At 38.6% G+C, this 72,089-nt stretch overlaps 1 protein-coding gene and 1 non-coding gene across 2 annotated transcripts; both read left to right on the top strand.

Moving 5' to 3' along the window:
* The first annotated feature begins 30,443 nt into the window (after positions 1–30,443).
* On the top strand, positions 30,444–71,856 carry LOC149298928 (myopalladin-like). Its single transcript, XM_089486781.1, has 20 exons — positions 30,444–30,776; positions 30,834–31,384; positions 42,061–42,236; positions 42,711–42,762; positions 43,949–44,072; positions 44,283–44,354; positions 45,308–45,449; positions 45,844–45,867; positions 46,515–46,631; positions 48,420–48,774; positions 49,369–49,875; positions 50,383–50,527; positions 57,547–57,768; positions 58,900–59,049; positions 60,338–60,420; positions 60,795–60,921; positions 68,219–68,426; positions 69,933–70,098; positions 70,392–70,525; positions 71,684–71,856. Exons 1-20 carry the CDS (start codon positions 30,444–30,446, stop codon positions 71,854–71,856), a joined length of 3,861 nt encoding a protein of 1,286 aa, XP_089342907.1.
* Positions 39,424–39,553, top strand: LOC149298929 (small nucleolar RNA SNORA35). The gene has a single exon (XR_016272388.1). It is a non-coding gene; the product is annotated as a small nucleolar RNA SNORA35 (small nucleolar RNA).
* Positions 71,857–72,089: the final 233 nt, after the last annotated feature.

Here is a 72,089-nt window from a genome sequence, read left to right as displayed (position 1 = left end):
TGTGAAAATCCTGGTTAGCGTGTATGCTAGGGTTACCATACATCTATATTTCACTAGCATAGCCTAACAATAAATTGTTAAAAAAAAAATTTTCCCCCCAGTAGGGAGAATTGTTTTTTCTCAGTGGAGTTCTGAGCATATTTGGTCTAAGACTGGCCCTGCACACAAAAAGTCAGTTACTCAGTTACACCTTCATGTTGCAGGGCAGCACTTTTGCTGGTTAGCATCATGTGAAATATATGTGTGTCCTGGAAAAAAATGACTGATGTGGTTGCCCTATAGCAGTGATGGTGAACTTGTTTGGGCCTGAGTGCCCAATTTTCTGCATAACACCGACACTGCATGTTGGTGCCACACACACAAGCATATATTCACACACGCTAACATGCATACACACACACATACATACTCACACAAACATACATACATGCATACACACTTACATACATTACACAGCTTGGCAGATAAAGTTTATTTTGGCAAGGCATATATATACATACCTTGGAACTCCCCAGATTTTACCTGGAGACACAGAGTGAAGCTCTGCTTCTCCAGGACATCGCATGAGATAACAAGTAGTAAATAACATAACAATTTGACAATTCAGAAACAAGAGGGCCCTGCTCAAACAAGCTTACAATCTAGAAGGTGTTGGGGTATATTACACAAGAGGTAAAAGTGCCACTGTATGGAAGGACCAATCAAACTAGTATAAGTATTGTCTAGGAAAGGTGAGCTAGGAAGATGGGAGGAAGGGTGTTAACGTGTCCCTAGAGAAGTGGGTATTGAGGTATTTTTTGAAGAATCTAAGGTAGGGAGAAAGATGTATAGGTCGGCAGAGGGCATACCAGAGGATAGGGGAAGCCCTTGGGAAATCTTGCAAGTGTGCATGAGAACTAGAAATCAGTGCACAGGAAGATAGATGGAGATGATTGGATGAGCGGATAGATCAGGTGAGAGTGTATTTGGAGATGAGTAAGGAGATGTAGGTGAACCACTATGAGGAGCTTTGAAATCTTGAAATTAATCCTGAAGCGCACAGACAGCCAGTGAAGATACTGATATAGGATAGAGGGGAGCAATGAACGTGGAAGTCTGGCAGCATTCATGGTAGATTGTAGAGGGGCGAGACAGGTATGAGGGAGACCAGCTAAGACAGGGTTACAATAGTCAAGGCAGGAGATAATGAGGGCATGAACAAGTGACATTTTGTGTTACGAAGGGGCGAATGCGGGCAATTTTTTAAACATTGATGGCAGATTTGTGAGACAGACTGGATATAGGGGGTGAATGAAAGATTAGAGACACCAAGGCAACAAGTGTGAGGGGATGAGGAAACAGTTGAGGGAATGTTAGTAAGAAGTTTGGTTTTGGAAAGGTTGAGTTTTAGAAATTTTGCAGACATCCAGTTAGAGACAGAGGCAAAGTAGTTACTCCCTCTAAAAGGGAGGGCGAGAGATCAGGAGAGGATAGGTAGCTCTGGGTGTCATTGGCACATAGGTGATATTAAAAGGTTGAGATTCATTTGCCAAGTGAGGTAGTGCAAAGTGAGAACAAAAGGGGTTCTAGAAATGAGCCTTGGGGTAACCAACTGAGGAGGAAAGCAGAGAGGAAGTGTTAGGTAGAAGAGTTCAGTATATATGAGGGTGCAGAGTCAAAGGGAGGGCAAGGGTAGCAGAAGGACTGCAGATATTTCACATCTGATAGTTTCAATTTTATTATTAAAATATGTGGCAATAGGATTAGTGGAAGGGGTAGTTGTGATAGGGCGAAAAAGGGAATTAAAAAGGTGTTTGGGTTTATGAGACTGGGAAGAGATAAGGGAGGTAAGGTATGTTTCCTTAGCAAGGTTTAGAGCAGAGTAGTAGGAATATAGCATTAATTTATAGTGCAGGAAATCAGGCATAGTATGAGACTTCTGCCAAGGGAATGAGTAAAACGGAAGGTGAGACAGCAGGATAGGAAGTGGAATTACAGAAGTTACAGAGTTACAGAGTTAGTATGATCTGTGAGATCAAACGAGGAGGCAGGGCTAGCTTCAAAAACATTAAACAGTTGGGAGCATGAGGGGAATTGGGCAGGGAGTTGGAATCACTAAACACTGCTCCCTTGTCCCAGAGAAAGGGGAGAGTGACCCAGGGAAGCAGTGCTCAGCTCATATGAGTCAAACCAGGAGAGTTCCTAGGTATGCCTGTCAGACAGCTGTCAAAGTAACACACATCCAAGGAATGGAAAGCAGAGCAGTAGAGTCAGTAATGTTTCTTTTAAAAAATAAGGTGAAAAGTATGGATTAAGGTCCTAGTCACAGTAAAACTTGGACAGACTAGAAGAAAGGTAAAACACGAATAGTAATCCTTCTCCAATGGTAAATTTGATATTCAATGACTAACACTTCCTGAATTGACCACTTAATGAAATAAATAGTTCTACAACTAATCTTGATATTAAAAAAACAAAGAAAAAAGTACAGTAGCTTACTAATAACAGGCATTGGGCAAACTATATATAAATAGAGCATCGGGGTTGGTAGATTTGACAGGCACAGTAGTTTAGCAGAACATAGTGTACTAAAACAAGGCCAAAATAAATGACCATGGAGATACTGGATGCACATTTCAACAGCTACATGACAGATGTAGAAAAACCTGATTAGAACCTAACAAACACTATGGTTAGCCTTGTTGGGTGGTAATGTGGTTATCAGGGTCGAGCTGACAACATTTGCCCTGGGACAAGTCCAAGCAAGTGGACTAGTAATAAAACAGCACCATTGCGGGAAACAGGTGCAAGCCAGTCCTCTCTAAAAACAAAAACATTTAATCAAAGAAACTACACAGAAGCCCATAAAAATATGTAAATATGTCGTAACATTTGTACCTCTGCCCCCTTGCAGGCAAGAGGATATGAACTATTGTGTAGTATGCTCCATCGGTTTGGTCTCAGGGGTTACATTTATGGCTAAAACATTCTGTTATTGTTTCTATTGTGGTTAAATGTTTAAATTGTACAGAATTGTGTACTATGTTGGCACTTAATAAATAAAGGATAATAATAATAATAAAATGGTACACTGAATAATAAAAATTAAAGCCATCCAACTATTTACCTCTTTTTTTTAAAATTGATTATATTTCTATATTATTACCCAGGTTATATCCTTTTATATCTTCATACATCAGTAAGGAGCCAGGAGACATGTCCCTAGTTTGTTTAAACCTCAATACACAGTCAATGTAAACAGCAGCCACAAGTGGTGCAGACACTTCATTTCTTGGCATGACACTATGGGTTTTTTTTTAAAGGCTGAGAGGGGTAACTATTATTAGCATGTTAAAAAAGCAAAAAAAAGAAAGCGGCCATTACTTCCCTGACAGAGGAAGGCACGAGACCAAGGACCATGAAACAGAGAGGAAGTTCAGATGCCGGATGGCTGTTTGATCACTGAATGGTAAGGTCTCATATGTATATCTGTATGTATATATTGTTTGTACTGGAAATTATGTCAAAACTCCACAAGTCGCAGAGAGGTAAATGAAAGCAAATACATTGATTCTACCCCTTTTCTTTCCAAGTATAATATTATTTTCTTAATTGAGATGATCTGGGTGATCTTTATTCATCAATAAATAATTATAGAATCCTGTAACAATTTTCAATGAATGAAGATACTTTATTTGTTTCATTATTCTACATAATACTTAAAGCTGAGCACCAGCTTTCCAAATGTACAGCATATTATTATTATGTATTAATTTATATATTGCCATCATTTTACTCAGCTCTGTACAATGGGAAACTGGGCATCACATAACAATTTGGACTTTCAGAAGTGAAAAGGTATCATTTTAATGTTACCAGCATAAGTTTTGCCTGTATGTATGTTTGCTTTATTGTTTGATATGTAAGATCTCATTCGTTTGCATAAAATTTACCCTTTAAATGCCTCTTTATTACTCCAATCTCAATCAGAAATGTTTGTAGTAATTCAGAAATAATATGAGTTTTAAGTAATAAAATTGTACAGTAAACCAGTGTACATAATGAAACATGCACAACTTCTCTATGAAAAAAACGCTATTAATATAGAGGTGTATTTTATTTTGAACACATTCATGTTTGCTGAGAAATCATATTATTCTATTAAGTTGTGTGCAATTGTCCTTTACATGGAAAGATTTTTTTCCCCCAGTTTTGAAGTAGCTAACCTTTTATAAATAGACTCTCAAACCTGACAGCTGTCTCCTTCCATAATTGATTGGAGTTCTTTCCATTTTTATGTCCTTTTTGTGTCTCCAGTATGGAGTTGTTGATGTTCGATTGTTTACAGAGGTCAATAAAAGCAAAGTTTTGTTTTAGGTCATATGGGCTGACTAAGGATTCCTCATTCTTCTCTTTTAAATGGGATTCCCATGGTATTTCTAGAAGCTAGGTGAGCTGTTTTATTCTTTATCGCAGGATAAAAAGTAATACAATGGTGAGTTATTACATAGCCTTGTACCCTTTAAATGCTTGACCTCAAACAACTTTGGAATGGCATGTGTGGAGCAGGGAACAGTATGGTCTATAGATTAATCTCTCAGAAAGAGAACACATTATTCATCTTGGCTTCACTATAGAACCATGGATTTCTCTTGTATCGCTATAGAAAAACCTAGAATTTGTCGCTGACATAGACATTGGAGTTTGGGCAATAGGGACAGGAAGCCTATTTCTCCATGTGCTTTTGAGATTTGAAAATGTTTGTCCACTAACTTGTCCACAAGTATTCGTGTGTGTTGCACATGTGGTTTTACATATAGTACTGGGTCTAGCATAACAAAGGCATTGTGTAATATTATGACATGACTAGATCCTTTAAGTGCTTTTTTCCAAAATGAGCTTTCAATTATTGTGTGTTTGAGAGGATGTGACATTGCCTATTGGCTCATATTTTAAAGAAATTGCGGCTGGCATTAAGGTGAACACTGCTACCCCTATAGCAGTGCATTGTTCCATACAAAGAAATCATGGTTTATAGTGTTGCTTTTCTATAGTGGTATGAGTGATGTTCCAAGTTGCATGCATGTTGATGATGTCATGCTTGCCAATGTGGCACTGAGGTGCTAAATAACTGATATCTCCAACATGAGGTTTCCGGATTAGGCACTCTATTGTGCAGTCAGCTAAAATCCATCTGACCACACTGCTGATCCATGCATCAATTATGGGATTGGCATTACCAAGGAATGGACTAGTCATAGAAATGTATGTGGCCATCTATATACATACAGTTATTATACAGTGAATATTTTACAGCAATAAATATTTTCTATTTAACTGCATTTTAATATTAACACTGCAAACTGTGAGTAACTGCGATTTGGAACTCGGGTACCCAGATACCCCAAAATACAAAGAGATACTAAACACTAACTCATACACAGCAAGAGTGTTGAAAAGTAAGACCCAAAGCACAAGCACAAGAATGCCACGCAGAAAGATATTGCTTAATAGAGACAGGTGGTCCATATTTGCACCACATTTTTGGAGGTCAGTTTTCCCATTATTCTCTAAACAAAATCACGTTATACATTTTCATGTTATACCATAACTACTGCGCCGACAGAGAGGGCAGTGATTCTGTGTTGTTCCCTAAATTTGACCTAGTCAGTTGATGCTTAAATATAAACGTGGATAGAGTAAATATGTGCTATTGAGAGGAAATCACCACACTACAAATAAATAGCAAAAGTAGTGAGTGATTTCTCTATGCATATATCTTGGCGCGTCTCTGTCTTCCAAGTCACCCACCACAATTTGTATTAGTTTCTTTAGATATACTGAGTTTATGATAGACAGGGTACTATATTACACAGCACGGGCTAATATTTGCAAAAAAGGTGTTTTCTATGCTGACATGGGTGATTATGACACATTGGGCATAGACATATTAACCCTGCAGGCCCACATCTTATTTTCTTTGATGTCTTTTGACCTTACTATATTTTAAATATCCATACCTGTCTTACCTTTGTCATTAGAAAATCACCATTCTCACAATTAAATACATTTTTACTCTGGATTTTTAATTGTCTTTTTAAAATTAGTAATTGCTATGTGACCTTTTTTTCTTTGAGATATTTTAATTAATGGTTCCAACATTCAGAACTATTTCTCTGCATGCATAGTAACAAAACAAGCATGTGCAGCTGTTAGCTTTTAAAATGACAAGTGTCCTTCTTTCAGTAAATTATAGGGGTAAGGGTAGGAGTCTGGCTGTACTACAAACTTCAGATTGTCTGGAATTTCATTGACATTTTCCCTGGGCTCTTGTCAAATGGCATTCTCTTCATGTATGTGTAGAAATACCAATTACATCAATTAAATAAATGAATCTTAAATGTATTATTTCTTCTCGTTTATCCTTGTAAGAATTTGACCTGAATTTGTAAAACAGAAAACATTAAAACATCCCACCATTAAATGTCATATTCTTTCCAGTAAATGATGACATTGCAAACACTGATTTATTTAAATCTTGAAATGTGATAATTTGTTCAATTGATCAAGCTCTAAAAATTGATTATATTACTTGTTTTACCCAATTCTTCGCAATACTGAATCCTCTAATATTAGCAATCTCATGAAATATGTTTTTTTTCTTAAGCACACCTTTGTGACCCTAAATTTGATTTATTTAGGAATTATTCTGTTAAAATCATAATTACATTGAGACATAAAAGTTGATTTGCGATAGGAATTATTTGAACCATCTGTTTTTCCCATTTTTCCTGATGTAAAGACTCCTTGGTCTTGTCTTAGATTCGGGATACCCATATCCCATGCATGTTTAGATTCCTTTACTGTTCCCTCTACCACTTTTGCTGGAAGGCTGTTCTACTCAGGGGCGTAAATAGAAACCATGGGGCCCTGGTGCGAAAATTGCCCCTGGGTCCCCCACCTTTAACAGCTAGCTGGGGCCATTGATCCCAAAGAACTTATCTGTGCCTTCTTTGACCTTTGCTCCCTTTTCCAACATACAACAAATGTAAACACACTTACAAAAACTACACACACCTAACACACACTTCATTTCATCCCACATACATGCTCACACAGACAATTACACATCCCTGCTCACACACACAAGTAAATATCCCAGCTCACACACCCAAATACATACCCATGCTCACATCTATCTATCTATCTATCTATCTATCTATATGTATATATATAAATATATATACATACTACCCGCCCTCCCTTTCTCTCCGGCAGCTCTGTGTGAGCAACCTCGGTTTCACCACAGAGCCATGTGACCATGATATGCCCCTGTCTCCCCGTCCCGGTTTAAAATAGTTTAGAAAGGGACTTTCCGACCTGGATCGGTGCGGTCAAGGTAGAAAGGGCCCTTTCTAATCTATTTTGAAAAGGCATGGAGAGACAGCAAGAAGGGGTCGCACCGGGCCCCTGTTGTTACGCCAGTGGTTCCACTTATCTACTGCACTCTTAGTAAACACTCTCCAGTTTTTAGATTCTTCTCACTTACAGGCACTGATTGACACATACACTAAGTGCTAAGCTGTTGCTAAGAAATGAGTTGGCCTTACATTTTAGTAAATAAGCCATTTTATGGTAAATAGAAATTCCCATAACGGGGTATTTTTTTTTTTTTGGTAAATCAAACAATACCAGGATCTTTAGCGTTACATGTATAGGTTACACATATTTTTCAACTTTAATACCTACTAACTAATATGGTTAGCAGCTTTTGGCTTACCAACAAAACATTGTTATATAAAGAAATAATATTTATATATTCCGTATTCCGTATTAGGCCGCACCCTAAAACTGCATGTCCCGGAACTGCATGTCCTGGGCGTCAGGCGATAGAATTGCGCATCCTGGGGCTAAACCCCGAATAAAGGCCGCACCCCCACTTTAACGACTTACAGTGGGGGAAAGTACGTCCTATATTCAGGCTACTGCGGTATTTATAAAATGCACACATAAAACTACACATTTAGTTTTGTCTTAATATTGTACTTTTTTGACACTAGAAACACATAAATGACAGAGCGGGAGATAACTACAGGCTGAAAATTTATTTTTATATTTTTTATAGTATATATTGCACAGCAAGCAAAATCACTTTGGACAAAATGTTTGTTTTGTTTTTGCAGCATTCGTTTTCGGGCAACGAATTTCGTTTCCTGCCTGCTTGGACAAAATTCGGAGGTCTTTTTTTTTTATTCAGAACGACGTGGGGGGGAATTACCAAAAGGGGAGGTCCCTGACACCTTCTGGACTCACCTATCATTATAGATGATTTAAAAAAAGGTTCCCCCAGAGTAAGGATGATCAAAGAGGTGCAGCAGCAGTAGTGGAAGGCAGATGATGAACATACAGCCCTGTGGAGCAAGACTGAATTTCCCCAATATTATATATTATATATATCATAATGTCACCAATATTTATTGTCACCAATATTTATTTATCAATGAAGAATAATAGATGATATAATAGAAAGATAATAAAAAAAATTACTTGTCCACAATTACAGGTTTGGCTGGTGGCATAAATGGCTCTTTGTGTTAATCAACTAAACTCTACTCAGGAACAGGGGACAAAATGTCTTCTGCAGTCCCAGTAATACACTACAGTAGTCAATACAGCTACTCCATTTCACACTACAACAGCAAAATTTCTACACTAACATAAAGTATTAGTTAAGTTGCAGTATTGTAAATGAGTAATGAGCATTAATTTCAGTCTCTACCAAGCTAACTGTCTCACATTCCAACTCTCATTAGTCTGTAACTGCTCCTATTGACAAATTAAAATGGCGTCAGCACACTTATATACTGTATTTGCTCGCACTTTTTCCCCCCACTTTAAATCTTTAAAGTGGGGGTGCGGCCTATATTCGGGGTCTAGCGCCCGACGCCCGGAACTGCATCAGGGTTAGGATACAGATCCCCCGGAGCGGTGCAGGGGACCTGTATCCTACTCTCTGATACGCTCTGACAGCCTTCCCTGTCGGCACTTCCCACGGGGGGAGTGCCGTCACGGGAGGTTGTCTAAGCGCATCGTGCAGCCGTTCACTTGCAGCGGCGATGAGCGTGAACGACCTCCGCTGCCGGCACATCTGTTCGTTTTGCTTTAACAATCTCCCTTGCCGGGAATTCCCACGGGGGTACTCCCAGCAAGGGAGTTTGTTAAAGCACATCGTGCAGACGTGCCGGCAGGGGAGGTAGTTTAACCTGTACTGATGCAGGTGTCGGTGTGGCAGAGCCTGTCCTGGTATGTATGTTTGGGTGTTGGTGTGGCAGAGCCTGTCCTGGTGTGTGTGTGTTTGGGTGTTGGTGTGGCAGAGCCTGACCTGGTATGTGTGTTTGAGTGTCGGTGTGGCAGAGCCTGTCCTGGTATGTGTGTGTTTGGGTGTTGGTGTGGCAGAGTCTGTCCTGGTGTGTGTGTGTTTGGGTGTCGGTGTGGCAAAGCCTGTCCTGGTGTGTGTGTGTTTGGGGGTTGGTGTGACACAGCCTGTCCTGGTGTGTATTTGGTCATCTGTTTCCTGACACTTTACTTCAACTCCAACTAGTTCATTTTTACTTATCCAGAGATAAAACGCCCTCCTGAATTTGTAGTCACTTCAGAGGACAAAACCTTCTAGGCCCAGAAAACAGTGAGGGGAAAAGTAAAGGTTTTGTGATATTTCAATCTGCATATTTTTTTAAAAAGGATTAGTGGCACTAAATTGTGGCTTCAGGCACACAATTGATGACTTTTATTAGTGTACTGATGAACTCCCAATACCATCACATTACATTACATCAATATGCGTTAGAAAATCAGGAAAAGATGGGCATGGATGGTGGGCTGATTTGGTGGCGCAACGGACCCCCAGGCCTTAGGTTGCCAGCCCTCCCCTGCTGCTAGATAAGTATCTCATATCCATGATACATATACATTATTTAAATCCATGACATATTATATAAAGTACCATAAATGAATTTAAAAAATTACCCCTAGTGCTTACACTAATGTAAAAAAATAGTTTGCATTTGGCCACCTCATTTCCTGTTTAAGTTCAATGTCAAATTATTTTCTGTTTTTTTATTTAGGGTCATGAAAATTCTCGTCCCAGTCAAAAAGAAGCTAGAGATGAGTGAGTTGTTTTCTAAATTTGATTATTAATAACACATTCCTCTTTGTGAGGATATCCATAACATTTTCCCAATATACAAAAATATTAATATATTAATATTTTTGCATATATTTTAATATTTTTATACATATATTAGGAACATGGCATGAAAGACACTCCATTCAGAGCACAAAAAGGCACATTTTAAATCTATTTCAAAAGGCAGAACTATTTTGGCAAAGAGAAAAGCTTATTGCTATTTCAAATGCTTCATATCTGTGCATGTTTTCACCAATAATCATTCACCACTGACAGCCAGAACGCAAAATCCAGACACTGATTCTGTATTATGTTCACAAGCTCCCATGGTACACTTTCTATAATACCTGCTGGTATTGTATTAGGAAGAGTACACATAGTTCACAGTTAGATCTCTAGCAGATAGTGTTAAGACTAAATTAGCTGCTAGAGATAATTGAGATGTCAGTTACACTTATTTTCACTGAAATTTGGATGTATGTGCTGTATAGTATATACAGTACTTGGTCATATAGTCTGTATATACACTATATGGACAAAAGTATTGTGGCATCTGGCCATTACACCAACAGGGACATTTATAACATTGCATTCTAAATACATAGACATTAACATGTAGTTGGCCCCCCTTTGCAGCTGTAACACCTTCCAGTCTTCTGGATTTTGGAGTGTTTCTGTGGGAAGTTTGTGTATTCATCCAGCAGAGCATTTGTGAGGTCAGGCACTGATGTTGGACAAGGAGGCCTGTCTCACAATCTCTGTTTCAGTTCATCCTAAAGGTGTTCAATGAGGTCAGGGTTCTGTGCAGGCCAGTCAAGTTATTCCTCACCAAACTCATCCAACCATATTTTGACCGCTTTTCCTTACTTGGACCACTTTTGATAGGTACTTACCACTTCAGACCGGGAACAAGAGCTGCAGTTTTTGAGATGCTCTGACTCTGTCTAGCCATCACAATTTGGCCATTGTCAAAGTTGCTCAGATCCTTACACTTGCCCATTATTTGTGCTTCTAACACATCAACTTTGAGGATGAAATGTTCACTTGCTGTCTAATATATCCCACCCTCTGCATTTGCCATGATAACAAGATTATCAGTGTTATTCAGTTCACCTGTCAGTGGTCAAAATGTTATGGCTGATCGGTGTGTATACAGTATATATATATATATATATATATATATATACACACACACACACACATACTGTACATAGATGGGTGTACATGTTTATGCAAACTTTTACATTAATAAGCAAAGCATGTAATGCATGACATTATATACCATGTGGGAGAATGGAATTATATGGAGTGCTTGAGAGTGTATGGCAGGAAATTGAATGAAATATTTTGGATAAAGGACTTGTAGAAAAATTGTATAGACACGGACCACCTTGCCTGATAAATATAATGCGGTGATTGGCTGCAATACGTAGCTGATAATGAAGAAAGAAGCACTCAGAAGTCTTAAATAAAAAAAAATGTTAGCACTGAATTTGTATCATACTTATTTTCACTTAAATATCATGTCTCATAAATACTTGAAGAAATCTCTGATCATAAGTTATCACAAAAAAAGGGGATGCATATTAATGTAAAGAACTGCAGAAGCCTTGTAAAATGAGCAAGATTCTCTGAATGACTAATCCTAAAGGAGCATTTGAAGTAGCTTGTTTACTCTGTAATAAAGGCTGCTGAGAAATTGAAATTGGAGCTTGTGGTGCATGAAAATAGCACAAAGGGAAGCCTACAAGCCTGCCAAATGGCAGATTGTCTACACATCAAACAAGATGACTGCATAGCCTCTAGAAAAGAAAGAAACTCTTGCCTATTAATCAATAATGATATATGGATTGATTCACTAAAGTTTAACTGAACCCCCAAGTTATTATTTTAATGCAACTTCAAAAATTTCAACTCAGCATCTTGACATTTTCACTGTCCATAACCATGTCACATAAAAGGTTGTGAATAGCTTTATATACATACCAACTACATAGTAGCATTGATGGCTCTCTATAATTATTTTGATAAGCAATTTCAAAAAATTTTGTGTAGTTGTTGGTAAATAAATAATGGCTCCATCAGCTAGCCAGCATGCAGGGCAAAAACTCTGGTCCCTACTTATATTCGAGGGTCATTGCATATCCTCCTCTCTATTAAAAAATTTAAAACATTGGATTTATTTATTTCAACAGAGGGATAAGCGTTTGTGGATTACAGATCCCATGACTCCTTCTTAACCAGAATGATGTTGGGAGTTGTAGACTTCAAGAGTAGATGCACCAAAAGTCCAAATGCAGAAATTTGTTGTTTCTACCTATATTTTGGCTTTTTCTGCATTGTTATGGAATGTAACTGCTTTTTATGTGTGCCTACCATATGATATGTTTTAACCTGTCATCTGTATGGGATTCTACATTTTGAATTACATATACATTTCAATAGATTTACAGAAACATGCATTAGTTGTCTTTGCTCTGGTTTGGCATATATAGTGAAATAATTGGGAAAATTATTTTATTTAATTTAACCATTATATAATGTTGTTGCATGAATGGTTTGCTCTCAACTGCATACCATATATTGTTTCCCCTAGGTAAAGTTAGCCTAGCCTCCCAGGGGGGAAATATATGGCATTCACAGTGTTACAATTGGATTACCTGCCTCCCTAGCCCAAGTAAAAGTCAGGGATAGATAAATGTTATTATGTTTTTAACGAATGGGTAGTGGAATGATACATCCATCTTCCAATGTATCTGCAACTCACTAGAGGAAGACAAAGTTGGAGAAATAGACAAGGCACGTCTCCTATCTGGTTTCCCCTTGTCTCACAAAACATAGGGTCAGAGAAGGATTAGCGTATGTGCATTCCTCCTATTCACCTTAGATTTACATCCTCACCCCAAGGTACACAAGGTGGAGGCAAAACTTCCCTTCTTAGCGGAAATCATCCAGTGGTGTAATTTGAACACAGGATTTCATTATTTTTAAACTCAGCTTCTTTAAGATGGTTTATAATTGCAACACATCATAATTCACCTGCAACCATGATTTACAAACAGCTCAATGTTTGGCGAATATCTGAACTGAAACCTGAAATTGGAATTCCATTGAGAACTTTTTAATAGACCCAACTGAGTATGAATACTCTATACAGTGTGCATAAATGAACAATATTTATCTATATAAAGGTATATTATTCTTCAGTTAAGGGGTCTTGAACTTTGTGTGATAAGAAAAGTTATTATTATACTAAAACTGGGCACCAGAATTGTTTTGTTTTAGAAATGATCTATAAATGAACAGGTGCAAAATAAGTCCTAAGCATCATTTTGCAGACAATTTGCTCAGCAGGCACCATCCAGGCCTGTGTCCTACACACATTCCTCAAAAAGGACTGCATAGAACATGAGTTAGTATCCAATCACAGGCAAGTACCACCTTTAGTCCTTGTAACTTAAGACACAGTTGCGGCATGATGCAGAATTGCAATTAACAATCAGGAAAATGTTTAGACAGTCCAAAATCTTCTAATCAGAGCAAAATGAAATAAACCTTGATTTTCCCTAGTACCCAACTACTATGATCAAAAATATATATTCTCTTTAAAAGTGTCTGGGCTCCTAACTCTTCATTTCTACAGTACATTCTATGGTTTACATATCAAGACACAACAACAATCATCTGTTCCTTACAAGGTATATAAATTAGGTAACTACAACCTCAGATGACATATTACACCGTGTCATGATTTATTCAACAAAAATAAAGCCAATATGGAGAAGCCATGCGTAACAACCCTTACTGCTTCCATAGGAATTAAGATGCTAAAGAGCAGACCTGTGCTGCTAATTAAATGCACTTGATTAATTGATCATCAGCAAGTGTGACCACTTCTATAAAAAAATGAAGTTTTAGCGATTTGCTAGTGTGGAGCATTCAGGTGTATGTTAACACAAAGCCAAGGAGGAAACACATCACCAATGATCTTAGAGAAGCAACTGTTCCTGCCCATCAATCTGGGAAGGGTTATAAGGTCATTTCCAAACAATTTGAAGTCCATCATTCTACAGTGAAAAAGATTATTCTAAAGTGGAAAACATTCAAGACAGTTGCCAATCTGCCCAGGAGTGGACATCCCAGCAAATTCACCTCAAGGTCAGACTGTGCAAAGCTGAGAGAAATTGCAAAAAATCCAAGACTTACATCTTAGACTCTACAAGCCTCAATTGACAATACAATTATAAAAAGACTGAACAAATGTGATTTATTTGGAAGGGTTGCCAGGAGAAAGCCTCTTCTTTCTAAAACGAACATGGCAGCACGGCTTAGGTTTGCAAAGTTGCATCTGAACACACCATAAGATTTCTGGAACAATGTCCCTTAAACTTGAGACTTTTGGCCATAATGCACAGCGCCACATTTGGCAAAAACCAAACACAGCATATCAGCACAAACAAATCATACCAACTGTCAAGCCACAGGAGCATTGCAGTCATTGAGTTGACCATGAACTCTTCTGTATACCAATGCCTGCAAACCTCAATGAACTAAAGCAACGTTGTATAGAAGAGTGGAACACAATTCCTCCACAATGATGTGAGTGACTGATAAAGTCATACGGAAAATGATTGCTTCAAGTTATTGCTGCTAAAAGAGGTTCTACAAGCTATTGAATCATAAAGTCTACTTAATTTTTCACACATAGCTTCTCCACTTTGGCTTTATTTTTGTTAAATCATGACATGGTGTATTGTTGTTCATCTGAGGTTGTATTTACCTATTTTTTAGACTTGCTAAGGAACAGATGATTGTTATTATATAATATATACATTGTGTTTATGTATGGTATTTGAATTATATTGCCAAAAATCTACTCCCTTTCTCTCTTCCTATCTCACATCCTCTTCCCTGTCCTCTCTCTCTCCTCTCGCCCATTTCCTCTCTTCCTCCCCTTCTCTTCTCTATGCCTCTATCATATGTCTGTCTCTTCCTCTCCATCTCTCTTTCCCTCCTCATTTTCTGCTTCTTTCTTTTTCTCTTCCTCACCTTCTTTTCTGTCTCTCCCTACTCTGCTTCCTTCTCTTTTTTTACCTTTTTTCTCTCTTTGCCTCCTCTTCTTCTGCCTCTACCTTAATTTAACAATGTCATGTCGCCTCTCTCTTAACTTAATGATGTCCACAATACCACTTGCCCACCTCTCTCTTGACAATGCCTGTCCCACTCCTTGCTGGCTTCTCATGAACCCATATTTTAAGCCCCACCCAGCTTAACAATTCACAATGCTATTATAGGGGCCTGTCTTTGAAATTACATGGCCAAAAATATTTTTCTTTCCCTATTTCCCCCCACATTTTTTCCCCAGATCTCTTCTATCGTCTTTTCCTTGTTTTCTCTCTCTCTTCTCTCCACCCCTTGTGCAGATTTCAAAATGGATGGCAAGGAAGGACATTTTTTAAAGGACCAGGCAGCTATCAAATGCATGAAAATCCATATGATGGCTGGAGCGTCCCTTTAACTACATAGAAGGTGCTCCAGATTTTCTTATATGTCATCCAACATAGTCAATACACTCATGTTACATTTTATTGGAGCCATACTTCTCACTGCCAGGTTACCCACCCTACAGAACTGATACAGAGACAAAGATGTCTCAGAAAATCTTAGACAACAAATGCAGATAATAAATAAAATGAAATTGATAGGAAGCAGGTCAAAGCAGAGGTAGCTGGAGTGGGCGGGTCAGTAGAAGGGGGCTGAGCAGAGGGGACTTGGAGGGGTGGGTCGGAGAAGAGAGGGCGGGAGGAGATGGGTCAGAGTAGAGGGGAGCTGGAGGGATGGGTTTGAGCACAGGTGGGCAGAAAGGTCAAAACACTTAACGTTGTGGGAATTCAAATGCTTGGCAAGACAGGGACAAATCAGAGTCCAAACATGTGCACTCTGATTGTGGATTACTCTAAGCCCCAACCAGCGTGGCAGGCATTTCCCATGGTGACAAGGCTATTATATATACAGGCGTATATACAGTATATGTAGGTAGTTTTATAAACAGGTTGTGTACAATGTGTTTAAGATAGGAACTTAGAATGAGATTCATGAATGCTCTCCGCTCTACATAGCTATTTTAAGTGTACAACTATACTCACCACCCATTTTACTTCTTTTAATCTTGGCATTAGGTGATTCCAGAACGAAAGCTATATTTAGATGCTTAAGACATGCAGGAGGCACGATAGAAACAGTCTACTGTTTTTGCAGATGGCATTCTGGCATCAGATGCATTATTATGAATAGGCGTTGGACACTCATAAAGTGGATTTCTTAATTTTCATTTCAATAAAGAAAACTTTCATTTGTTGCCCAGAAATACGCCTATGTGATGACAAAAAAGGGTGCTTGGATTATTGCAGTTTTAGTACGATATGGACGTCCTTACAGCAAACTAGGAGGCTTGCTCTGGAGGTGAGATGCTAGGGAGAATCCATAACATTCTTTCCTATTATTGCAAGCTAGTGCATGCAGGAGGAGGCACTGGAAACACAGATCATCTAGTGTGATAGAAACCCTAGAGCGGTGTATTTATCAGCTGCCCACTCTGCAGTCAGCATCCTGAATGAAATAAAAGGTACTGCACGCCTTCAAGACACAGAGCACTGGGATACCATGTTATATCCCTGAGTGCCTTGCCTTAAAAGAGCACAGAGCCTTTTAATGCAGCCTATGGAGGCTGTGCTGAGTCGGCCCCATAACTGGGTACTTCTTCACTTCGGCTACCCGGTGCCTTGCCTTGCGGGAGGATGCCAGGACTGCCCACTGGTGTCTGCGGGTGGTCCTGCTGATGTCGGTGGATGGTCCTGCTGATGTCGGGCAAATGGGCGGGGAGCGAGGCATGTCGTGACCCCGCTCCTGCGTAGCGGAGGATTCGGGTGTTGACCCGGAGAACCGGAGAATTCCCAGGTGTGGTCGGCACAGCCCCATAATATAAGTAGGCAAGTTGGGGAGATCAAAGACCTCCCCCGTAAGAAGGTAAGAAAATGGATATAAAAGTACTAAGTAAGTCATGTGATATGCATTGAGCATTGGCAAAGTAGTCTGGGGTGATAAACTGTCCCATTAAGGTAATCAGTAATAGACACTATGCAAATCTTGATAACTTTTGGTTGCTTTTAAAGAAAAGTACATTCATGTCCTACTGTATGGCGCTGCTGAAAATGATGGCGCTATTAAAACAATAATCATAATAATAATGTCAGATTTCTGTGTTATTGTAATAATGAAACACATTATAACACAGCCTGTGAGTGTATAAATGGAACAGGAACTATGTGGTCTACCTGGACGTCCCTGGCCATCGTTGCCAGAGCTGGCTACATGATGTTGTCTCAGAAAAGATGCTTCTCTGTGGAAGGGAATCAGAGAACACACTTTATTGTAGCTGGGCATAGTGTAACCACTTTGTCAGGGGAGGGGAAATAGCCATACACAGGAAACATAAAAGGATTAACATAATTAGCACATAACACAACTGCAATGGATTACACAGACAACATCGGCACCAATCAAATCTCATTACACATACAACAATGCCAAATACACAACAGAGGTAAAGGGATTAGGGAAGTAACATGTAGAGTGACGGTGATTGATTCTAAATACACATAAAAATGGAAACAAGAGTCAAAAAACTAAATATTACAATTTAACCAAAGCAAGTCAATATAAAATTGCAGCCCTAATAATCTTCCTAAAATGGGAGCCCAGCATCCATTACAATAAAATATCCTTTTTTTAACAGGATACAAACATGCATTCTTGTTTGTTTTTGTATTTTTTTTACCAACCATTTTATTGACTCCGTTTGCTCATCTAGAGCAAAGTTTACACATTCACTTTTTCAGCTGTTCTCGCCAGTTGCACTTTATACCATCCTAACATAACCCGAACGCCCTCTGCTGTCGTAATCTATTCCTCTGGTATGTTAGCCAAGCTGTATAAAGGAATTACCGGTAGTTTACTCATCCCTACACATTCCCTTTCACTGCCTCTCGCATCCTCTCCAGTAAATAGGCTATTCTGAATAATTACATGAAGTAACTTGGATAAGTAACTGCACTAATTACTCAAACCAACTAATTTTGGTACCTGGTGTAAGATAAAATAGTGTGCTTATCTACAATCACTCAGTATTAATACAAAATATTGGTAATATATGGAAAATATATTAAATAAATATATTTTTTCAGTTTTTACCTCTGAGCATTAGGGTTGTGTCTTTAAATGGGTTGAGCTGGACCTGTACCTAGTATGAGAGGCATTTTAGAGCATCGCAACCTCAAGGGGCATCCTTGCCACAAATTAGCTAACCCTTGCCTCTATATCCACAGATACATGGCGGGACAGCCACAGCTGGTTGTAAGGAGTGGCTGGGCATATTTGGGACCGTTGGCTGTGTTAGTTTAAATTTTTACATTACTGAGAAGGTGGAAATAAGTGGAACAGTCTCCCAACAGTTGTTGTAGAAGCTAAGACAGTGAATGAATTTAAACATGCATGGGATAGGCATATGGCTTTCCTTAATTTAAGAAGAGACCAAGGAATGATTAAGGTCTTTACACCAGGAAAAATGAGCAGGTTTGATGGGCCCATTGGTTCTTATCTGTTGTCAAATTCTATGTTTCAACTCTATATTTAACTGCAATTAGTTATTTTATTTTCTGATTTTGAATATTTATGCTTTAATTATAGTGGTAATAAACCAGTAATATAAACATAGGTCTTGTCTGCAATTAAAATTCTATTGGCTCATCAAACCATTTGCTTGTTTGCTACTCCGACAGCATTATGCTTACTGCAGATATTCTTAAATTATGTTATTAGCCTTTACTACTTTTGTCCAAATTCTAGTGCACTTGTCTCTGGGTCAGCTCATTTAGAGAGTTCCCAAGTATGTACACTGGATTCCATTTTGTTTTAACTCCAATGCACTTTACTGCATGCAAATTTGTGCATGCATTTCGTATTTTTTGCTAGAAAAAAATTAGACTTCTATTTATTTTCCACATTGCCCTTGCTGCCCTTTCTGAAGAGTACTTAAGTATGCTTTCTATACATGCGCTTTATCATTGCTGAATGCTGCAATTGGGTGCTTCTACTCCTATTGATGTCAATGGATGTGTTAAAGTGTATGTATTATGATCAGGGCCGGCCCGACAATGGAGCCGAGTGGGGCAACCGCTCCAGGCGGCACTTTTGAAGGGGCGGCACTTCGCCGCCCCAAGCCCTTTTTTTTTTTTTTTAAAGCGAAAGAGAGAGAAAGGGGCAGCGAGTGGTTTTCGTTTACCAAGCTGTCAGTACCCGCTCGGCGCCCCTCTCTCTCTCCTCTGCGGCGAGTCTCCCTGTTCGGTCTCGGTGCCGGCTTGTAATGCTGAGTGCCGGCACCGTGACCGAACAGGGAGACTCGCCGCAGGACTGCTGAAAGGTAAGTACCAGGGGGGGGCGGCAGGGATGGAGGGAGAAGAAGGGTATTTAAGGGGGGGGGTGGCATTTTAAAATTCGCCCCAGGCGCCATTTTGCCTTGGGCCGGCCCTGATTATGATCATTATTTATTGTTTTATATAGTGCTATCAAATTCCGTAGTGCTATACAATGGGTGTAACATAACAATTTGACTTACAGAGACAAGTGAGGAGGGCAGCAAGCATACCTAGGTACACCTTCTGCTTTAACAAAGCTCTTTCTACTGTGCTGTTAATAGTCCAGTTGTCATTGCGTGGTGTCTTTTTGTGCATCAAATCCAAAACACAGCAACAAAGAGCTGCTTTAATTGAATACTCATATCTATAACACTTAAAGTGTTCATGTGTCAAAATTGGGCATTTAATTCATACTGGCAGAGATGTGAAATGTATCTCTACATATTACCACCTGAGATAATTTCTGCTTTATTTCTTTTATGTTGAGGGCCATGAATCATGTTGAATGTTAGGCTGAAGTTTGGGGTAATGTTCCTGATATAATAGCACATGTGATGGGAACGACCTGTGCCCCAACTGGGTACTCCCACCAATCGTTGCTTCCTCCTGCCGGGACACCAGAGATTAACCCCTTCACCGCCAGACAGAACCAACGTTGCAGACTCTTTATTTGAGAAATACATGGGCTTATATACAGGTTAGGTGAGAAACAAACCATAAATCATGTCCACATCTTCCTGCCCAGCCCAGACAGTCCGGCGCCACACTTAGGCCACCGAGCCCCGCAATGTCCATACAGCTTTAAACCGTCATTTTCGGGGGGATCCCAAAGGAGCGGTGGTGATCCCGGGATACCGATGGATAGCTCGGGCTCCTGAGGATATCCTGTCCAAAAAGCGACGCGATCTGTCAAAGGGACCCCTAGCAGCAGCCGTTTAAAGTTTCCCTGGGACGGACCGCGAGATAGCCTGCGTGCATGCGACAACCATGACGGCTGATCTCCGCTCTCCTGGCAGCCCCAGCGGCCGGGAATCTGCAGGAGGCTCCTTCTCAGAACCACCCCTGGTCTCCATACAATAGTGCTGTGGTCGGGCCGATGGTGGGGCTATGAGGGGTTAGAGTCTGTGGGCAGACATGTGGCACATGGACAGGATAACACATGGGGGGAGGACAAAAGCATAACAATAATCACACATATACTGGGACATACAGAATTCAGACAATAACTACCACAGACGGCACCTATTAACCCTGGGCCGTCACAGCACATGTTTTTACCGCGATTCATAAAAAGGCCATTGTAGCAAAACCCAATGGCTGTAACATTTCCTATTACTGTGTAATGTTATCAATACCGGGTGATTTTATGAGATCAGAGGTAGCCAATATTTCTTATGGTGGACATTTAGCGGAGGATGTGGTGGACAATTTAATGATGTTCTATGGACCTCACAAACCTTGCCACGGACACTGGTGTCCTTGTACTAACATGTTGCCTATTGCTGTCTGAGAGCATTGTATGTATGCCAAATAATATTATTATATTTACGACTGTGGCATAGTGGTGCTACATATATCATGTTATTACAGAAAGAATAATGCATTATTGGGATTTAATAATTTCAACAGTGCATACACATATGGTGGCACTAAAGGTAGAGCAGATGTATAGCAGGGGAAAGTTTATAGGAAACATTATCAATGACTGTGCAGTTGAAAGAGCTGAGAACGTAGTGGGAGGAAGGTGATAATGCTATCGAAAGGTAAAAAAGAAAAAAAAAGTTGTTTGGGGGATATAGTTATTAGGATGTCTGGGACCTTCCCAAGTTGGCTACCTGAATATCTTATATTGTTTAGAATTTACCATCGTTCCAGAATATATCAGAATTTAGTGCACAGAATTGTAAAACCAGCCCTAAAAAAAAACCTGATAAAATTCCAAATGCCCCGACACTAGAAAAAATATGTAATAGAAATAAAAGATGACAGTTATTCCTTGACTACACACAATCTCAATCTCACTTGTATATTGCAAAGTGGAAGTCACTAATAAATATGTCTGCGTGAGGAAGCTAGCCTGCAGTGTGTTTCCCATCTACGACAAGCTATTACAGGAATGGAGCCTACTTGCATAGAGCTTTCTTGTCCAATGAGGGGAAATGCTTAGTAGGCACATGGTGTAGGGTGCCCAAAATAACACAGGACCTGCCACAGACAAATGTTGCTGCTTCAGTGGTGACAGGTTGACTCAGCTTCATACAATCATTTTCCCTAAATTTCGGGATAACGCATCTCGCCCTTTGAAAAACGTCTGGGTTAACCTAGGATTGTTCCATTTCGTCTACTTTACTCTTGGAAATTTTCTGTAAGAGAAGACAGCCAGGGCTGGGCACTGACAGATATCTAGGTAAATATTGAAAGGAATATTGCTGAACGTTCTATATAATCGCTCTTGTAAATAAAGTTAACAATATAGACTGGTATTATACAATTTTTTGGACAAAGATTAGGAAATCAGTTTTTATATATAATATGTAAAATTCAGAAGATGTTCTGATTTTATTTTGCCTGCCTAGTTCACTGAGAAGCTCAGGTAAAGATCATATGAACTTTATTCCTTATATTTACTTTTAGAAATAAAATGTCGGGGAATTAGCAATGTAAATAGAATTTAATTTTATAAAGACTTACTTTATTCTGGGCTGTGTAAAATGACCCTGCAGATTATATTTAGCATGATGTGATTTTCGCTGTAGATTAGAGTACACAACAGCTGCAATGGTTGTATAGGAAAGGGCAAAGCAGCCATGGTCTCATTCCCTTTCCATATCCAACAGGCTTTTGATTAACAGCAGCAGATGTTTGGCCTGGGTAGTACAGCACTAAATGAAAAAGCAGATATCGCATCATCTAGAGATTGCAAATTGGTGATAAAGACATAGAAAGTTATTTTTTTTCATTTGTTTTTTTCAACACCAGTAAAGCATTTGGCGAAAGGGCCATATAACTGTCAAACGATATTGTTCTTTTTGTTTTATGGCAACAACCAATCAATGCCTGCTGTCATGTCATATGACAGTTAAGTCTTCCCATCAAAAATCTGACAAAGTTGATGTTTCAACTTTAACCTATTGCTATGTATTGCAGGCTCTTGACATGTATTATTATTTTTATAAGCAGACCTATATAATTTATATAATTACATGTGTGCATTTTTTCTTAAGATGGTACAAGACACAAATAAGCAATGGCTGGAAACATCTTCCCTGTAATATTTAGTGACATAAAATTGTGGAAAAGTGTTGAAGATTGTTTCCTATTATTATAATATATTTAAAATTAGAATGAATGCAATAAAATACTCATTAAGGTGACATGAAAATATGTTTTTTTTAAAAAAAATATCTGTCTATTATCTATATATCTATCAATCTATATATTTCTATATATCATGTGCATGGACCTGCCCGGCATGGGTATATATGTGTATGTATTAGGAATATACTATGAAAGTATATCATAGTATATTCTACTATTAACTTTCAATTGAATCTTAGACCATCTGCCATTTTCCTAGATATGATGTTAAACAGGATCATTGTTTCATTTACATTAATGTATAAATACATTTTCTGCAAAGTAAACACTTTTTATTGATAATTGGTGGTAATTGATATGAAATACTATGAAAACTTATACAATTCCCAAAACCAAAACCCCCAAAAACAATTCAGTGCTCCAATAAAATAACTACATAGCATTAAGAAAGAGAGACAGGGATCTCTCTGGAAAAGAGGAACACTTGGCAGGCATCCGATACAGTAGCTTTAAAATGTCTCATCAAGAAACAGCAGTTATAAACTTTGTCTATTCTGCTGACATTAAAATAAGCAATGGTTAGAATCATCATAGTTCTATATAATTGTCGACATGTAACAATTTTGCATGTGTATTTGATACACGAGTGCATGGAAAACACACCAGGCATTTATAAAACGAACATAAATTTGGGTTCTGTTTGGATTCGTACGGATTATTGATCTTCATCTTGTATCAATGCTTGCAAAATAAAAACGTAGCAGTAATAATAGCATTGAAAGTCTTCTGCTGTGCCTTGACAGTTAAAAAATAGGGCTTGGTCATAAATTCATGAACTAAGGAATCCCAAAGTGACAGAAAATGTAAAGTAGAGGGAGGTCAGTGCACTCAACAACATACCAGCATTACTGTATATCAAGTTAAGCACAGGAAGCTTTTTAGACGATCTTCCGCCATAAGGAAAGGGACAAATAACATGAAATACTGTAATTCACAATTTAGCTAGTACATATAATACACCATATTGTATGATGTGTTTTGTTCTCTATGAAGTATAAGCTTGTGGCGTTTGGGAACTTCTGAGGCAAGTTTCCTTACAAGCATCTCACAAACGATCTTGCACCACTTTCTGTTAATCCTCTGGTGTCCTTATCTTGGTGCTTAATCATTTGGTTAAAAATGACAATTTGGCATTATTAAACCAGGCTTTATTTGGGCTGAGGGCTGAGCCAGCCACCTCCAACAATTGCCTTGGCGTTCCAAGGAGGTTCTTCCTAGTGTAAGTGGGTAGGTTACAAGGGAATTACCTAATCTTCCCAATCAGCCTATTAAGTGTTACACCGTGGAGCTGGTATCAGGCCCTTGTTTTGGGGCAGAGGAGATGGTGTACCACTGGATCTGCTGCCCTAGGCCAAGTTGACCTAGGCCAGAATATGCTACTAGATTTGATAATGGCACTTGAATGGCTCTCTGTATCACAGCAGTTGACCCGCTTTTGACTTTGGGTTGTTCCCTGCTTTTCATTTTAGTCCATGCACCCTATTCTTACTTTGGCTAAAATCAGAAATATGTCAATACCATTCCTCATAAGAAGGTATCTGGTCTAAGCCTTTTCCACTTCTTTATTCACAGTTCTCAATGATGTCTCTTGTATAGTAATAGATGTACCTATGAGTCTTCTCAAAACACAATCATTGCAATGCACTCATAGTGATGTAAGGGTGACGTTAACTATGGTCATTGAGGCTTACGGATGCACACCTGAAATATTCAATGTTGTATAACTAAAACCCAGAAAATAAAAATGATTGATCTCTACAAAAAATACATATGCAGTTTTATGATGTAGACATTAGTGACTGGTCACTAAAATTGTGCTTTATGAAGGTAAATTGCAGTATCCAGACTACAGTGCTCCTGGGTTCTCACTGTTTCTACCTGTCTTGGTGCATGGAGTGCATATATCATTGAGTGACAGTGACATAAGAGAGGTGGCACCTGTTATATGTGAACTAATTAAAGATGCTGGAAGGAGAGACGATACATACTTGTCCTTCACATAGTGAATCCCCTGTGGGAATGGCATTGTGTTAGCTCATTGTAATGTAAACATTTATTTTTGCCATTCTCTGTTCTGTGTTTAATAGACCATGTTGTAAAACTGCTAAAGGAGGGACCAGTTTATTTCCTAATAATTTATCACCCATTAAGAAGAAAAAGTGACAGGGTAGTATAATAAACATATAAACACAGAGACGCTACACATATTTAACATGCAGCTATATTCAGTGGTGACTAGTAACATTTTTATAGAGCCAACCACATGCTCAATTACTGACATATTGACAAAGGCTTCAGCAGGGAGAAGTGATGCTTCTTTGGGTCTCCAGGCCACTTTCCTCTTCCATTAGTGCAGACAGAAGTTCCTTGCCAGCGTCACCCACTTGGCAATATTAACAAAAAACACCAGAAAAAAAGGTGGTAGAACCAGCGCACCTGAAAACAGTGAAACTAAATATAAAGTGAAAAATGATTTGTGTAGATCAAAAAATAAAATAAAAAATATAGAATATACAGGGAAATGTCTATTTATTATAATGTTGTGCTGCCAGAATCTCTTGACATCATTTACAGATAAAGGAATGTGTAAATATATGAACGTGCCCCAATCGGAGCGTAATACACAAATCATTTATTGCTTTACATTTAGTTTTACTGTTTTCAAGTGAGCAGGTTCCACCTGTTTCTTCTTTCTGGGACTTTCCTCTTTCTCTAGGAAATTTGAAAGATATTTAGCCACCCATGCATTTCTGAATATAAATTAGGGTTATGTTCTTCATTGGCGCCTGTTCCGCTAAAGAAATTGTACTTTAAGTAAACTGCGCAGTTTTGTTTTTTGCTGCATAATGTAGCAGAGGTTGATGAAAACAACCCCTCCATGAAAAGTGATGAAGAATTACCTTTTTGAAGTAGTGTAGGTTTTCTGGTAGGCTATAGATTGTATTTCAATTTTTATTTTGCCAGTTGTCTAAAGGAAAAGGAAAAACATTTGCATGCTGACCATAGCAGTAATATGGTGTTGAACCCATTGTACAGCGCTGCGGAATATGATGGCGCTATATAAAACAATAAATAATAATAAAAATCAGTCACTTATTAAGAAACCCCTGGTTTTAAAGAATTGTGTTGTTACTCTGACAGCTTGAGTAATCAAATCCTGTACGCATTTCAGATATGCCTTGCATTTTTTTTGTTAATATTCACATGAACAACAGTAAGTTGTAGATATAAATTTTTTATATTATTTTGCCTTCTCTGTTTTGTCACTCATTGGAAAATTAGAAAGTAATTAGAATTATAACACACCAGTCAGGATGCAAGCCAACACAGTTTATTGGGACGGAGCACAGCGTATATAGCCACTTTACCATGCAGGCAACGCAAAGGATTAAGCATAATTAACACATAACACAATGGCAAGGAATAACACAGACAACATCGGCACCAGACTAATCTTGTTACAGATGGCAAATACACAACAGAGGTAAAGGGATTAGGAAAGTAACACTTAAAATTAGACTAGACATTTTTAAATGTATTAAGTAATGCTTAATACACAGAAAATGGAAGGTGAAAATACAAAATATTACAATTTTGCAGTCCAAATAATATTCTTAAACCAGGAGTCCTGCATCAGTTACAACTAAAAATATAATTAACAGCAATGTTATAACAACAAGTCAATCTAAACAGAGCAACATGTTCACATGTCCAGGTCCTGTTGCAATGACGATATTAAAGCAAAACCCCTTGTAAAAGTGTCTCCAAGTTGCAATAAAAACACAATTAGCAGCTGAATGGTTTCATAATTGTCAGCATTTTACTTTGGCAATTGGTAGACATATCAAGTGTACGGGCTAATATCACATTTCAGTGTAACCCACATTACACTAAATTGAGTGATCATCATACTCTACATCAGTTACAAAGGGTCTTGTGATTTATATAAAGCCCTGGTCTACAAACCAAGCTCAGTATCTACCATGAGCCTATTTTACTACGTAACGACACCGTGGTGAGGATAACATAAGGACACTTTCATTCTGGTATGTACTAGCTATATACTAAGAAGGTTCTGGGCTTGAGAACCATGTTTTCTGAAGTAACAGTTTGAGAGTACTGTGATTCATAGGAAAAAGCATAATTTGGGGTCTTGCCTGCATCCCATATGCAAGGCTAAAAGTTAAGCAAAAATTGCTATAGGCTAGTACTAACAGGTCTATCACTGCTTCACTTTCAGTAGTATTTATTTATTTATTGTGTTTGCAGATTAAAATAAGCAACATATCTATAATATTAAAGAAAACACCTTATGTGTATATCATAGTGGCAACCATCTTGAATGTCCTGTTCTTGGGATCTGCACGGTTATCCTTCTGCGTTATCTCTCTACAATAGTGAAGTTGCTGATTATTTTGGATTTGTCCTTTCCACCTTTTGATCTTAGCACTTCTGTTTAACTAAATATCTCCAAAACAATTACACTGAATTGAAAAACAAAATGCACAAGCTATAGGTAGTGTTGATAAACACATTTAACTATGCTGTAAAGGTGACTATTACACTTTAATCTCCACTCCTAATAAATAGCTACAGCTTCATGTAGAAGTTAATTAGCACTAGTATGCATAAAGTGATTCTACATGTCAAGTCACTGGGATCTGCATAAGTATCTGACAGGACTGTGAGAATAAATTACAAATTGTTTTTAGTTGGGGTCACACAGCTGTCTCTGTATTTCAATGCAGATCATAAAATGAGTCAGACACAACATTCAAACATAGTTGTAGCAGTGCACAGAAGAAGTTAATATCTCCCTCTCGTTCAGGTAGCTAATATCTGTGAAGGAGAAAAGATTTACAGCCTTTTATTATTTATTAAAATATGAAAATGACACTGGTTAAGGTTTGCACAATTTGCCCAATAACAGGTTTATTATGATTAGACAGTCCTGAAAAACCAGTTAGTCCAGATTAATTTAGTGGTATATAGTATTCAAATTGATTATGGATGCAAAAGGTTAGAACACCTTTATTGGTCCAACCTACTTATGGAATATGATGCTAAGTGACAACAGGTCAACTTCAAATGATGTTGACCAAACTAAGATGTTGTCAGGGCCAGTCCCAGGATTGTAAGGAGAGTACATTCTATCACCATTTTATTGGCTTGCTCCATAATACTGAACAGTGAACTTCCTCCCTGACTCTCCTGCAGTTGAGTGAATGTGAGTGACATTTTTGGCATGTGCTAATGGTGAGTTTGCTGCTACAAACTTGCACTGTTTTACCAACTATAAGCAAAAATAAAAAATAATAAGCAAAAATAAATAAATAAAAGGCAAAGTTAACATTAAAAAATGTTTTATTTTTTTAATAAGTAAACATATACTGTATATTAATGTTTTATTAAGAATCACATTTTTTATAATTGTGTTTATTATAATTATGTAGTAAAAAAAAAAGATGCAAAATGGACTACAATATTCATTTAAACAATAATGCAATTTTGAATACCAGACTGTTTCTTTCAAGAAAAATACTTAACCGTGAAATAACTCCAAGATTACTCTTTCATACTTGTATACATTTCTCCTCTTAATCCTCTAAGGAGGCCCTAAGCAGCAATACGTTAGCATCATCATTGGTTTGTGAGTTATAGCTATGATTATTGAAATGTTTTAACTTAAAAAAATAGCACTCAATTCCTAAACTATAGAAAGCAATTCCTAATTTGACAAGCTACAAACAAGTTTTAAAATTGTAATATGAACACATATATTTATACTCACACTTAGTATCAAACGAAGTGTGCACAAAGAAATCCATGAATACATTGTTCCCAAATTCTAGTCCCCTTAGTTGGTAAAACAATGCAAGTTTGTAGCTGCAAATTCACATGGGTTGGACAAAAATGCTGCTTCCAAAATGGTTAAAGCTATCTGGCATTAGCACTTGCCAAAAATGTCACTCACATTCACTCAACTGCAGGAGAGTTGGGCTGATGTGAGTTGAAAAAGCAAGCAACGCTTAGATTTATTAACCTGCAAGTTGCAAATGCGAGTTGGAACCAGAGAGGGTTGCAAGATGATTGACATGTGTTGTCACCAAGTGTTCTCTATCTCCCACCCATCCCCTGTTCACAACCAAGGAAAAGGGACTACCCCCCAAAAATGAAAATAATAAAAAAATACACCACTAGTGTACAGGTGCATGTATAAATACGCCTTAAGTGGTTGGAAGATGTATTGCATCCCCAATAAACTTGAATGGGCCACATATATCTGAATGTGGTCCATATTTATTTAATGTATGTAGTCATTTTGCCATAGCAGGTGAGTTTCAGACAAGGATATGCTCGTTTACATTCATTTCACAATCGGTTCCTATTTTAGTGACTATGCAACCTCGGTCAAGTCTGGTCAGTAGAGTTAACATTGACCAATCAATTTTTTAGGGAACAGGCTAAAAACTCAAAACATTTTCATTAGATTAACTAGACCAAACAATTGGGGCTCTTGTCTGGGAGCTGATCCACAAACCACACATTTCCAACCACTATTAACGCCAAGACTAACAAGACAAACGGGTAGATGTATCAGAATCACTTGGAGCCATTAAATATAATCTTTAATATATACTTAGATAAAGCAATTGTATACTCAAGGGACGGGTGTCCATTAAAAAGAAGTCCGAATAAACCACAGTTACAATTTATATATAATTGATACAAAGTAACACCAAATAAGTGCCGACCCGAGAGAGACACTATGTCAACACATGTAGGGTTTATGAACACAGACAACAAGTTTTGTGCAATTGGATTATTCTAATTTTTCACATTATAGTTTTTTAGTCATAAACTATGATTTTTAGAAATGTGTGAATGCACAGGTTATGTATGTGCAAAACATATGTAAAACTACCCTGGTATTGAAGGAACATATGTGGAGAGCAACATAGTTCTGACTCTCTTACATATGCTATAAATCAGCTACCTAATAGCTACCAGAATAGTTGTGAAGACCACAGCCATAATATAAATTATTTGGTTGTCTTTTTGATTAGTTTGTCTGCAAATAATGTAATGGAATTCTATTCCAAACCATTTACACCAATAATTAGCAGACATTTTGACCTGCCCTCTTACATGATCAAGTGTAGGATAGATGATAAACTCGCTCTCCCTGAACCATAATCATGCCAGAGCTTTAGGAATGCTTCTTTTTCTATATTTAATATGTAATCAAGCAATTAACATTGTGTATCAGTAAATGGCATGCTAAATGTAATCATTAAACTTCTTATCTGGCTCCCCAATACTGTAGTTCAGCATCTCTAATGTTATAGTAAGCAGACCTGTCACTTGAGAAGAAGATGGTGTTGTAATTACATAGTTGGACCTTTTTATCTTTTTCTGTCTACAGCATGCAAGACGATAATATAGAAGCTTCCTCGACGATTACTCGGGTTCTGAGAGACAACTATTTAGCTGAAAACAGAATACATCACGAGAACAGTGAACATAGTGCATCTGTCTCATCTTCTCATTCTTACCATCATAGTATTTGTTCAAGTAAAGTTGAGGAAATAGCAGAAACAGATTATCTTACAGATCTCTCTGCCTTTCTGAGCCAGGAAGAACTTGACCAAAGTGTACATTTGGCTAGACAATCCATTGACCAAGATGGGACACCAAAGGATGCACAAACAAATCTTAAATGCCCCCCAAGAGATCTAAAAAGACAGTCAAAATCTGTTGTGAAACCACCAGTAAGCAAACAAAGCAACCCTTCATCTCTTGAGAAAGAACCACAGTCAAACTTTCATCAGGAACAAGTGATAAAAGAAACAAATAACTCAACAGAAGGAACTAAAGATTCAAAAAAACAACAGAGGATCAATCCATATGGAACTGAGTCTGAGTCCAAAAAAGAATTTCTAAATAAAGCTGCGGATTTTATTGAAGAGCTTTCTTCTCTATTTAAAGCCAACAGTTCCAAAAGAATTAGGCCTAAGACTTTAAAAAATCGGAGGAAACGAGAATTGAAAAGCGGAACACTTGAAGAAGACATCTCTAATTACACTAATAAGTCAGAAAGTCGAGATAGGCCCCAGAGTACTCCAGGAGAAACAGAAATAAATACTACTACCCCAGAGGAAACTGATAGTTTGGAAGCTGTAGAACCAGAAACCAATAAAGAGGCTTTGCAAGTCGAAATAGATACTCCATCTTCCTCTTTTTATTTAGAGGAGGCTGTTGGCCAGCCTCCAAATTTTATTCAGAAATTGAAAAGTAGGGAGGTTACAGAAGGAAGCAGAGTGCAGCTGGATTGTATTGTGGTTGGAATTCCAGCACCTGAAGTAAGGTACACATATATATTTTTCTTAACTGTATTTGAATAGCGGTTTAACATTTTCACATTAATTTAATGTTAGAAAAACAAATAAATATAACAAATTTGATGCAACTAAATATTACATTTGAAGAAAACTTTATTAAATAAGTAGTTATTGGATTTATTTGTTTCTTCTTCTGGAGATTGTGGAATTATTTGTTTGTGTAAAAAAATACTCTATTGCTTATTGTACCATAGAAAGATGGATGGCTAAACAGATTTAGCTAATTCTAGATATCAAAACATATGGAGGTGCTGTGTATGCTGCAGTAGGACCTCTCTGTGGTGGTTTTTCGCATATCTCTTGTATGACACACTTCAAACTCATCCTCTTTTCTTAAAAAAACTACCTCTCCTCTTGTTTTGACTTCTGTTTGTTAGACTACAAGCACAATCATTATAGTCTGATAGAATATAATGCTTACAACAGTCAATGCTAACCTTATTGGTGACTATGGCCTTAAAATTCACAGTATATAGAGTTAACTGCTATTTAAATCTGTTATGTTAAGAATTTTGATGCTTTTTTAATCTTGTTTTAGTGTTGGCCAATATTTAAAACAGATTGAACAAGCTCTTAGTCTGCTGAGTTTTACTTCCATAGCAAGCTGCTTATGCAAAAAGAGTTTTCAGTCTTTTGTGAAAATCCCAAGTCTCCAGTAAGAAAAAGCTCAAGTGTTTTTGGCCAAAGAAGGAATTTGTTAATGTTTATTATGCAGTTTTCACAATATATCATAATGAAATCTTGGCTAACTACAATGAACTAAAGTGGTTTTCCTTTATTTTTAAGTAGTGCCATGCTTAGTCTTTGCATATATTTATCATATTTTTGCACAACACACACACACACACATATATATATATATATATATATATATATATATATATATATATATATATATATATATATATATATATATATATATATATATATATATATATATATATATATATATGATATAAGTGATATTGATGTACTTTTGTTCCACTGACCTTAGTGATGACCAGGCTACTCCCAACACTCCCTAAACTGTCACCAAATAACATGGGACCAATATTAGTTAACAGATATTAAAAACATTTTCCCCTGTTCATTATTGCCAAAGAATAGATTTCAAGGAATAGGCATAAAAAGAGGTAAATTAACAAACAATTCAAACCGCAAACTATGTATTTCAAACCACTAATTAAGGGTTTAATGGAGGTAAAAGAGGTTGACGGCTCAGCTATGGACTGACCCGTTGTTTTACTAAGTCCTAATTGTTATGTGGGGCACTACTTGTCTTTTCCTCTTTACAAATTGTACAACACTCAGTGTATTTGTCTAGTAGATTGGATAACAGAGGAAAAAAAATATTCAGCTGTAATAAAGTTTGTAATAAAAATCATAAGACCAAAATGTGTTAAACATTTATTAAATCTAAAGAAAGCTTGGTGCCTATAAGCTGACGGAGGAAAATACTATACGTCAGTAAACTAGTTCAGATCCCAAAATAAGTTAGTAATACTAAAAGAAGCTCATAAAGAACAGCAATAGTTTATTGCACCAATGACAACAAAAGAGCATATACTTAGCTTTAGGTTACTTCAGCAGCTGGGGGAAGCTCGTGTCAGCATTAGCCAACACCCATGATCGAGATTACCCTACACAGCAGCTTTACACAACAAGGTGGTCCCAGGTTACAGCAGTGCTTCAAATTAATAACTGCACAATAGGTCTTTTATCGCTCTCAGAACAGTGCGGTGACAGTGCATCCTTATCTGAGTAGACAGTGGTCTAAGACTCAGTGCTGTGTGCAGACACAATGCAAATACTATGACCGTCACACTATGATAGATAAAAAAGAACACAACAGCAAGGACAAAGAAAACCTACATGAGCCATAGAAAACATAACTCCCATCGCAGTAACTTTTTAATCTTTTCATTTGTATTACAAGTTATCCTTGACTAGGCTTACTAGGCCTAAATGTCGAATGACAGGTCCATGGAGCAGCAGTCCCCGGTACAAAATTGGGGGCAGACAAGTGTCCCGTGTGTCCCGCGGCAAAGTGGGCTGGTTACAAGGGAAATCTTAGATCTCCCCATTCAGCCTAGTTATGCTATGGAGGCTGTGCCGCCTCAACACAGACTCCACAGACTTCATTTAAAGACACATTTAAGACACTGCACGCCAGGATATGACTACATATCCCAGCGCTCCGCAGTGCCATTATTGTACCTAGGCACTAGTGCCCTAAAGGTTAATACATCACTGGGACCCGAAATGTCGACATCTGTGTACTCATTACACCTGGAGAAGCATTGCAATTTCTTTTTTTATGTACTCACTCCTTCTTTGTTATGGTATAATAACCACTAGGGTTTATTCAGTAAAGAAAGGTTGACGGGGCAGTTTCGGTTTCAGCTCCTTGACTTCACGATACCTTATGAAGCTCTGTCCCCAGTGTACACCCCCACACTTGTAAGGGCTTGGCTGGCTCTGGATAATGTATAGTTAAATCAGCAAGCTTTCTTCAAAGTCCCCTTACTATGCAGGGCCACCTAAACCCTTTGTGTTGAAAACACTTGTGCCTGTGGGGGTGGGTACTTTATAATGAATAGTGAAGTGGGAGAGTTACAATCTCTTCTCTCTTGCAAACTCTTCTACCAGCCCCATTGGATTTTGGATTTGGACAAGCCAGGTCTACTTTATTGACTGATTCTTATTAATGTATTTGGTACACTTTCCTGTTGATTACTTTACATGCTTTTTGATCATTTCATGCTGTGATGCTATTCTTTTGGCACCTAGAGTTTTACTTTCTTCTGGTTGTTCTGTTCTGCACAGATTTGTTGAGCCCCGCTTTACTTGATTTGTTTAAATAACATTCAGTAATTTATAAATGAATTTCTTGCCTTTAGACAGGGCCAGATTAATGTAATAGCTGATGGAGCTACAGCTTCAGGCCCCTATCTGAAAATAGGGCACAAATACATATGAGGGGCCATCAGCATCAATACACAAGGGAGGCAGCTGGGGCCATCACATAAACCAATACTAAAAGGGAGGAGCAGTCTGGGGGGATTTGCAAGGGCGCAAAACCACAAAGGGGTCAAGTAAAAAGCAGTGTGGAAAATACATTTTTTATTGTTGTAGCTTAGCCCATCCAGACATGTGTGTCAGTGTGTTCTGGTGTGTGTGTTTGGCTGTCGGTGTAGCAGACCCTGTCCTGGTGTGTGTTTGGGTGACGGTGAGGCAGAGTCTGTCCTGGTGTGTTTGGGTGTCAGTGTGGCAGAGCCTGTCCTGTTGTGTGTTTTGGTGACGGTGAGGCAGAGTCTGTCCTGGTGTGTTTGGGTGTCGGTGTGACTGAGCCTGTCCTGGTGTGTGTGTTTGGGTATTGGTGTGGCAGAGTCTGTCCTGGTGTATGTGTGTTTGGGTGTCAGTGTGGCAGAGTCTGTCCTTGTGTGTGTGTTTGGGTGACGGTGTGGCATAGTCTGTTCTGGTGTGTGTGTGTTTTGGTGTCGGTGTGGCAGAGCCTGTCCTGGTGTGTGTGTGTTTGGGTGTCGGTGTGGCAGAGGCTGTCCTGGTGTGTGTTTGGGTGTCGGTGTGGCAGAGCCTGTCCTGGTGTGTGTGTGTGTGTTTGGGTGTCTAAATGATGTGTATGAGGATTTTTTATTAGTGTACTGATGTACTTCCATAACATAAGATTCTATCCTATATTATCTGCCTAGCAGTGATGTCATTTTTGTACAGTACATATGGATGCCGAGGAGTTCAGATTCTGTCTATTTCCATAAAAAGGCCAACCCAAATCCTCAGCAACAGGCCCGTGATGCTCTTAATCCGGCCCTGCATTTAGAGGGCATGATACTATTTAAATTGTTTAAGTGGCAGGTCAATGTATATATGATAATTAAATATATTAACTGTGAGAAAAGATTTACCTTAACTCAGTTTCACCTCATCTGTGTTAAACCATCATGCTTTGTAAAACAATGTTTCCCGGCAGGCTGATAGACTACGAGAAATGAAACTGTAAAAGAACGAGGTTTTATTTTTATTTATTGCGCAGCACTTTTTGTAGATGTTTATATTTTATGTACAATGCTTTCTATTAAGAAAAGAGCAGAACCATAAAAATACCTTCTGGGAAGCTCTTAAAACATCATTAAAGGCTATCTTCTTAAAAAATAAAAAAAAGTTTTGAAACACAACACAATGCACCAAAAACAACTTTGAAAATTGCAATTATCTTGTTCTAAAAGTGAATAAAGCAAACCACCAATATATATCTCCTATTTTGTTTACTCTTCCAGACATATAAATATTTTAAGGTGAATTTGAAATACAAATTGAACAATGAAACAGTTTGATTTATTGACAAAAAGTGCAAAAGAATGGTAATTTCACCTATCTTTGCATTGTCATTAAATAGTATAGCTAGAGTAAATCACAATAGTAAAACATAACAAAAATATTTTACCTATCATAGTTATTTCAAAAGTTTTCCTTAAAATGCTCCAATACCTGCAGTTAAAGCAGGGGTTCTCAAACTGCCGCCCTCCAGCTGCTGCAGGACTACATCTCCCATAATGCTCCTTCAGCTAAGGGGCTGGCTGAGGAGTATGGGAGATGTAGTCCTGCAGCAGCTGGAGGGCCGCAGTTTGAGAACCCCTGAGTTAAAGGGTACTCCTTGACAGCAGCTTTTGGATAAGGTAAATATGATATGATGCTTAGCTACTCCAACAGGGACTTTGATGACATTGCATTTTAATTACAATATGTAGTTGATGCCCCCCTTTGCAGCTATATGAACTTCCATTCACTGGAATAGAAAAGGGCCTTCCCCAAACTGTTCCCACAAAGCTGGAGGCATTGTCCAAAATGTCTTGGTATTTCCCCTTCAGCATACCAAGATAATGCGGATGGCCCTTTTCTGTTCCAGCATATCTGTGCCCTAGAGCACAATGTAAGGTCTATAAAGATATAGTTGGATGAGTTTGGTGTGGAAAGACTTGACTGGTCCACACAGAGCCCTGACCTCAACCCCATTAAACATCATCAGAATGAACTGTAATGAAGATTGCAAGCCAATCCCTCTCCTCCAGCATGAGTGCCTGGCTTCACAAACACTCCAAATTCGTATGGAAAGCTGTTATAGCTGCAAAGGGAGGATCAACTAACTACATATTAATGTCTATGTATTTAGAATGCAATGTTATCAGTCATCGTTGGTGTAAAGGTCAAGTGCCACAAGACACTAACATATATACAAAATTAGTGTGTTTTCTTTAACCCCTTCGTGACAATTGCCGGTCCGGGCACGTCACTGAAAATCGTGACGATTATGACAATTGACGTGCCAGGACCGGCACGTCTTTAAACGGGTGAAAAAATCGATCCGTGATCGATTTTTTCACTCAAACGGTGTTGCTCTAATGCCTCGACATCGAGGCATTGAGCAACACCAAAAAAAACATTCCCGCCCCCCCCCGATCGCTCCTAGGAGCAAAAAAAAAACATGTTTGAAAGACTGCACGTCTTTCAAACATGGCGGCGCCCGCCGCCGAAACACGGGTTTAGGAAGCGATCGCGAGTCGCTTCCTTTGCTTAGCTGGTGTTGCTAAGATGCCTCAGTATCGAGGCATCTTTGCAACACCTGTTTAGCAAAGGAAGCGACTCGCGATCGCTTCCTAAATGCTCAACTTACCTTCCCGGTGCCGGTGTCTTCGAAACACACGCGGTGTTTCAAGATGGCGGCGCCCATCAAGCCGGGGGGCGGAGCCTGCTGACATCATCGGGGGGGTGTTGCTGGATGTCATGGACATCCAGTGAATAACACCCCTAGTGGTCAGATCACTCATAAGAGTGATCATGATTTGATAAATCAAAGGCAATGTTTTCTAAACATTGCCTTTGATCAGTATTGGATCTGCCTCCCTCCTTCACTTGCTTCTAGTGAGGGAGAGAGACAGATCAGTGTGTTCTGGTATTTCAGGTATTCCCTAATAAAAATATATATATATTGATCCAAAGGCTCTTATAAGAGCCACCCATATAATATTAACCCCTTCATTGCCATTGATCACTGCATAAACAGTGATCTTGCATAGTGGCAATTGTTTTTGGGTTTGTTTTTTTTTACATGTTTTTTTACTTTTTTTAGTTTTTTTTACTTTTTTTAGGTTTTTTTTTTATTTTTTATTATAGCCATTAACCCTTTCCTTCCCCACTATTTTTGCTGCAATTCTTACCATGCAGCGGTATACGGCTGAGGAGGCGTATGCCTTTTTGGCCACAGATTCTGAGGCCACTGATACAGCGTCAGATTTTGACGTTGGTCAGTTCACAGATACATCTAGTGATGTATCTGTGGCTGTTAGGACGCCTACCACACGTAGTCGTGGCAGTGCACCAGAGGCATGGGTAGCGCCTAATAGGTACAAGCCAGCTATCCCTCCTTTTTCTGGAATTCCTGGCATCAATATTGATGTTACAGGATTCACTCCACTGCAATTTGTGCAGGTTTTTTTGGGAGACGATGTCTTGGGAGACATTGTCACACAAACAAACATTTATGCCCAGCAGCACCGTGCTGCTAGCCCTAATTCTTTTTGGGCAAAACAGCCATGGACTCCCATTGACGTGCCAGAATTTCTTAAATTCTGGGCACTCACAATGTTAATGGGCATTATAAAAAAGCCCTCCATCCGCTCCTACTGGAGCACCAGCCCCATCTTTAGTACCCCCATTTTTGCCCAAACTATAACTAGGCAAAGGTATGAAATGATTCTTCGTTTCATGCATTTTAGCGACAACAGCCTGTGCCCCCCTAAGGAGGACCCCCAGTTTGATAGGCTGTACAAAATCCGCCCCCTGATTACCCATCTCGCTGCCAGGTTTCCAGAGGTTTATACACCTGGAAAGAATATCTGCGTGGATGAATCCCTAATGAAATATAAAGGAAGGTTGGGATTCAAGCAGTATATTCCTTCCAAGCGCTCTAGGTATGGAGTGAAGGTGTATAAGCTCTGCGAGAGCGAGACAGGATATACTCATGCCTTCCGGGTATACGAGGGTAAGGATAGCTACCTTGACCCTCCAGGTTGCCCAGATCATCTGGGCACCAGTGCCAAGATTGTTTGGGACCTAATATTCCCCCTTATGAACAAAGGCTACCACTTGTATGTAGATAACTTCTATACAAGCGTCCCTTTGTTCAAGCTGCTGTATTGTTTCGATACGGTAGCTTGCGGTTCTATAAAAAAGAACCGCTTGGGTTTCCCACAACGCCTGGTACGAACCCGGCTAGGAAAGGGGGAGACCTCAGCTCTACGCCAAGAGGAGCTTTTGGCATTGAAGTTCAGGGACAGAAAAGAGGTGTGCATGCTGAGCACCATCCACGATGAGAGAACCGTGGAGGTTTCTGTCCGTGGCAGAGCTGGGGTCACTACAAAGCCAGTGTGCATCAGGGCCTATAACAAGCACATGGGTGGAGTTGATCTGTCAGATCAACTCCTACAGCCCTACCTCATTATGAGGAAGACAAAGGCCTGGTACAAGAAGGTTGCAATTTATCTAATGCAAATTGCAACCTATAACGCTTTTTTGCTGCACAAAAAAGCAGACACTGGGCTGAAGCTGTCTTTTTTGCAGTTTCAGCTCGAAGTAATTACAGGTATCTTGTACCGTGATGCACCTGGTCCCGAAGTAGTGATGGGAACCAACAGAATTGGGGCTACCCATTTTATTTTTAAAATCCCCCCTACAGCAAAGAAGCAGAATCCCCAAAAGAGATGCAGGGTATGCTACAGCAGGGGGCAAAGAAAGGACACCACATTTTACTGTCCAGATTGCCCTGGAAAACCTGCACTCTGTGTCGGTGACTGCTTCAAGCTGTATCACACAGTTTCCCATTTTTAATTTTTTTTTTGTTCCTGCTCCATTTTTGTATTTTTTTTTAATTTTTTGTTACATTTACTGTTTTTTAGCTTTTATTTGCTCCACCATTTTTAAGCGTTTTTATTTGCACTGTCAAGTGACCCCTGTGTCCATTCCGTGGCATGAGGGACCACTTAAGGTGCTAGATCAAATCCCTTCTTGGAGATAGGCCAGGCTTTCTTGTAACCTGTCCCTACTGATAGTTGGGTACAAGCATTTTTCTTTACCCAGATGTAAAATTCCTACTGAATTTGAATTGCTCATGTTCCAAATGTGGCCCTTTTGCCCCCAAACAATCTGACAAACCCATGCATGTGGGGTATCAATGTACTCAGGAGATGTTGCTGGACACATATCTGGGTGTTGTGTGACAGCAACATATACCAGGAGCTGTAATTTCACACCTGAAGTACAAAGTATGTGAAAAAAACACCAAAAACAATTACTATCCCAAACTTTGACAAGGGTTGGTGGTAGGATTAGTGCATGGAAAGGGTTAAACTATCAGCATCTAAAATACCCTGGGGTGTCTAGTTTTCAAAAATATATGGTTTGGTGGGGTAAATTTAATTTGCTGGCTTCAAAGATGCCCCAAATACCACATAGAGACAGAATTACCAGATTCAGAGAAAAATGGTTTTGAATTAGCAAAACGCTACTTGTACTTATTGCCCCATAACGTGTAGAAGAAAGCAAAAAAACATAAAAACATTGGGTATTTCTAAACTCGGGACAAATAGTAGAATCTATTTAGCAGGTTTTTTCAGTAGTTTTTTATGATGAATAAAAGATTTTTCAAATAAAAGTGAGAAAATGTGTTTTTTTTTCAATTTTTCGTCATATTTTATTATTTTTATTATAGGAAATTACATCATATGAAAAAAATTTTGGTGTCTGAAGAAAGCCCTTCTTGTCCTGAAAAAAACAATATATAACTTGTGTGGGTTTAGTAAATGGGTTAAGAGAAAATTACAGCTAAACACAAACACCGCAGAAACGATAAAACAGCCATTGTCACGAAGGGTACAAAAAGTAAAATCAGCCTTTGTCACGAAGGGGTTAAACATTGTTCCAAGCAGAGGCATGATGCATTGTGACAGCTGTGTCTGATAATTTATCCCGAGGCTCCACTGAAGTCAAATGACCAATTCTGCAGATAAAAACTAAGACTCATCCAACAAACATTTGGATATCACATAAGAAACCTACCCAGCTAATCGCACAAAGAACACTGAGCATTCAGCACACAGCTGCAAACATTAATGGCTTTGCTGAGCATGATGTCTAAGCTGAAACATAAATGAGCCACGTATACACATGGATTGTGCTGCACATCCACAGACCAACAGAGTCAGCAGACCCAATGTTTTTGTTTGTGAAATGGCAGATTATCCATATGTTCTGATGGTTTTATGATAAGTAACATAATGCACCTATTTTTACTGTTTTGCTATTTGTCATTAGACTGATGTTACACCACACACAACATTTTCTCAAAATCTACTTAATTGACCAGGGTTTTTCTAGGGGTAGTTTTCTCTGGCTGGAAAAAGCTACTTATTATTATTATTACTTATTATTTCTGCTTATTTTGAAAATGGGCATTTTTTTCCAACCAGCTCTACTCATTGTGGACACACAACATGGTCCCCACTTTCTGAAAGACTTATTTAGAAGGACTTAGATTTTAATCAAAATAGTTTATGTCAGCTATGCATTATAGTGAAATCAGTGAGATTCCTTTAATGAGGTCCAGATGAGGTGATTGGGCCTTTGTAATGTGTGGTGAATGTGAAATGTTTCATCTTACTTGGACATATTGGACAATTATCCACATGGACCACACTCAACAGAAAGAAAACTAATAAAGAATTGGTAAAGAACAAAGTAGTGATATTTACATTTAAAACTATTCCAGGTTTAATAGAATATCGGCTTGTTCCATACATTTACTGATCCACACTGCAGTGGTTATTAAAGACACCGTTTTACCTACCATGCTGAAGTTAACATTCTTGTAACTATGATGTTAGTTACCAGGGAAGGGGGCATGGGGCCACTTGTCTTTGCCTGCTCTCCAGTCCAAAAGGTGCCAGCCCTCCCCTTCACATAACAGCAGGGAACTCTCAGCTATCAAGTGCCTTAAAGTACATGTGATGGCTTGACTGCATGTGGTCTGCTAATGGTTTAAACATACAACATAAATAAATCTTTATATTTTATGATTGTTGGTTCCGAGTTGGTTACATTTTTTTTCTATGACTAAGCAACATTTTTGTGGATTTTGTGGATGAAACTCTAACCCTAACCAGAACAGAAATCATTTATTAGCCTTAAGTATAAAGGCTTTTGGATGACTGAAGGATCTGGATAATAAGGTTATTTAATTGAAGGTTGTAGGTCATCACTAGGGAATTTCTCATTTAATAGCCTTTTGTGTTTCGAAAATCCCCTTGGATTAATACTTTATTACAGCTTCAGTTGGAGCTTTTGCTATGTTGTTAAGTTTGTCAATGTTTCTAATTTTGGCAGAAGTTTGTTTTTATTTTTGTCCTAGTATGAGTACAATAAGTTTTGTCTCGACTAAACTAAAAGCAAAAGTATATAAAACCCTGCCTAACCTCATGTCCTCATCCAAGCAATGATTACTGACTAAGTTAAATCAGTTTTTGGTTTTATCGGCATACATTGCATTGAGTCCAAAATCTCTTTAACATTACAGGTGGTACTGTGAAGGAAAGGAACTAGAAAACTCTCCATACATTCAAATCCTGAAAACTGGGGATTTGAACTCTTTAATTATCACAGAAGCATTTGAAGAAGACACAGGGCGATATTCCTGCTTTGCATCCAATATTTATGGAACTGATTCAACGTCTGCAGAGATTTATGTAGAAGGTGATGAAAAAAGTATTTTGATATAATATGAGATCAAAAAAATCCACAGTTATCACTTTTTAACACCAACACTGTGTCTGTCCAAATAATTTCATCATACACAGAAACAACTTTACTTGTGGGAGGAAATGCTTCCACTGACCAACCGTATCATAATTGTTTCATAAACATGAATCAGTCCCCAAAATGTGAGGATGACCTTCTTAATGTTGATGAACTGCAAATCCATTGATGCTCCTTCATCCTATAGGCTGCAAAAATGGTAGAGGTTCATAGGGTTTTTGGTTCACCATCAACTGGATTGCTGAGATTAAAAGGTCCACCCAACTAGCCTGTGATCCACACTGCCCACAGAGTATTATATATATATTGTATAATTTCATTGTCAACATATTTTATGTTATTCTTTTTTTTTGTAGCTGAAATAAACAGGTTATTAAGAAGTATTTATACGTTTTTTTTCTTTCTGCACAGGAGCATCTTCTTCTGAGTCTGAAAGTGACACAAGCAAAACCGACATGGATCAGTACGTATGTGTTTTTCATAGTTAATTTGTCATAAAACAAAAAATACCATGCTATATACAGTAATGCACATGGCTGATTTATTCACATTTTGACACTGAGGGTGGTACAGTATAACGCCCATCAATTTATATTTAACTTGATTTTGGTACAGTATAACTCCCATCAATATATATATACTGGGCCTGACAGTGGTATACCACAACTCCCACCACCACAACCACAGCAGTATACCTCCCATCACTATATAATGATTCAGACACCGAGGGTGGTACAGTGTATCCCTTAATATTAAAGCAAGATAGACACAGATGGTGGCATGGCATATCTCCCATCACTATATACTATGCCAGATGTTGATGGTGATACACCCTAACCTTCATCATGATATACTAAGCCAGACACTGATGGTGATACAGCATAACTCCCAATATTGCAGACTCAAATGACTTGTCCATGGGAACAGCCACCTTTCTTGTACCTCCCATTATCTCTTTTCTTATTACCCCCCTTTTATCACTATCTACCTCTCCCCCTTCCTCACTATCTAGCCCACCCCCTACTTTTCTAATTTACTTACCTTGCTGAAGTCCTGTGGTGGGAGTGCAAAGCCTCTAGTGTCTAGCTGCTTCGTCGCAGTGCACATAGCTTCACTGCTGAGTGCCGGGATAAGACATCATATTCCAGCGCTCTTCATGAAGTGCCAGCACCGCGACTGAGGTGAAGGCCTCACGCTCCCCCCACTGCTCCCATTCCTCTAGAGACCTTCATTAGTCAGAGCAGACTACGTGATTAAGTCAATTCTGGTGTTTACTACAGGTCATATTAAAAGCAGTCAGGGTGTTTGTCTAGTAGATTGAGCCCTCAGGAATTAGTTCTATGGGCAACATTTGTTATGAGCCTGGATAAGTAGAAACCAATGGAATGTTTCTGCTACCTGAGCCAGATGTAGCACATTGTTTATTATGAACATCAGGTTGTTTATTGACTCAGTGGGCATTGGAGGTTTGCACATGTTGCTCAGTTCTTTTTACATCAATCGGGTGCATGCACATTCAGATTACACACCAAAGAAAATCACATTGGAAGGTTATAGTTGTGTAAATCCAGTGCACCACACATTTGCCATAGAACTAAAAGATATGTATCTAATAGGCTGATAACTAATCTTACTCTTATCTTGTTTAGGCCCCACAGAGAAAGCTTTGCATCTGCTACAAAAGAAACATCTAATTCAACTATCCAACAAGAACTGTATACCCCTCTCAGCAGTGCACATCCTATAAGTATTCAACCGACAACAATACAGCAGGTGAAAAAGCTCCTTGTATCTCTCATTCCATAATCTGCTTTAATGGGTCAACTTCCTGAGCATCCTTTTATCATTTTTAGCACTATACTAATATTAACTTATTATTATTATTATCATTGTTCTTATTGTATTGTTTATAATTATTATTAAGAATGAGTCCCTTACTTGATTAAGTATTTACTAATACATATTTAAAAAAATAATTTACAGATTCAAAGTCCACCTACCTATCTGCAAGGACTGGATGGGATGCCAATAATGGCAGCTCCTGTTTTCACAAAGGTAATATTTCTTATATCACCTTCAGAAATATTGTGCACATTGATGTACAGTTGCTATGCTTCCTTCCTTATAAAAAGGAAAACATTTAAAATAGGAGGTTTTTAAAGGGGAAGTCTCATGGAAAAATGAAACCTTTAATCATTAAACAGAGTGTTATATACAGTAAAACCTTCATTTGCCAGAGTGTCATTGTCTCTGTGATTAAGACTAAGACATTCTATTGTTTACCACAATGCAGTCTGTGATAACGAAGTGTTTGCCTAGTAGATTGAACACATTAATTCATTAATAGAACATCCTAGTATTTTTTTTTTATTTAGCATATTTTAATATGATTTGTAAATATTTTGTAAATCGTTATGGGGTATATCTAGTTGCTTTTATACAGGATTATACACTCATAATTTAATACCCTGCTCCAAAAAGAAATAAAAACTAATTTAATTTCTCATCCTCAATATGACATATATTCCAATGCATTTAAACCTTACCAAGAGAATATATTACTGGCTATGAAATAGTAAATTGAGCTATTTACGTACTACTTTCATTTGCTGAGATAGAAAATTCAAATATGTGTAGGATGTTGGTTGCACGGGAATTGGGATTGGTTATAATGGAACAAAACGATTACTCCCTAGGGATAACGATTAATACGTGCCCATAACACCAAATCAAAACACATACAAAATTTAGTGAATTCATGTATAATCAATACAGTTTTGCTATAAATGTCTGGGGCATATGTGGGGACAATCAGAGCTACTATTAAGCTATGTCCCTTTTACATCATGTTCTCTATGTTCGGGCATGGAGAGGGGACAATTTCTGGACACACTCTCCGATAACATCCTAGTATTTTTAATGCAATACTATTCATAAAATTCTATGTTCTATACTGTCCTCTTTGCTGTTACTTTTAAGCTCTTATTCATTTCTGTTGTGTATTTTAGACCCTACAGGATTTGACAACTTCTGAGGGCCAGCTGGTTGTATTTGAAAGTAGAGTTAAGGGTTCTCCATCTCCCAAAGTTGAATGGTACAGAGAGGGAACGCTGATTGAAGATTCTCCAGATTTTCGGATTTTACAAAAAAGTATGTTTTATCTTTTTTTGTCCAAAAATTCAATTAATTTAGACAAAGGTGGAAGAATATGTATATATATATATATATATATATATATATATATATATATATATATATATATATATATATATATATATATATATATATATATACATACATACAAAAAGAGCAAAACAGATTTATGTGAAAATGTAAAATGCAATTCATCTAAATTATATACGGAAAGAGAAAATGTATTCCAACGCACAGACATGTACTAGAGCTGCTCTGGTTCTGCACAGCTCTTGTTTTATTATGTTAAATTTATGAGTTTTGACTATGCAACAAAATACTTTTTATGTTTTTGCATTTATTCTAATTCTTTATGTGTTAATTTCCTTATCCTTTATTCTTCTTCTTGTAGAACCACGGTCTATGTCTGAACCAGGTAAGTACTAAAAATATCACCCCAACCCAATAGCCACTCTTCACTAATTGGCTGTACGCAAAGCGTAGTGACTGTCAGCGCTGGTGTTTGGTCTTTGTCCAGCACTGGTCGACCCTTGAAAGCTAATCATGTAAACCCACAAAAAAAAAGTAGTATACATATGAGATGGGTGTTATAATGCATGCATACATTGCTTGCTTTAATCTGTAAAAATGGGACAAGCAACAGATACATCCAGTGATTTTGAATTGTGCAACTGATACATTGCTAGTGCCAAGTTGCAAATGTGGTGATTGATAACATTAACATTATAACCATCTGAGCAAACATTGGTAAGAGTCAAGCCAAAAATGCCAATCTAGCCACATAAACTGGTGCTTTCACATTACTGCTTTGTTGCATTTTTTAAAATTTTAAATGCATTGTGTGTTATGAGTGTTAATTTGTTAAATGCAAAATACATGAATAATAGTGCATTTTAATTAATTTATTGCTCTTACACTATAAAAATAATACTCGACAAAGTAATGCAGAGGGAAGGGTAATGCTAATTTAATCATTTTGATGTGGCTTAGAGTGCATAGTGCATAGTGAATGTTGCATTCAATCAGTGTGATTTATGGAAGGCTGTGTTGTTAATTTCGTAGAGGAGATATGTACCTTAGTAATCGCAGAGGTATTCTCTGAAGATGCCGGCATGTTTACATGCACTGCAAGCAACAAATATGGCACCACCTCAAGCACAGCGTATTTAAATGTGAGAGGTAAGGAGACATTATTAACACAAATTGCATTCCTCTATAGAGTTGTGTTCTTGAACCATAATTGAGCAACCTGAATCCAGTTAGTGTTGGACTATAATTCCTACGATTCTTGGGTATTAGTGGGATGGAGAATGATAGGATTCAAACTTTACAAACAGCTGTAAAACAACAGATTGTGCTCCCTGTTGTTTACTTGGTTATAAGTTTGCAGCTGCCTCATTGTATAATTGAAACAGTGGCTATTCTTTTGCCTTCAGAGCTCTATTGGTTGTTCCATTAAACATGATTAGTAACAATAGGATGATCATACACAGGACAGAGGTCACTGAGGAGACTCCGTGGTGGTCAATAGGAAGCTTAGTGGACAATGAGATTAATTGACATCAAATTAATACCAGACAAAAGCAAATACGCAATCCATGAAGCTCATTAATATGGTTTTAGGTAACATAAAGCTCAGAAAAAAATGGATTAAGAGATTCAAATGTTATCTCAACAAGAGTTTGGCCTGGCATTTCATATTTTTGATTCCCTTATTCATTAATGATTATGCAGATTAATTAGATAATATCTAAGATTTACAGCCAGAATCTGTTTTGCTTTTTTGGACCACCTTTCACATATTTTGAGGTTAAATAAAGCAAACAATAATTGGGAAATGCGCTGTTTGATACTGCTCTTTGCTAACTTCTGGTTCACCCCCCCCCCCTGTTAGGTGCTGTAAATGTGCAGTAGATAGAGTACATTTCCCCATGTATGCTACTTACAAAGCTGCACTTTTCCTCACATACAGTGTGACAACACATTGTTCTAGGCTGTAATGTTCTTACGCACTAGGCCCCCAGAAAAGCCAAACCAATGTAAATGGGAATTGTGAAGAACAGTGATATGGGGCTCAAAAATCAAAAACAATATAAAAATAATCAGACTTTAAAACCAATTAGACTGAGACATCAATATCTATTTGGTAATGTCACAACAAGATATTCTACTAATTTGCTAACTATTGTTGGGATGTTCGTAGTGCTAGAACATCAATCATAGGCTGGTTGTACCACCTTGCCTCATACCAGACCATACTGTGGACTGCATTTTCTCAGTTGGCATTTCTCATTACACATCTGTCTAATTCTTAGAAATTCTTTTGCCACTAAGTTATCCTCTTTACTCTGCAGAATTTTATATGGTGCCACATGTGTCATGAAATCTACTTATAAAGGTGGAACTGTACATGACTTAATGATGATACATTACCATACTTAGCTGCTACATGCTTAACTGTTTGATTAACAAATGACTCCACAACTCACTCCCAGCTGAGCTTTAAATCTTAAAAGTCACATAGGTTTGGTCAACTGCTGTATACCAAGTGAATGTTCTTGCTTTGTATGTCAAATCCTTCTTCTTCTTCAGCTTTCAGTTTTTTAGAGTTGTATCCTTAAACTGTGGCATGATAAAATTTCGTAGGTAGGACTTCCATATTTCAAATTTATAGAGTAGAATAAACTATTTATTAGCATATTACCATAATTAAAACTCTAGTAGGTTTAATTCTGTTACATATGTTATATCTTAGTACAGAGCAGGGCCCTTCTCTTATTCTTACTCTTATGCAGTGAAATCTAATAGTCATTAGAGAGAACTATGCTTTAGAAGTATTGATATTTGACAATATGCCTTGCCAAATATAGAGTTAACTAGCATTTTCTTTGAAAAGTCCTCTATAGTTTGTATGTACTATTGCGTACTTGTATGGAAATAGTAAATATATATTTCTTTTTTTAATAGGTGCAAAAGAAAATAATAGCCAAATGCCTATAACTATAAGCACAATGAATATTGATACCTTCAAACGGGAACCCTTATCCGCTGCTCCAACAACTGTGCCTGAACCTCCCCCAAAGCCCAAATTAGAAGGTGTCCTTGTGAATCACAATGAACCAAGACCAAGTTCTAAAATTGGCCTTAGAGTGCATTTCAATCTGCCAGAGGATGATAAAGAAAGTGAAACTTCATCAGAAGATAATGTCACAGTGAAAAAACAGTTTAGGTCAGATGTGCCAGATATGCTCAATGGCCAATCATATGGGCCATTGTCTGCATCTTTAAAGGAGCCTCCACCAGTGTTTGCCAAGCCAAAATTGTAAGTGCAATTTCTTATACTTTATTAGCAACCCATTTTAGAATGAGTGGCTGTGTGAAAATGGGACCCAGAGTTTAGCCATACAGGATCATGTATACAGCCAGATTTAAGGAAATCAATAGATGGAGTTGGACACATCTATGTAGAATTGGGGGGGCTATTAGTTTTAGGAGACAGTTTGTAAGGATGCTCCTGTTTAGATCAATAAAAGCACATACATTTCTGGAAACACCAATAGAATTGTAAAAGATGTGGCAACTTATGGTTTGTCAATGCCTCTTTACGAAGAAATATACAGAACTTTAACATGGATGGTATATTATGCTGATTTCCCCTCTGGGAATGCCATTCTGATTCAGAATAGTGACATGCGGAATCTGTGTAAATGCTCACTAACTTATTGTGCACATTTTACCAGAAAAAAAAAGGATCATTTATTTTGCTACCATTTAGAAACATTGCATTGAAGTCATGCAAATGTAACGCAAACACCATTTTAAATCATCAATATAAGTGCTAATAGTTAAATATAACACATATACTATTATACACTTATACATTAACATTTATTTTCCATTTCTTCCTCATACACAGAGACCCTGTTAAGCTTCAGCAACTCCATAACCAGGTTATGTTTGAACAGCAAATTCTGACTCCATCAACAAACCCTTTATCCAGAGATGCGCCACTAACCTCAGCAGTCCAAAATTCATCTACTGGTGGGCAAACGTATATATTTACACGGCCTCTGCAGTACCAACAACCAAGCTATCCACAAGTGCCTAAATACCCAGCATCTACACCCAATACTTTGTCTCAGCTGAAAACATGGACACCTAGCACAGAAAGTACTCCTGAAACATATCAAGATATTAGGCCATCTGCTGCCATAAATGAACCGTCATCTTACAATTTCTTAACTTCACCACCACCTTCTACACCATCTGCTAAGAACCATTTCCAAGCACAAACTATCTCCCCCACTCCAGTCTCCCCTCCTCGGATTCAGAATCCTGTTGCATTTCTTAGTTCTGTGCTTCCTTCACTGCCTCCTACTCCTACATCAACAAACGAAATGGGTCTTCCTAAAAGTACAACATCGTAAGTAGCATTCACAGTGACATCCCTTCTTTCACCTTTGGTTAGATTGTTTGGAGCAGTTCATGGTTACATTAACAAACCATAAACAAAATGCCTCCATTTAAATCACCTTCCCCTAATACAATAATAAGATATTTATTGTACAACATGCATGTCCTCACCTGAAACTTAATCATCCTTTTGTTGCAAAGGGAATTTCACATATTGGAACATATTTCCAACTCGCATTTGCCACATGCTGGTTAATGAATTTGCAAAATGGCTGCTTTTTTCAACTCACATACACTTGCACAAACTTGGCTCTCCTGCAATGTATGTGAGGTAAGATATTCTTTTTCCTTTTTTTGAGCGTGCATACATGAGTTGGTTATGGTGAACTTACAAACTGGACTTCTTTTCAACTCATCAGCAGTATATGGTATATTTACACATCGTAGCACCTACCTCATACCTACAAACATATGAATACACAGAGTAACGTTGTATTATTGTTACTTTCACTTTTAGGTCTGTTCCTGCACCTATGAAAAAAAATTCTGTGCGATTTACTTCACAAGATCCAATTCGTGAGAAAAAGGATAGTGTTGTACAAGAGTTAGAAAGAAGGCTTTCGTTTAGAGATGATGTCACACAATATCGACATGTACAACAGGTATTACATATATACAATGTTAATGAAGGTATAGGTATACTCACAGAACACAGGTTTATCCAAAAAAATTAATTGTTAAATATATGTGTGCCACAACTATTGGCACCCCTATGAATTCATATCATCAATTTATTTATATTCCCATTGATATTTTACATTTTTTATTATACATGAGTGACTATGAACAGGAAATTTTCAGCTGTGACTTTACAGTGGTATATATATATATATATATACATGTACATATATACCACTGTAACCTAGTTTTACATTTAAAAAAAAAGAGCAGTGCAATATTTCAGAAAATTTCCTGTTTTTTATTTTTTTTAAAAGTATCGGTATCTCCCCTTTAAAGAAGATTTTTACAGAAACGGCATTACAAATTCATAAGCAATTAAAGTTAAAGTACATTGGCCAATGGTGAAAGATCATAATCTTTAGGATACCACTTTAGTAATTAAATTTGCATATTTTGGCAATTCAAACAAAACCCTGTAAGTGAAGCAAAGTGTTTAGAATTTTAGTTGAAATGTTGTTGGTTCTTTCTCTCTCACTCTCACACTCATCCACTCTCTCATTCACGTTCTCTCACACTCTCATTCACTCTCTCTCACGCTCTCAGAATGTCTCCCTACCTTTTCTGCTGAAGTCTGTCTCCGTGCCGCGCAAATCTGCTTCTGATCTTGTATCTTCTTGTTCTTCTGCCTCTTCTCTTCTGTCTTCTTTCTTTTTTTTTTTTTTATTCAAATTTTATTTATTTGAGTTTTATACATATAAACAAGATAAAAACAATCAACGACAAAAAAAAAAAATGTTACATAGATATTATGTTTATAATATATATACAGTATATATATTGTTAAATACCACATAACAAGAAAGAAGGGGATGAGAGAGAAAAAAAAAAAAAAAAAAAAGAAGTAAAGAAGAAAAAGGAAAACCAGGAAAAAGAAGTCAAGAGGAAGAAAAAAAGAGAGAGGAGAAAGAGAGCCAAGGGTATACTTATTATTTAAGATCTGTACTAAATGTTATCTAGTTTTAGGATCCAGTCCTCATAAATTTGAATTCTTTTATAGTAAGTCTGATTGATCCAGCCTAAGCCTTTTTCCATTTGTAGTTGGTATAACAATTGGTTTTTAAATTGTATCCAGGAGAAAATATAGTTTTCTTTCCAGTTCCTAGCGATCAAAATTTTTACTGCTGCTAAAGAATGGATTAGTAAGATCTGCTTTTCCTTAGAGAGATTGGGTGGAAGCAAATGTAGTAAGCCAATCTCAGGAGATTTATTTATCTTACATTTGGAGATTTTTATAAAACAATCAAAAACCTTTTCCCACATTTGGCTAACTATACTGCATGACCACCAGATGTGTATAAAGTTACCTTTTTCTCTATTACATCTCCAGCATACATCAGATGTCCCCGGAAACATAGAACTTAACCTTGACGGGGTTAAGTACCAAAGATTTAAGACTTTAAAATAGTTCTCTCTTAGTGAAATTGAATGTATTATACTATAAGTTATTGATATTGCGCTTTGCCAGCTTTTTTTTGTAATCGGTGTCTGGATTACTTTAGACCATCTTGAGATAGTATTAATATGATCTATTTCGTCTATTTTTTTTAACATTTCGTATATTCTTGTCAGAATTTTTTTAATTTCTGTTCCATTCAATATGTGGCCCATTTTTAATTGATTATCCGAGTCAGCTTTAAAAAGGGCATATTTCAGAAAAATTTTTAATCTCAAATAAGGGAATATTTCTGTGGATGGTAAGTTAAATTGCTGAACTAATTGTATAAATGGTTTAATAGTATTTTCTGATAAAATATCTTTAAGATTTATAATGCCTAGACTTTTCCATTTCGCCAATGATATGTCTGGAAGATTAAGTTCTATAATATCCAGTCGGGCTGTATGTAGTATTTTATCTTTAAGTGCGAGCTTTTTCTTAATTTTGAGCCATTCCTGTATAATATCTTTAATAATAGTATTATTTCCTCTAAGAATCTTAGTTTTTAATTTAGATTGGAATTCCCATACTCCTATTGACAAATTTTTAATACCTGAGAGGTATTGTTCTAATTTATACCATGGCTGTATAATACTTGTTTCTAATTGTGTATTGTAAATGTGTAATATCATACATGCCTCGTATGCGCGCTCTATTCTCGGGTAGTTCAGACCGCCTTTGTTCATTTTTTGTGAAAGAAGTTTAATTCCCAATCTTGTTTTTTTACCTCTATTAATGAATTTATTAAAGGCCGTTTGTATCATATTCAGCCATGAGGTTGGCATTTTTAAAGGAAGATGTCTAAAAAGGTACGTCCATTTAGGGAGAATATATGAATTTACTATATTTATTCTACCAACCCATGAATTCAAGGTGTTTTTCCAGTTATTTAGTAGGTAGTTAGTTTCTTTAATACAAGAGAGAAAATTTCTCTCCATCAAATTATGTACCTTTGATGTTAATTTAAGGCCTAAATAATTTAGCTCTTGTGAGACTTCTTTAAATTTATGATCTCCTTGTATTATATGCTTAGTTTGTCCTGATATGTTTAAATATAAAATTTCTGATTTGTCTATATTTAATTTGTAATTAGACATCTCTGCATATTTATTTATGGATACTAGTAGTTCTTTAATGGACCGTACAGGATCTTCTACAGTCAGTAGTATGTCGTCCGCATATAAACAAATTTTTAATTCTTGTTGTTTATAGGACGTACCTTTTATCTTTTCATTAGTCCTTATTGTGGTTGCTAAAATCTCAATGGTTAATATGTATAACATTGGTGACAATGGGCATCCCTGTCGTGTACCATTATTAATATAGAACCAATTTGATTTAATAATAATGTTCTACCAGTAGGATTCGAATATAAAGCTTTTATTGCCGAGAGAAAATTCCCTTCCAGTCCATATGTACTGAAAGTTTGGAACATGAAGTTCCAGTTGATGCGATCGAACGCTTTCTCAGCGTCTAATGCCAATAGACAAGTCTGTCTGCTCTCCACATTAGCAAGGTCTATAATATAAATAATACGTCTTACGTTGTTGTATGTATATCTATTAGGCACAAAGCCTATTTGATCCGGATGTATCAATAAAGTAATTACTTGTTTCAATCTTTCTGCTAATATGCCTGCAAATAACTTCATATCTTCATTGATAAGTGAGATTGGCCTATAATTGGTAATGACTTCCGCGTTTTTATTTGGTTTAAGTATGGGAGTAATATTAGCTCTTAATAACTCTTCTGGGGCATGCCCTGTATTCATTAATTCGTTAAATAAAGCTGTTAGATATGTCACGATTTCTCGTTTGAATGTTTTATAAAAGAGACTACTGAACCCATCTGGGCCTGGGCTTTTATTGTTCTTACTCTTATTTATTATCTTAATAACTTCTGACTCTTCTATCGGTTTATTTAATTGATTTATTTGATCTTTATTTAATTTAGAGATAGGTATTGTTTTCAGATACTCTTGGATTTCTTCTAAATTACTATTATTATTCAAATTATATAAAGTAGCATAGTATCTATTGAAAGCCTGCCCTATAGATTCAGGAGAGGTATAGCTCCTATTATTTTCAACAATTCTGTAAATACGCTTATTAGCTTCTTTTTTCTTGAGCCTATTAGTTAGGGCTTTATCCACCCTGTTATTTTTAAAATACCATCGTTGTTTTAATTTTTCAAGGTTTCTACTAATTTTATCAAATTCTAAATCTCTTATTCTCCTCTTGAGATATTGAATCTTATTTGATCTAAATTTAGTAGGAGATAATTTATTTAATTTGGTAAGATCGTAAAGATTAATATATAGGGTGGGTATATCTGGGCCTCTTTTGCTATTTTCTATTTTACTAATTTTAATGAGATATCCCCGAACAACACTTTTAAAGGCACACCAAAGAGTGGAGCGAGAAATTAATTTATCGTCATTTTCTTGAAAGTATAGATCTATTAATCTTTGTAACGATTGAATATGATGTTGTTTGTTCAAGATAGAATGGTTTAACCTCCAATCTCTAGGGATTTTTTTCGGGTAATTAGAAAAAGTCTCACACACAATAGCATTATGATCTGACCATAAAATGTCTTTAATAAAAAATTTTTTAGTATTGTTGATTAAAGAGTAATTTCCAACCATCAGATCTATGCGCGCATACGAGGCATGAGGTGCGGAAAAATGTGTAAATTCCCTTAATGTAGGATTAAAAACTCTCCAATTATCATATAGATTATTTTTTTTAATAAACTGATTTAATCTTTTAGACATTCTTACTATTCTTTGATCAATGGTCTCACCTCTTCTTAAGATTTTATCCATACTACTATCTGGGATAGAATTGAAATCTCCTGCCATAACTAGAACTCCCCTAATATATTTCTCTGCTTTTTCATATAGCTCTTCTATAAATTTAATAGAACCCTTATTTGGGGCATATAAATTAATTAGGGTATGTAATTGGTCCTCTATCTTACAGACCATAATAATATATCTAGCCTCTGTATCAATATCTTTATATATAATTTCAAATTTAACATCAGTAGAGATTATTATAGCTACACCTTTCTTTTTTTTAAATTGCAAAGAAGAAGCAATAACACTAGAAATTTGTTTACCCTTAATAGGGATTTCATGGGAATTGAGCCAATGAGTTTCTTGTAGGAAACATATGTCAATTTTTTCATTCTTCAATAATTTCATTAATGAAGATCTTTTATGAGGGCTGTTTAATCCCTGAGTATTTAATGAAAGAAAACGTACCATCTTGTTCGTATTGACCACTTATACCCCCGGCTCAGAAGATTAAGAAAGAGAAAAATGAAAAATAGAATATAAAGACCTAGACAGAGAAAACAATTAAAAGGGAGAAAGGAAAAGTGTCTCCTATATCCCAGAACTACGTAACTTAAGGTTACGAAGGCCATAAGCGGTTCATCCCCTCTACCTGAACCGAAATTCCTGTGCCTCATAATGTGAATATTCACTTTATGAAGCTTACATTTTGCGTGGTCCCTTTGTTAGAGTTCGGGATTTATTTATTACCTTTTAATCCAAAAAATTTATTACCATAGGAGAGCACGTTTATATATCAATTCCTACTCAAAATATATATACAAATCAGAAAGTGAGATTATATTCACTCCTTAATAGAAAAAAATAAAAAAATAAAAAAAAATAAATCTAGTAAATAAGGTGCGTACAATACAGTTTCATTAGCTAATTCATTTTGTAATTATAGTTATAAATTCCGTAGATTTTTTCTATTGATGACGACAAAATGCAATATCTGTATCATACCACATTTCCTTCAATAAAGTGCATAAATAACAATATGTAAAGTGCATGTGTCATAACATTCAATAAATAAATTACATGTGTTACCATTTCATTAGATAATACTTTTTCATTTCATTATAATAATAAAATCATCAAATTATTCTTCTCTTAATAGTATTAAAGTGTAATGTCCTCCCCCATGCTTCTGTCTTCTTTCAATGCTCCAAAAAGTTTTTCCTTCTTCAAAAAAGTTCTTCTGCTGCTTGCTGGTGGACAACAAGGCAGGGACATGACCACCCGCAAACTTCCGCAAAAATGGCAGAGCTTCCGGGTACATCCTCTCCCCTGATTAGAGTATTGGGAGACAGTATGTGGTCGGAAGCTCCCCCATTTTGAAAAAGTTCGAGGCTATTTCAAGCAAAAGTCCCAAGCCTCTGGGGTACACCCTCTACCCAAATCATTCAATCATGGTAGAGGATGTGCATGGCTAAGATCAAGTGAGTACCTGTGAGAGAGGGAAAGCTTGGTTCTCTGGCCTTACGGCTGGGAAAGCATGAAGCCCCGAGGATGTTTTAGGTCCCCTGTGCGCTGTGCACAGTGTGAATGTGTGAGGTTAAGCGCACTTCACTTTTTATCGTGTCACATGCCGGTAAGCACCTTTTGCACCTCGGACCGCTCCATGCACTTTTTATTTTTGAATGCACTAGCCCCAGCCTTTTGGCTAGATGTGCAGTGCATACTAGAGTTTTTTTTATCACACCAAAGGTACGTGTTTTTACACTGAAAAGCCATGGTGGAGCCAGGTCCCATAAAAAAAAGTCCGTTTTTTTCTGGTCAGGAGTGGAGTTAGGTAGCTCTTTTCAGTGGCCTCCCTCCTCCAACTGATTATTCCAGTGGTCCCAACCCTTTCAGGGATGGACCGAATAAAATGAAGAAGGGGACCTAGTGTCCACTGTGGCCTTATGGCACTTTGCCACTTTTTTATTTCTTTCACAGCAAAGCACTGAACTCGGGGCTTCAATAAAAAAAAAACCTGCATGGTAGAGGAAGCTCACAAGAGGTCGTGTCCCTGTCTCGGTGTCCACAAAGAAGCAGATGAAGAACAGAGCAGCGGAACAGATAGGTCATGCATGTGTTAATATGTTACCCAAAAGGACTACCGAGGGATACCAAAAAGTATGTTGGAGAACAGCTCTCATAACACACTGTTAGGCTTCCAACCAAGTTGATTTCTCTCCAATGCCATCTCCACCGTGGGAGTGGATACATGGCTAATCCACTGACGCAGGACACTGCAGAACAATCTTCTGTCATTGAGCTTGCAGTAAGGAATTCTTGTTTTGGCTCACAGACAGTCACCACGGCAATAGCAGTGGGCAACTATAGACAGACAGTGCTAGTTACCCTGAGAAAGAAGCTTGTCATTTCTCAAAATTTGGGGTTGGAATTTTTTGGCTTCTTCAATAGAATCCAAAGTACTTTTAAAGTATAGTAGCACTTTAACAAAGTTTTTGGCATGTTTTCATGCCTAAAATGCTAAAATGCAACAAAAATATTTTTCATTCAATTGCATAGTGAAATACGTACAGAGGGCTTCCCTGTGGCACCAGTTTAGCAAAGTAATAAAATATCTGTAAGTGTAAATGCAGTTGTACAAAACAGTAAGGCTATTTTCCATTTGACGTACATCTACTGACTATGAATTTCCTTATGAGCTGCAGGAATATAAAATCTCCAGTTTTGAGCAGAGGCTAATGAATGAAATTGAGTTCCGCCTGGAGCGTACACCAGTGGATGAATCAGATGATGAAGTGCAACACGATGAGATACCTACAGGAAAGTGCATTGCACCAATATTTGACAGGAGACTCAAGCATTTTCGTGTTGTAGAAGGCGCATCGGTCACATTTACATGCAAAGTGGTTGGAATACCGATACCAAAAGTAAGTTTCATTCAAAGCCTTATTATAGAAGGGGGAGCAGTTCTAAAACCTCAATTTCTTTAGGGAAAATAATAAGTCAGGGAGATCTTGCCATTTCTTTTTCACAAATATGTGAATGTAGGGTTAGTCATTGCCTATGCAGTATTCATCTGCAATGTCTATTGCTTTACCTGTTGTTACCTGAGTCTCTTAAAGCTTGCTGTGATTTCAAGACTCTGTTTACTCAGATCAGTAACCATATCGTTTTCATAAAAATAAACTTTTAACAAATGAAATAAAAGCCCCCCCACACACACACACCATGTGCAGTGGATGGGGGATAATAAATCAAACATAGGTGCATTTGAGTTATCGATCAACATGGATGCCCTGCTGTCCTTTAATCCTTTGGAGAGGCATGGATTGTGTCTCTTTCCTCCACCCTGTCCTGTAAGTGTTAATTTAAGTAAATGAATAGATAAATACATAAAAAAAACTGTAGGGGTGAAAATGTCCTTCTTTTGGGTGTCGGAGGGTGGACAGTGAAAGTCAACCTGTGGGATAAAAAGGATTATATTTTTAACTCACATTAACCCAACTCTACTACAGTCAAGTGTACGCGAAATTAGAGTGAATTTCTGTCAATGCAAATGAGAGTTGGCAATAGTGAATTTGTGAGTTGGTCTTTAGGCCATCTCATGCAAATTCACTGCTGTAAACTTGTATCCACTGACATTTTTATGCTTAGACCTCGTTGCACCATGGAATTTTTCATTCAGGCACAGCTGGAGACCCAGCTCTCCTCTTCTGGATAACAGAAAATGTAAAACAGATGAAATGTAATGGGAGTGTAGTCACAATGCTAAAGAATTACAAAAAACACCCAGGGACATCACTAAGATACTATACCAATATAAAACAGTAATATTTATGTAGGCAACTGTCTAAGTGAACAAACATTTGTATTATCCAAAGCAATTCAATTAGATCATGGGTGACCCCAAAGTGACCCAGAATTTGCAAAGGCTGTGTCAACATTTGTCCTCAAAACCAAGTGTGCCCAGGCATGGTTTCACGTGGTCATCATTTCAAGAAAATGTTTCTGTGGACATCTAGTTCTTGAGAACTTGAATGTTATATTCACTCTTTCAGGTTTACTGGTTTAAAGATGGCAAACAGATTTCAAAGAAAAATGAACACTGCAAGATGAAAAGGGAAGGAGATGGAACATGCTCTTTACATATTGAATCAGCCAATAATGATGACGATGGGAACTATACAATCATGGCGGCCAATCCACAGGTAAATAACATCATCCTTATTTGCTTTATTTATGGCTTTTAGTGTGGCTGACTTTTTGGTCTTCATTTCTCTGGTTCTTATTCCACAACTGCTAAATATTTTATTGGCTTGTGGCTTTTGCAAACACCTCTGCATTATTATATATTTTTACTATTGATTTGTCATATATTATTCTACTATGGGGTTACAACATTTATAGTGATATTGCCTTTATCAGAGATTGATACTGTGGGGGAATTTAAACATGCATGGAATAGGCATTTGGCTATTCTAAATCCTGAAGACGAGACTAAGGACTGTATAAAGTTTGAGTCTTTACATCAGGAAAAAACAGGCAGACTAGATGGGCCAAATGGTTCCTTTCTGCCATCAACATATATGGTTTTATATTTAATACTCATAGCATATAATGTAGAGTAATAATATTATTATTAGAAGTATTCTGTTGTTTTTCACAAACCACGTCAGATTCCAAAGCGCTATTGCAAGAGAGTGAAAATTTACGATAAAATTACAAAATTTACAGTAACATTCGTACAAATTAAGACATATTGGTAGAGACAGAAGGTGGGGAACTTCTTATAGAAGGAAATCATTTGAAGAAGCCAGCGATGTGGAGGTGGGGAGAAAACATGATATCATGAAGAATACTGGTTGTAGATATTAGGATGAAAGCTTGACAGGATTTGTTGAGTGACTAGATGTGAGTGGTGATGGAGAATGGAGGCAAGTGTAACAACAAGAAGGCAAAGATTTAGATTGAAATTCCCAACAGACGGATATATTAGGAATTGGGACAGAGGAGTTGGGGGGATGAACAGTAGCTTATTTCAGAGAGACAGTTCATGAGGTGAGTTAGAAGACGCAAGAGCTCAGAAGAGGAAAGGTAGATTAGAGTTTTCTTAGAATAGAGATAGAACTGGAACCCAAGGGCAGAGATTAGTTTTCCAGAAAAAGAGGAGTAGAACATGTGTTGTGATCCAGTCGTTCATTTAAAATCCTCACTTGTGTTGTAATGTTTGCAGCCCCCAATTTCTCTTTTATTAGTTTGTCTATTTTTAAGTGTCTCCTTAGCTCTTCTGTTTTCATTGTACTCCTTGTAAGGATATTTATCAAGGCTCTATAAATCAAATGTAATATTACTAATGAACCACTAGGTGGTGCTCTTCTTCACTGATGCTTTAATTTTCTTGATTGTAAGGACATGGAAAGGGTTTCATAAGTGTGTAATATCATTATATGTTTGTGAAACAGATATGTAATATTATTCTTTCTGGCATGGTTTCAGGGAAGGATCAGCTGCTCAGGTCATTTGCTTGTGCAAACTGCTCCACTGCGTCCACGATCGGTTTCTTCCGTGCTCGCCCATAGGTAAAGTAAGGTTCCTGTGAAAGCCTTATTGGAACTTGTAATAAAGGATGACAATATTTGATGTTTAACATATAATGTATGAGACCCTTGTGTTACTTTAATATGCCACTTTACTATACTTTCCTCTTGGTTAGAGAGAGAGGGATATTGTGATAGTCTCAATATTTTGTTTTACATTTATTTCCCTGCTTTTTGGTAATAAAACACGGGCAGGTATCAAGTGGCTTTGTGGCTTTTATTTCAGTAAATACATGAAGGCAATGTTCATGAGTCTCGAAAATAAACTATCCATTCCAGACATTCAAATTAAGGCTAAATGTCTTGTTCTCACATGTTGCTACCTGCCAAAACCTGATTGTAAGTTTAATTGTTAGAGTCCGGCCGCATCTTCCTGAAGTAGAGAGTGACTCGGTGCAGGAACGGTTCTTTCGTCCATACTTTCTCCAAGCACCAGGAGACATGGTGGCGCATGAAGGACGTCTTTGTAGACTGGACTGTAAGGTAAGGTTTTCTTAACTAAAAACATTTTTTGGTTCAACATCCTCTTGTTACAAAAATTTGCAGTTTTGCCTTTCCATCATTTGATTTTCCCACTAAAATTTATAGAAAGTTAGTGTAACTGGAAAATGACCCCACAAATGTCTTAAGTTCTGGAAAATCATAGCTCTCCCTCTAACTGACTCGAAATTAGAGTAGAGAATAGGGAGGATGGGGAGAGATAGAGATGAAGTGGAGGAGAGATAGACAAAGAAGAGAGATTAAACAATACTGTTTGAGTTAATGTATTTTCATGACTTGGAGGCTGGTATATTTATTTTTATTTATAAAAACATGTATGTGTGTCAGGAGCAGGAATCAGGAAGGACCAGTTCAATAGGGAGCAGAGCTCAATATGCAGGCAGAGGCGTTTAGCAGATAAGGCCAACAACGCTGTCAGGACTAGCCGAGGTACGGTACACGAGCGGGCAACGAGGTACAAAAGGGTCAGGCAAAGCCGTAGTCAAAGGAGAGCCAGGAATCACGAACCGTTTAGTAGATAAGGGTCAGGCAGAAGCGAGGTCAAAGGAAAGCCAAGTAGGTACACGGAGAATCACTAGGAAGGCGCACTCAGGATGTAGCAGGGAAGCACAATAACTGAGCACTGAGCAAAGCTCAGTGCTTGGTTTTAAACTTGCCGCTCGGGGGAAGCTCCGCCCCCGAGTGGGAGGCTACAGCGGCGAGTTCCCGCGAACCTTGTTCGGGGAACAATAAAGTTAATAGAGGGCGCGCGCGCGCGCGCCTAGCAAAAGCCGGTCGAGTGGAGAGGCCGGTAGGACACCTGCTGGATCCGATGCCCGCGGGTAGCGGGCATCCAGGTAAGAGACCGCGTCGGGTCGCCGGACCCCGGCGGGTACCGCAACGGGTAGCCGGACCCCGGCGGGTACCGCATCGGGTCGCCGGACCCCGGCGGTTACCGCAACGGGTAGCCGGACCCCGGCGGTTACCGCAACGGGTAGCCGGACCCTGACAGTTCCTCCCCCTAACGGAAGGCCTCTGGCCTGTACGAGGACCAGGGCGATCGGGATGCCGTCGGTGAAAGGAGGAAACTAGAGCGGGAGCATGGACCGAATTGGCAGGTTCCCAAGAGTCCTCGCTGGGATCATAGCCTTTCCATCGGACCAAGTATTGCAAATGGTTGCGAAATAAACGCGAATCCAGGATCTCCTTAACCTCGTATTCAGGGGAATCGTTGACGATGACTGGTGGGGGAGGACTAGCATGTCTCCCGGGAAATGGGTTCATGACCCAAGGTTTAATTAGGGACACATGAAAAACTGGGTGGATGGATAAAGATGATGGTAATTGTAATTTTACTGCCGAGGAGGAGATAAGTCGTACAATAGGGAAAGGACCAATGAACTTGGGACCCAACTTCTGCGTAGGACAAGTCAACTTAAGATGTCTTGTGGACAGCCAGACCTTGTCTCCAAGTTGGTAGGATGGGGCTGCTCTCCGGTGACGATCTGCAAAGTCTTTATAGCGGTGTTGAGCCTCAACCAAAGTCTTGCGTAAATGTACGAAAGTTCTTGACATACGTTTGACATGTTCGGCAACCGAGGGTACTGGGCTGAGGATCGGTGCTCCAGGTAGCATGGAGGGATGGTATCCGTATGAGGCAAAGAAAGGAGATGTCTGAATTGAGCGGTGGATGTGATTATTGTAAGCAAATTCAGCGAGTGGTAGGTATTGGCTCCAATCGTCTTGTAAATACGTAGTATAGCACCTCAGATATTGTTCGAGCGTCTGATTAGTTCGCTCTGTTTGTCCATTACTCTGAGGATGGTAGGCGGAGGATAGGTTACGGCTCATGTGAAGTTGAGTGCAAAATGCCCTCCAAAAATGCGAGGTAAATTGTGATCCTCGGTCAGAGACGATTCTCCCAGGTAAGCCGTGTAGTCGGAAAATCTCCTTAATGAATAAAGCGGCCGTCTCGGTGGCAGAAGGAAGGCGCCTATAGGGAATAAAATGTGACATCTTCGTGAACCGGTCAACAACCACCAGCAAGGTGGTAAAATGATCCGATTGTGGGAGATCTGTAATAAAGTCCATTGAGATGTCTGTCCAAGGATTAGAGGGCACAGGAAGAGGCTGTAAGAGACCTGTCGGACTTTTAGGGGCCTCCTTGGCACGAGCACAGGTGTTGCATGAAGCGACGTATCTTCGAACGTCCTTATGAAGAACCGGCCACCAAAACATCCGCTGGATCAAGTCTATGGTCTGATGAATGCCCCCGTGACCGGCAAATGGGGAGTCATGATGAGCTTGAAGGATCTGTAAACGAGCCTCAGGAGGAACATAGATGCGCCCCCGGTGGTAGTATAATCCTTGGCGTCTTATTAAAGTGGACGTCTCCGAGTTGTGGCCTCTCGAATGTTCACGTACGCAGTTCCAAATGGTATGTGTGAGAGAAATGAAATGAGTGGTTGGTAACACTGTATCCTGTTGCGCGGGATCTTTCACAGGTGCCTCAAACATACGAGACAAAGAATCAGCTTTTACATTACGTGAACCAGGCCGATAGGTGATGTGTAGTTGAAAACGAATAAAAAACAGAGCCCATCTAGCCAGGCGAGGTTGTAACCGTTTAGCTGATCGTAGATATTCAAGGTTTTTATGATCTGTATATACAGTCACTGGGTGTAGAGCACCCTCCAGGAGATGTCTCCACTCTTCAAGGGCCAGTTTTATAGCTAATAGTTCCCGTTCCCCAACGCAATAATTCCTCTCGGCGGGGGACAGAGTACGTGAAAAGTAGGCCACGGGGTGTAATTGTTCATCTTTGGCTTGTCTTTGGGATAAAACCGCTCCTACGGCAGAGTCAGAGGCGTCAACCTCAAGAATGAAAGGAACTTGAGGGTTAGGCATTTGAAGAATTGGAGCGGAGACAAACCTTGTTTTAAGAAAGTCAAACGCTTGTTGAGCGGCCTTTGACCAGATGAATGAAGTGGTCTTGGAGGTCAAAGCTGTGATGGGTTGTATGTGTTTGGAAAAGTCTCTAATAAACTTTCGGTAATAATTAGCGAACCCAATAAATCGTTGCGCTCCTTTACGATCCGTAGGTGGTGGCCAATGGAGGATGGCTTCGACTTTCTTGGGATCCATTTGGATGCTGGTTGGAGAAAGGATGTAGCCCAAAAAGTCCACGCTTTGTACCTCGAACATACATTTGTCTAATTTAGCATATAGGCCATGAGTTCTTAATCTGGTAAGCACCTGACGAACATGCTCTCGGTGAAGTTCCAGGGTGGCAGAAAAGATGAGGATGTCGTCCAGATATATGATAACGAAGTGATCCAGGATATCACGAAAAACATCGTTAACGAAATGCTGAAATGTGGCTGGAGCATTACAAAGTCCAAAGGGCATCACTCGGTATTCGAAGTGGCCATAGCGACACCTGAACGCGGTTTTCCACTCATCTCCCTCCCGAATCCTCACTAGGTTGTAGGCACCCCGCAGGTCAATCTTGGTGAAGATTTTAGCCGAGCGAGCATGCTCAATTAATTCCGGTATAAGTGGTAGAGGATAGCGATTTTTTACAGTGATATTGTTAAGTTCGCGGTAATCAACACACGGACGTAAACTGCCATCTTTCTTGTGTACGAAAAATATGCCAGCACCCGCCGGGGATGTGGAAGGACGGATAAATCCCCTGGCGAGGTTATCCTCGACATAGTCTTTAAGAACAGCGAGTTCAGGTTCCGACAACGGATAGATCCGACCGAAGGGAATGGCTGAACCGGGATACAATTCGATGGGGCAGTCATACGGCCTAAATGGGGGTAGAGTCTTGGCCCTTCTCTTCTCAAAAACATCCGAAAATTGACGATATGGTGCAGGTAACCCTTGAAGGTTGGTGGCCGACTGGGAGATGCAAACCGTAGTAGGAGACAGGCAGGTCTGGTTGCAGAAATGCGAGGTAAAGCGGAATACCCCCGTCTCCCAGTTGATACAAGGGTTATGGGTACGAAGCCAGGGAAGTCCCAATATAATAGGAGAAATAGGAGAAGGAGCAACGTCGAAGTGAAGAGATTCCACATGTCTGTCTCCCAACTTGACGAGCAGAGGGATGGTCTCCAAGACAATAGGACCGGTCTTTAAGGGACTGCCATCGACTAGCAAAATGGAGAGGGGGTGCTTCTTTCGTTGAGTAGGGATGGAGTGAGTCTGAACATACGTGGAGTCGATGAAGTTACCACTGGCTCCGGAGTCGATCATGGCTGAAAGGCTAACAGCTCCTTTATTCCACTGTAATGACACGGAGAGGGAAAGGTAAGCAGATGTGGCAGGTAATTGATCAGCATGAAGTTGAAGATGAGCTATAGGCCTCTTACCCTTAGCGTGGCGAGCCCTGGCTCTGCAGTCCTTGAAAATATGCCCAGGTCTGCCGCAATACAGGCACAATCCCAAAGTCCGGCGACGTTCCTTCTCCGCAGCTGACAAAGGACCTCTGATGATGCCAATCTGCATGGGTTCTTCCTGGGAGGAAGGTGCAGGAGATGGAAGTAGAGAACGCACCGGAGGCCCGGCAGAGGTGGCAGCCAACCGTTCTCTCCGTCTTTCACGAAGGCGGCGATCAATCAGGGTGACGAGGGTAATAAAGTCTTCCAAACCGGTAGGGGTAGTAGTACGGGCCAGCTCGTCCTTAACAGCCTCCGAGAGACCCCAACGAAATTGGTCGTGTAATGCAGCCTCATTCCAGGAAGAGTCGAGAGCAAGACGACGGAATTCGGTGATATACTCCTCCACTGGTCTTCTCCCTTGCTTAAGGTCTCTTAAAGTGGAAGTGGCAGTAGAGGCTCTAAAAGGGTCATCGTAGAGGGTGTCCAGAGCTTGCCTGAAAGAAGGCCAGGAATCCAGGACCGAGTTTTGGGTGTGGATCAAATTATGTGCCCACATCTGAGGTTCATCCGCCAGGAGGGCGATGACTGTGTGAACCTTAACATAGTCCGTAGCATAGGTTCTGGGCCTCAAATTAAACAGGATTTGACAGGAGGTAATGAATGTACGGTATTTGGTACGATCTCCCGCAAATCTATCGGGAAGCGGAATAGCAGGTTCGAAGGCCGGAACTCCCTCCGGGGCTGGAACAGGAGGAGAAGCGGCAGCCTCGGATGCAGCTCCCTGATGAAGCTGAAGTTGATGCACCTGTTGCTGAAGGTGATGTTGGTTGGTCTGCATGTCTTGGAATGATTGTGTCATAGCTGTCAATTGCTGAGACAGGGTAGTTAGTGCCTCTGTAAATCCTGCGGGCTCCATCAGGGCTCAGTTATTATGTCAGGAGCAGGAATCAGGAAGGACCAGTTCAATAGGGAGCAGAGCTCAATATGCAGGCAGAGGCGTTTAGCAGATAAGGCCAACAACGCTGTCAGGACTAGCCGAGGTACGGTACACGAGCGGGCAACGAGGTACAAAAGGGTCAGGCAAAGCCGTAGTCAAAGGAGAGCCAGGAATCACGAACCGTTTAGTAGATAAGGGTCAGGCAGAAGCGAGGTCAAAGGAAAGCCAAGTAGGTACACGGAGAATCACTAGGAAGGCGCACTCAGGATGTAGCAGGGAAGCACAATAACTGAGCACTGAGCAAAGCTCAGTGCTTGGTTTTAAACTTGCCGCTCGGGGGAAGCTCCGCCCCCGAGTGGGAGGCTACAGCGGCGAGTTCCCGCGAACCTTGTTCGGGGAACAATAAAGTTAATAGAGGGCGCGCGCGCGCGCGCCTAGCAAAAGCCGGTCGAGTGGAGAGGCCGGTAGGACACCTGCTGGATCCGATGCCCGCGGGTAGCGGGCATCCAGGTAAGAGACCGCGTCGGGTCGCCGGACCCCGGCGGGTACCGCAACGGGTAGCCGGACCCCGGCGGGTACCGCATCGGGTCGCCGGACCCCGGCGGTTACCGCAACGGGTAGCCGGACCCCGGCGGTTACCGCAACGGGTAGCCGGACCCTGACAATGTGGGGGTAGCATTTCATCCTTGGACCCAGGCAGCACAATGTCTTGGGCTCACCATGGCCCAAAGCAGCTGCCCCTTCAGAGGACTGCGACTTGCACTTCCATTTTGAGTTATTCCCAGGATCCGCACCATTCATTTACTATGCAATCACCATAGTATTGTGCTTCTCCCGTGTCCTGGACATGAGGACATATCTCGCGGAGTCACGCTAGGGTCAGAAGGAGAGAACACCACACTGACTCTGACAGTCAGTACGGCAATTAGGCGCCCCATATTTTATATTTATATAATATAAATAAATACTTGCCTCCAGAAGTGTGGTTGGGCAAGAGGCATACACTTGGTTGAACAGTCACTCATCACCAGCAAGCAAGTCTGTCCCGAAGCAGTGCTTGCCTGCGTCAATAATAAAGATGGCTCTGATTAAATGTACCACATTACTCACCATAAATGTATTTTATAGCTAAATTTCAAAGCAACTTAAATATTTAAGTTTTAAACAAGTCTTAAGGAACCCAATTTTCCTACTCTGTGTTAAAAAGAAGACTTGATTTATGTATTCATTTAGATTGCATTAGATGACATGCAAGATGAAGGCAAATAAACAAAAACAACCCACCCCATGTGCACTGAGGTGCAGGATAATAAAATAAAAACAGGGGTTATAGGCCTGTCCTGTGCCTTCCCCTGTCCCCCATCCCATGCCTGCTGGTATGGGGAACTAAAAAAGTAAGAAATAGTTTTAGGGGGCATAGACCCTCCTCCCTTCCACCATCCCCAGGCCAGTTGGGATGGGGAGAGTACAAGGGGGGCTTTGGACAGAGACAGAACCCATTCTGTACCTCTCTTCATTCATCTATCTCTGAGACGGAGAGAGTTTAAATATAGAAAAATAAAATCCTACCCCCTCCACCTTTAAGTCTCTCAGGATGTCCGATGTACCCTTTGCATTCAAAGAGTAGACAGTGAAAATCTTTTGTCCGTTCCCTTGGCACTCCAAAGGTGTAACCTTAAAAAAGAAAACTTGTTTACAAAAATATTTGATGTCCTTCACTGATAATAATTGGAGCCATTTATCCTCAAGTTTGGCCCATGTGGCCAGTCCAAAAAAATAAGATTTAGAAAAATCCAGAATTTTGTTTTAGAAAAATCTTATTTAATAGCTGTTTTGAGATTTTTGCTATATGTCTCCATCTTTACAAGTACTTTATTACATATTTACCCCTTCATGACAGTGTAGTCACAATATGGTTGTTCCAATTTATATTATTTTCCTTGATGCAGTTTAATGCCCTGTGATGTGTTTTTTTTAGGTCAGTGGGCTACCAACTCCTGATATCATGTGGCTTCTCAATGGAATACCGGTAACACCCAATGCCACCCACAAGATGCTGGTTAGGGAGAACGGAATTCATTCCCTGCTGATTGATCCTCTTTCACAAGCTGATGCTGGGACATATACTTGCATAGCCACAAATAAGACTGGACAAAATGCATTCAGTTTGGAGCTCAGTGTAATGGGTAAAAAGCTGCTTTATCTTGTACAATGCTAAACACGTCCTAGCAAATTATTCTTGCCTATAAAACTTGTTTTTTGATCTTGGAAATATTTTATTTTAAACCAGAATTTAAGAGATTGCTCTATAGCCACCTTAAACTACATGTGCGTGGGATACATTTATTATCCTACTTCAACAATCTATCTAGGAATGCGTACAGAATTTAGAAGGGGATATGAAGAGCATAATGCTGCTCCTTACTCACGAGAGTCAGGATTACCCAACCACAATCCTTCGAATACTAATCTAGCAAGTTCCCAAATATTCCCCAGCAATGAAAGACCCCTTAAAAACTGCCGCTAGGTATGTTGTGCTTACATCTTAATTTAGAATCAAGTTTGTCTCACAAATTAATTTGGTAGTGAACCTTTACCATTATCACTTCCTGAATTGTTGACCAGTATCCAAAAAGCTTAGTAATGGACAAGTGTCATAAGAGTTTAAGTGAGCAACAGCATTTTTTTTGCCTTGACTCCAATTCATTTACTGTGTGAAAATTGATGCATATATTCTCTTTAATTGGCGTAGGAAAATTAGATTTCCCTCTTCTGTGCTGGCCTTTTTTGCTTGCCGTGTTTTTTGTTTGTAGTATATATGTAGATCTACAGAAAGCACTGTAGGTTGCATGTGTGTGAGTTAAGCTCCTATTGAAATCAACAGGTGTTCAACTTGTTTATTTGCCGGTTCAGCTGCACACACATGCAAGTGTACGAGTTGAATGGCCATTGACTTCAAAGATACAGAAGTCTCATTTTATAAATCTAATAGAATTTCAGTGTCCATGAAAAAATTATGTATTAAAAAAGTTTTTAAAAATGTGTATACTAGTTTGCACACACCACCAAAATGAGAGATTCAAAGAGGATTTGTTTTTTACCTCTATACAATTGTGCCAGCAAGATCAATGGGTGTCCTAGGTCCCCAGTGTTATGAGTGTGTGTGTATATATAAGTTTGGAACTCTGCAGCTATGTCATCAAAAGAGCGTTGCGACTTTTACACATCCTGTGCCTTAGCACTTGGTGACTCTGCTTTGTGACTTTACGTGGTCTTGCACTTCATGGCTGGGTTATTGCTGTTCCTAAACACTTCCACTTACCAATAATGCCACTTAAAGTTGACTGTGGAATATCTAGCAGGGATTAAATTTCACAAACTGACTTATTGCAGAGGTGGCATCCTATCACAGTGCTATGTTAGAATTCACTCAGCTCTTCAGAACGACCCTTTTTTTATATATATACACCTGTGGCAACGGGTCTGATTGAAATACCTGCATTCAATAATTAAGAGGTGTGTCCCAATAATTTTGTCCATATATTGTATGTGTAGAATCTCCTCTCAAAAATCATAGTTCCAATTGAAGCATGCTAAATTATAATACTAATGTCTAATATACAACCTTCTAAATGTAACATTCAAAATGCACTATACGCTTGAAATATAACCTACGTTGTGTGTCTTTTCAGCAAAGGAAGTAAAGAAACCACCCATATTTTTGGAGAAGCTGCAGAATTGTGGCGTCCCTGAGGGTCATCCAGTTAGATTAGAGAGCCGGGTTGTTGGAATGCCTCCCCCAGTGTTCTACTGGAAGAAAGACAATGAAACCATTCCTGCCTACAAGGAACGCATGAGGTACTATGTCAAATGTGCTGCTGATTTCACTGCATTCAAGAGACCTTAGCAATATCAAAGGAAAGGTCAACTGTCTATGCTACTGTCGGATGGGCTTGAAAATGAAATAAAAAACAGGTTACCAATCACTCAAATAATTGTACTCAAAGGGTTAACTCCACTTTTTTGCACAAGGATGTTATGTGTTTTGATGTAACAGTGTCAATATATTTGAAAACATCTTATTGGTAAAGTATTTTGTAGCAAAAGGTATTCAACTGAAAATGTATCTTAAATAAATGTTTATTTTGCAGTATGCATCAAGACACCACAGGATATGTGTGTCTCCTTATCCAGCCAGCAAGAAAAGAAGATGCGGGTTGGTACACTTTGTCGGCAAAGAATGAAGCAGGGATTGTATCTTGTACGGCAAGACTTGATATATATGGTAGGTATTCATTAGAGCCAGGGGTCTACATTAGCGGCTTCCAAGTACCTTATGCTATTCTGCTGCCACCCTGGGAAGAATTTGGAACACCCATTTACTAGAAGAGTGAAGCATATGTATTTATTCCAAGGCAACTTAACCTCAAAAAGAAACAACAGTAAAAGCTAAATTGGAAATAAAAAAGAAATGAGCCTGGCAGAAAGGTCAATTCAGGTCAATTCAATGCCTAGTAGCAGCTTGAATGCTCATGGTGTTGGACAGGGCTGGACTGGAAATTAAAACCATCCCTGGAAATAATTGAATACCAGACCCCTATTTCATGGTTACATTTTTGGGCACATTGCGCATGTCCGGTTCTGGCTCCAATATTTTTTGTTTAGAATAGGGACAAACCATGCATTTTCAAAGTATATTTGAAAAACACATTAGCCTTAAGTAAGATACATATGACACAGTTCCTAAAATTACTGTGGCCAATGACATCATGTAATGGGCTGGGACCAAGTGAGAAAGCAGTTGTAGAAACCTTAAGTAGAAAATTGTTTTAAATAAAATTACTGAAAACAAGGTTATTTAAAACAGAGAAATTACATTCACAGTAGATAATAAACAGTGCAAATAAACTTGTAGCTTTCTGAGGGGGGGATGTGTGAGCTGCATGGATTATCAGAGAGAGTGAATGTGTGTATACATAAGTGTATATTGTTAGAATGGCTGTGTGTGTATGAAAATATATGGTTTTAGATTTGTGTGCATGTATGTTTAAGTGTGTTTGATGGGCTGTGTGTATGCATGCACGTGTTTGATGCTAGAGTAGTGTGTGTGTGTGTGTGTGTGTAAGTGTATGGTGTTAGAGTGGCTGTGTGTGTGTATGTTTGTGTAATTGTATATGTATGTTGTAAGAGTGTGTGTCATTAAAGCTCTCTCAAAGTCTTGGAGGTTTGTCTTGAATAAAAATATTGCATTACATTACATTTATTTATACAGTGCCAATAAGTTCCGAAGCACTGCTACAACAGGAGACAGTAAAAATTATTTGGAAGACAATAACTTTACACACTGTTACAGAGGGAGATGTGGGCCCTGGTCTTACAATCTATTGAGATGTTCATACATTAGATATTGCATATATAAATGTTGATTTTACTTTTTTGACAGCTCAATGGCACCATCAGATTCCGCAAGCCATTAAAAAAATTCGATCTTCGGGTTCCCGTTATTCCACATTCTCTTCCCTGTCCATGGATGTTCTCAACACATTGTCTTCAATGGAAGCATCTATGAGCTTCCCCACATCAACCCGGGATGTTGTAGAGAGTGAAGAGCTGTGAATTCAGCTGGCTATTGTAACACTAAAACTGTGAAGAAAATACAGCCTGAAAGTTTACAAATTGCCCTTTTTTGGATGAAAAAAAGAACAAAAGAGAACTTTTATGTTTAAAAAATAATCCTAACCCTTGTTGTGCAGAATATTTATCTATTTTGCAGTCCCAGTGGCCTTACAATTTATTGCTTCCTACCCAAAGAAAGGGTTAAAGTAAGTTTGCCAATTAATTAACCGGGA

This window comes from Sceloporus occidentalis, unplaced genomic scaffold (genome assembly GCF_023333645.1).
Source record: "Sceloporus occidentalis isolate IW3139 unplaced genomic scaffold, rSceOcc1.0.p SCAF_30, whole genome shotgun sequence".
In the NCBI taxonomy this organism is placed as follows: domain Eukaryota; kingdom Metazoa; phylum Chordata; class Lepidosauria; order Squamata; family Phrynosomatidae; genus Sceloporus; species Sceloporus occidentalis.
This window is presented reverse-complemented; position numbering and strand designations above follow the sequence as displayed.

What these genes read in the sequence shown, in the direction of transcription:
- LOC149298928 (XM_089486781.1), top strand. Translation starts at nt 30,444, where the DNA reads ATGCAAGACGATAATATAGAAGCTTCCTCGACGATTACTCGGGTTCTG. An exon ending in ATTCCAGCACCTGAAGTAAG is followed by an intron (nt 31,385 to 42,060) that starts GTACACATATAT and finishes TTAACATTACAG; the next exon opens with GTGGTACTGTGAAGGAAAGG. An exon ending in TCTTCCGTGCTCGCCCATAG is followed by an intron (nt 60,421 to 60,794) that starts GTAAAGTAAGGT and finishes TTTAATTGTTAG; the next exon opens with AGTCCGGCCGCATCTTCCTG.